This window comes from Vipera ursinii, assembly GCF_947247035.1.
Source record: "Vipera ursinii genome assembly, chromosome: 11".
In the NCBI taxonomy this organism is placed as follows: Eukaryota; Metazoa; Chordata; class Lepidosauria; order Squamata; family Viperidae; genus Vipera; species Vipera ursinii.
The window spans coordinates 19978492-20049940 of NC_139524.1; the positions used below are offsets into that span (position 1 = coordinate 19978492).

Genomic DNA, 71449 nt, shown 5'->3' on the forward strand with positions numbered 1-71449 from the left:
CTAGTAAGTGTCCTTAGTGCGATATTCATGGGGCATTCTTTACTGGGTTTAGAGAGAATAGCTCATAAAAAGGTGCAGGGCAGTTCTTCACTGTTTGGCTTAGAAGCTCTGGATTCCAGTAGCAGTTTGAGACCACGGTGGGCACGTTCTGACTAGGAGACCCTGCCCCACCAAGGATGGTAATATTCTCACTCACTGAGAAAACCCTGCCAGCCACTCAAAATGTGCTTGTGCTGGTAAGTTCTAGCTCAATGCACAAGAAGTCTTAGACATCTCGATTTTATTGGAGGACTAAGTCCCTGTTCTGGTTCAATGTGGAACCTTGGTATCGCTCAGGCCATAACTTCCCCATGCTGGCTGGGGAATTCTGGGGTTTAAAGTCCACAAGTCTTTAAGTTGCCAAGGATGGACACCCCCGCTTTAGATTTTAAGGATGTAATTGCAATTGGCCCACCAGATTCTGGAATCACAAGTTCACCTGGGTTTTTTCCGGACAATATTTTCAAAATAAAATACCTAAAGTTGCCCTATGGATCACCTACTGATTCCAGGACTCTCTAATTATATTATTAGAGCTTTCCAGATCTCCAGTAAAAAAAAAATCTGCTTCTTTTAGTCCTGTGGGTGTTTCAGAACAGGGCAAGTTTGAATTCCAGATCTTTTGGAACAGCTGTTTTCAAAAGATTGGCAAAAACAACAAAGAAAAAAAATCAGCCCAAATGATGGTGAATCCCTGGCATTGCAAGAACTTAATTAGGCAGGTAAAAAGAAGATAGGAAACACTATATTGGATATCAAATATCATACCGAGGAGTTAAGTTCCTCCTGATTAAATATACGAGAGACAACTTTATAGAATTATAATATATATTTGAAGAGAAAACCATGACCCCAACTAATACTCTGATGCAGGTAATTCATTGGGCATGTGGGTAGGTGTGCATAAGGTCTATACGCACCTACACACACACACACACACACACACACACACACATACGCACACACATAAATATTCCATGAAATATTCGTACAAGATCAAGTGTGGTATTGCCTAGGAATAAAACAGGGGAAGGGGTGTTTTTTTGTCAAATTAACTTCGTTAGCACCACACATCCGAAGAACACAAAAGAACAGACGCTAATTCTAAACATCTATTTCTAAAATAGAGTATATAGTAAAACAGATATTATACAGCATAATGTGGTATTTGATAAACAGATAAATATTTGCACTGCGTAGGCTTTTCTTTTTTAAATAGTATATCTTTTTATCTATAGAGAATGAACGCAAAGTAGTTATAACCATACAGGAGGTGAGCAGAACCACACGGAACAGTTAAGTATGACTCAGAAGCTGAGACACAAAGAATGACATAACAAACCAAGCTAGAGAAAATGTATACAGGCCATTACAAGTCCTTAAATTAGTAGTAAAATAAGGAGTTGGTTGATCAAGTTTAAGAAAGCAGTAAACAAGAGATTTTGCATTTACATGCAGATGTCTACAATTGGTATGTCTTTAAATCTATGCACAAAAATCATTGTTTTATTGCTTGACATTCAGTTATGGCTAGAGTACTTTTTTTAACCTTTATTGTGTACTTTGGAAATAAGAATATTGTTAAAGGTGCCATAAAATGGACCGCACGGAAAACAATTTGCAAATAAACCACCTACCACTGCAATTCTTCTTACATTTTTTTTAAAAAAAGCCTTGTCTGGGGTTTGTTAAATACGTTAAATATATTCCAAATGGGAAAAATACTTCATCGCTTGAAGCCTCCCGTGGGCTCAAACATCCATACAAAAAACGCATCTCCACGAAAAAGGAGCAGGCAGACAGTACGATTTACACAGAGAGAAGCAGCCAGCTAATGTCCTATATTCATCAAAAGAGGGACCACTGGAGGTTTTTTTGTCTTTTTTTACAAATTTTTTTTGTCGCGTCAAAATAGAAAATTTTGGAATTAGGAAAATATATATATACAGTACCTCTGTGGTTTGTGAAATAAAATTCACGATATTGCTTATGAATTTTCTGCATTTCGAGAGGATAACACATGATTGTAGGGTCCTGTGCATTTATGCATCTTCAGTAAATGAGGCGTAAAGCTGGGGGAGGGGTGAAAGAGGGACATATTCTGAATTTAAAAGACAACGGGATGAACTTCTAAGAGTAACTAAATATGTACCCTAACGATAGACTCTAGAATCTGAATGTAAATAGTGATTCTTCACTTGGAGATTCAAAATGCACAGGAGCTGAGGATTTCATTTTTGGATTCAGTTGGTTTATTGCTCTGAAGAAGTTAAGATTACGCCCTGCTACCCATAAAAATCCAATCGGTGGATTTATTTATTGACATAAAGTAATGATAGGTTACAGTTTATTTTATTTGTAGAGCTTCTCGTATCTAATTTTATTAAAGCAACTGTAGGACTAATGCTCGCCTATAAACGTGATATGCCCATATTCCTCTAAGAGTTTGCATTAGAGTGGGTGATCACAAGACAAATAAGAGTAAAATAAATGATGAAAACGAAGGATGTCCCAATACCTTTTGAGGATATAGCCACGCAGAGGTCGCGGGTGCTCCAACACTGCAGGTTTTTAAGAAGAGACTGGACAACCATTTGTCTGAAATGGTATAGCTTGACTGCCTGAGCGGGGGGGGGTTGGAGTAGAAGACCCCCAAGGTCCCTTCCATCTCTGTTATTCTGTTCTATACCCTCAAACGTTATTGGGACATCATTCATTAATAAACAACTGATTACAGGACTTAGAATGGTTTCCTAAATACTTATTTTTTTTAAAAAAACACGCAACCACCCATAGTTACATAATAAATTTTAAATTGGTCACACTGTTATTCACAAATTATGATGGTTTAAAATGGATTTGAATCAAAGGATACTCTAACCCAACCCGGGAAATTTCTGGCTTTGGCTGCCCAATAGCTGAACGTGCTTTTCTTGCCAAACATACAGGTGAGGTTGTATTTATGCTTGCTTTTCTGAAAATGATACAAAAAATTATCTGAAAAAAATAACAACCAACAACTTCTAACACAGATAGCTCTACTCCATGTTTTATGCTAACTCAGTAAGGTCATAGATGTATCTAAAGCAGTGTTTTTCAACCTTATGCCCTTTGAAGATGGGTGGACGTCAACTCCCAGCATTCCCCAGTCAAATTCTGGGAACTGAAGTCCATAAGGGTGAAAATTGCCAAGGATGAGGAACGCCGGTCTAAGGCAATCATCGGGGAACTTGAATCAAAGTGCATGAGATGCTGTGGGATCTGCAGCTGTGTCCTTATTGATCGAGTAGCCCATCACATTGCCAAGTTTCCAGGAGATTTTTCTGGCAGGACCTCTGACCACCATATTCATTGCCCCTTTGCCCTCTCTTTGATCTTCATGGATCACAGAAACCCCTTCTAATCCTTGGCCCCTTTGGATGAAACCTGTGTCCCTGGCACTCCCAAGATCTGTGCATAGATCATTTAAGAAGTCAATCCTTAGGAAAGTGTGCAGGCTAACACTGGTACATGGAATAATCCTCCCGGTGGTTCACATGACCATAGAGAACCCAAACTGTGAGAAGGTTCTACCAGTCCAACTTTAGATACATTGTCTAGCTTCCCTTCCTTGTTTAATTTTATTGCATTGAAATCTCTAGGAGAGCGTTGGGCAACCATGCTGGCTCAGGAATCCTGGGAGTCCACAGGTCATAAAGTTGCCCACCCTTGCTCTAAGATGTCCCAACCCCTTTGGACAAGATGCAACACGTCTGCTCGATGGGAAACTGTTGAGTTGCTCAGAATCAATTCTTGCTCCAAAATCTCGTGACTTGCTAAGGAATCAATCAGAAAAGAAAAGGGAGGGGGGGAGATGATTCTCCCCGTCATGGCTGATCTCTGAGCACCTGAATCCGAACACAACCATCCCAGTAAATTAATGCTTTTGAGCTGTGACCAATTCAGAGGAAAAAACACTGTAATTGCTAGGACGGGTGTGATCGGAGTCAGAGGAATCCAGTCACGTATTTGAGATGCGATTCACTTTTCTTTGGCCTGTTCAATAAACTCCTAAATCTTTCCTCCTGTTTAGAAACATGGAAAAAAGGCAAATAATCCATGTCTGAAGAGAACTTCTCATTTCTGTTTCAGCCTCCCTCCTTCAAAGGTTTTGGCACACAATTGACACTGGACGAGTGGCAACACAGTTAATGCTGATCCTGGAATTACTTAGAGGATCGTTACTATGGGCTGTTTTAAAATAATTTGGGCAGTCTTTTTAATTAAATGAAAACCACTCACCTCACTATTGAGCAGCATATTCCTCTAAATACGCTGCTTCTCGACCTCAGCAACTTTCAGAGATGTGGACTTCAACTCCCAGAATTCCCTAGCCAGCATGCTTGGGATATCTGGGAATTGAAGTCTACCCTTTTTAATGTTGCTGAGGATCATTCAGGGGTTTGAAATATTTTTTTAAGGTTGTAATAATCTAGTTAAATAAATAAGTCAGAGGTTTCTGCAGGGAAGAAATTAAAAATCAATCATGGCAGCTACAACCATCTAATCATTTTGGCCTCCTCCCAGCAGACAGTATAATTAATAACCTCAGTATAATAAATACTGCTTTTTTCCTTTATGTTTAATGCTGTTGAACTCCTCCAGACTCTGCAGGTTGCACCAAATGGCAAACCTGGAACAATAAATAAATAAATTAAAAATTTAAACCAAGTCGCACGAGAGGTTGATTTTGCATAAGGTTAAAGGATGAAATTATATTTGGCACCTAAGGAAATCTATCTGGACTGGTGATCTCTGCAATCCTCCACTCATCCCTTGTAGAATTTTTTTAAAAAATGTAGGGTAAAAGTAGCCTTGGAAAATCTTGCCACATTCCCTCAAAGTTTCTTTATTTGGGAAAAGCACAAAATAGTATCTAGAAATATTCAGGATTCAATGATTTTTTTTGTTGTTGTTAAAAAAGATAAAAGAGTGGTTGTTTGACATGCATTCTGGGATAGTGTTAACTTATTTCCCCAACACACACTGTAAGCCAGGGGTGTCCAACTTTGGTAGGACTTGTGGACTTCAACTCCCAGAATTCCCCAGCCAGCCATGAATGGGGAATTCTGGGAATTGAAGTCCGCAAGTCTTAAAGGCACCAAAGTTGGACACCGTTGCTGTAAAGCCTCTACTACTGTTGGTTTAGGATGGATCTTTAACAGGGTTAAGTAGCCGAAAGTTGAGAATATAAACAACTGACATTCCACGGGACAAACGTAGCTCTGTCCCAATTAATTGCTCGATATAAGAAGAGCCTGACGTTTCTCAAAAGCATTTTGACCCATAACTCTGGTCTCCCCGTGGAAGAGTTTGAAAGGTCCCTGAGCTTTAACCAAAACTTCTAAGTTCTTGGGCGTCTATTACCGATCACAAGATGGATTGTCATTCACAGTTAAAGTCAATCATAAGGTGCTTGTATAGCCTTTTTTTCTCTTTTTCCAATTCACACAAAGAGCGGTCAGGGGATGTGGCGGTCAGTGGCAGGGCCGGAAGGAGAGAGGATTCGGGGTTTTGGCACTGGCGTTAGGATTATTATCTGGCTGCCTCTTTGACAACAGGTGATTCAACCGACATTCCTTAGCAAAAGAAAAAACACCCCTCAACCCCCACCCCACCCCAAACAACCACAAAAAACGACAACGTAAAACCCTGTATAACAAATATGTAATTTTCCCTGAGTAAAACCCGCAAGTGCTCTACGCCCATATTGCACTAGAGAGAAATGAAACACGTGTGCAAAAAAAGCAACAAAGACCGAAGCTTGCGAATACATTTTAAAAAAGAACTATTTTGCGATGGCCTCACGCTTTACGGAATGTCCGAAACACAAAATCACTTCCTTTCACCTATGACGTAACGAAAAAAACCCACCACCCACGCGCCTCTGCTATGGCACATTCAATGAAATCAAATGCTTTTTTCCAAAGACAAGTAGACAAGTTCCATCCACAAAAATAATACAAAGTTGGTTTGTTTTTTGTTTTTCTTTTTTAGAAAAATTACATTGCTTTCTTTCATTTTTTTTTCACATTACAAAATCTTTTTTGTTTGTTTCTACCTTTACACAAATCACATTTTATTGCAGGAATAGTTCAAGTGCCACCAAATATTTATAGAAGGGTTAAAAAAATAGAAGTCTCTCTAAGTGGTCCAGACAAGGCTTTATATAGAATATTTTTTCCACCTTCTATTTTTGACTTACATATCTTCAACACATTTTTCTTTATTCCATGGACACTTAATGGCCTAACAACAACCACACACGCACATACCCCACACGTAAAGGGTACACACACTCAGACCTTGACAACCTTATGACAATGAAAAGCTCCCTAAAAAGACAACCAAATTTAAAAGAATGTCACATATCAAGTCAGTTCACAATTCTAAACAATAGAAGGACGACTGAGACAGAATCGTGCCATCAAGGCCCAGGACTAGATGCCTTCTTTTAAAATAGTGCAATAGGTCCACCAAAATAGGATGGGAGAATGGAAACCCAAATTAATTTTAACTTCCAGTTTTCTGGAGTTTACCTGCAGGTATATTGTGAAGTTTTGATATATCCCACCACGGAGAATGCTACACTTTATATAGCTGAATCCCACCTGGAGTTTGTTATCCAACAAGTGTATTAGGCTAGCCAACTTTGGATGTTAAAACTTATTTCTGGATTTTATGTTTTTGCCAATAGGTTTCCCCTCTGATCTGACATTCAAAGTAGACATTGCTGATTATTCGTGGCGTCTTTCATAAGAGGATTATCAGCATCATTTTATCGTTATCAAAATATAATTTGCTATTAACTAAAAGGAAGTGATCAGAACAGAGCAAGCCGGGGAATTCCCTGTGATTCTTTAGGGAAGTCAAAGTTGAACTTTGAAGAAACAGGGAAGGAGGAAGATTGATGCTTTTGAACTTAGGAGCTGGAGAAGGCTCCTGAGAAGAGCATCGATAGCTGAGAAATGTTTTTTAAAAAATGGATCATCCCACAAGTCAACCTAGAATTCTCACTCATGGCACAAAAGACTAACCTCAAGTTATCCTATTTTGGACACGTGATTTGAAGACTAAACTCTCTAAAAAAAAGTCCTCATGCTGGGAAAACTCAACTTTTTTCTTTCATAGACATGACAGGATATGAGCAAACTCTACTATGGTTTGTGGACATAAGCGATCCTACAGAAGGCTTGATAAAGCAAAGAATGGAAATATTCTTCTCATAAGTTTTAGCTGCCTAGTAAAGTCATCTCTAGGTCAAGGATAAAGATTAAAGAGCTTGAGACCAGGAGACACATCCCTACAAAGGCTTTATATTCAGATCATTGGGATGCTGAATCTTGCTACACTTTTAACCTATTTTTTTAAAGAAGAGTAGCTTGCAAGTCTGGCTGACATTACTAGTATCCATGAATAAAGGTCTCAATCACTTTCATTCTTGATGGCATTTTTACCACCAAAAAGATAACTGGAATCAGAATTCAAAACAGCCCTCAGAACGATTAGTAGTCAACAAATTAAAAATACCTAAGCTGTTCTGATAAACGTGAGTTAAGATTCACTGATAATACAGACTGTATTTCAAGAGGCAGGAAAGAGAAATAGGCGAGTATTAAAGATTATGCAGTTGGTTTCCTTAAATACGGGTGATTCAAGAACTCAACCCAAGAGCCTCGTGTAGATCTGTGTGGATAGAGACCCCGTTGAATTCAACGGGGCTTCCCAACAGATCAAAGGGCACAGGATTGCAGCCTTGATCACTGGCTCTAAACACAACCATGAAGACCAGGATTCCCACTGGAACTTCTGGTTAGTTTGAGGGGACCCTCTCCAAGATTTTGAAGTGGTCCAAGGAGGAAATGGAATGTCAAAAGGAGAACTGGAGTCCAACTTGTATCACCGCTTTTGGGATCAGATTGTGCATTTGAATAGGATTGCTCAGGTGGATTTCATTGGCCAGGATATATATATAATTCTTAATATAGAGCTTCTTGCTCCTGATTCTAGGTGTAGGTGGCTAAAGTGTAGCACGTGGTAAGCAGAGCATGAATTCAGATTGTTTTGGATTTCAAAATAGTGGACTGACCAAGGTACCAAGGTGGCGGTGGCAGCTGTGTGATCCAAGCTCCCCGCCCCCCTCCATGGGAACTTCTGTTTGGAACAAATTGGGAAGCACAGGTGCAAGTAGCAACTCTTGGTTTACAAAAAAATTAGCCACACATAAGAGCAGGTTTTTTAACAAGCCTCCAGCCGTTTCAGCAAAAAGTTGGGTTTCCATGCACTGAATACAAGATTTAAGCCCATGGACACTATCCATGAGAAAAAACAGTTGTATGTACCCTATCTGTCTTAATACGCTGAATCTGTTTCCCTCTCTCCACACACATACACATACACAAACACACACAAAATGTAAACAAAAGTATTAGGACCAATATTTCCAAAACACAAGTGTCTAAATTTGGTTGTCGGAATCCATATTTACTCACCCCAGGAAATGGGCTGATTTTAAAAAGATGTTACTGAAAACCAACACATTTTGTTAAGTGATTAAACATAGCTCTTTTTTTTTCCAATCCCCACTGTCAGCAATCTGGTTTAAAAATGGGGATCTTTTTTCTTTTTTCTTGCTTCTCCAATAAAATCATGGTTTTAAGAACCAGAGAAGAGTTTAGAAACTTGACTCCCCTCCCTGCCCCCTCGCACAAGACCACGGAAGGGCACCTCATGACCTGGGCCAGCCTCTCTGCCAAAGGAAACGTGGTAAATAGCAGCGCAACCCCCTTTGCAGTGCTCTCCTCCTCCCCCTCCCAACCCTCCGTTGAACTTGGATTTCTGGTGTACATGCAGCACAAACATTGAACACGCCAGCATATAATTTAAAAAGAAAAAAAGGTGCAAAATGAAAGTGCCTTATCAATTCAACAATAAAAGCTATACCAGTTAACTACATTTTTATATTAATTAAAACAATATATAAACAATATCATCTCTTTTGCTATATATTGACTTCATGCCCATTTACCCTGTAATAGATTATAATGCTATTGCTATGGACTCTTTTCATGCCATTCCGCCTGGCGGCAATCACGGTACGGTGAAAAGACATCGTCCTTCATGAAACCATGAGCAAGGTTGTGCAAAACTGATGATGCGGAGCCTCTGCGGTGCACACCAGTCGCCGGAGTCAAGCTGGAGATTCGGTTCAGACCTTGTTCGGTGAGCGTCTCTGTGGGCAGTGAATTACAAGGACAGAGGGAAACCCTTCTTCTGTGTAAACAGAGGCTGAAGACTGAGAAGTCCAGACAGGAAAAAAGGGTCCCTCTGGGTGAGCATCGCAGCAACTCGACCAAGGAGACGAGCAAGTTCGGCCCTTGCTTCGTTTTTCCCCTCCTTCGCCTGGCGCCTCTGCCCGGAAGATGTGCAGTGTGCTGGCTCCCTACGTCTTAAGCAGGGCCACGAAAGTGTCTTGGTTTTGTTTAATCTCTTTCTCTCTTGCTATCTTTCTGCTTGAACGTGTGTCCATTCTAGAAGGCTCGAGAAGACCCCGTTACCCTTCCATCTGCACCGTCGGCTCAAATTCTGAAGTGAACAACTCCTTGTACAAAGGAGGGAAATGAAGTCGCACAATGTCTGGGTATATTGCTCTGAACGCCATGAGCTTTTCTGTATGTCGTCCACACAGGGCTCTTAAGGTAGACACTTTGCATATTAGCTGTGAGAGGAGAGGTGAAATAGATGCAGTCAGTGAAGGGTTTGGCCATTATTTTCCGGGGTGGGTGGGTGGGGGGCTTCAAGGGAGCAGCCATAAAAGCTTTTAAGCCTCCTTGAGGAGGATGGGGTGAGGTCATGGTGGAAGGAGAACCTCATGGGTTGCATCAAGCAGCTGTGTTGGTGGCACCAGGCCTTTCTCTTTTTGGTTTTATAATTTGCTGCTGTTCTGGCTGAAAAGACTGTTTCCTTGTAAGCTGCCCAGAATTTCGTGTTAAGATGGGCTGCTTTGCCAATTTTTTAAATGACTATTTAAAAGTTGTAAGTGCTGTAAGATACAACCTCTTTAACTGGTTGCTCATCTTTCATTTATTCTACTTGTTCCCTATTTCCATTTTTAGGGCCTGCAAAGCAAGAGGGGTTAGAAAAGCTGAGGGACAAAGAGGGGTGGTCCTTCCCCTCTAATCAAATATTATCTTTCAGAAGCATTATGGGCTATAGGTGAGCAGGGGACCCATAATGCTCATCTAGAAATAGCAGCCTTATCCACGGGGATCTCTTCTTCTGGTAGCAATGTCAAAAAGGATATAAAGAAAGTTGGATTCCTCCCAAGAGGAAGAATCATTCTTCATACAATTTTAAGAGATATCTCCCTAAGATTAAAATTTCTGCATAAATGATGCCCAATTTCTAAAGAGTTGACACCCGATCCATTGCTAAACCTGAGATTCAAAGCCTCTTGACTCTAGTTCAGCATCTACAGCAACTCAAGAAGAAAGAAATACATTATCTATGTTCTATGGAGCAATTTCTCATAATTTGTTCACCTTCATTATTCAGTTTTATTAGATAATCACTGCAATTTCCTCCATCGCATTTTAAACAAGCATCACAAAATATTCCATAAAAGAGGATGTTAATTCAGTTGAAAGTTGTACAGCTGGTCTAGTTAGTTAAATAGACTTTTAAGTGCAAAAGATTGTGGTAGATTCATTACCTTTGTTAATATTCCATCTTCTCGATGGTTTTTCTGCAGTACATGTTGAAGCGCAAACTGAATTTTTTGCTGGAGCTTTTCTATTTTTACCTTTTCCTGAAGCCACGATCGATCTAAAAGGGGGGAAAAAGTGGAAAGGGGGGGGGAAATTCAGGTGGTTCTTTTCAATTTGCAGACATTTTATTCACTGGGTTGAAGTCTTAGGTTAACTCCACTACCATAAACAGAGCAATGCTACTCTACAGATAGTGCTCCAGTCTCATATGACCTGCCATCTTCCATTCCGTGGTAGAAAGCAAGAGAGGTTGAGGAACATTTGATGGTTCTCCATCCTGTTCCTGTTTCTTTCAAGAAACGCTTCACATCTTCCCTGAAGTTTGGGGGTCAGTCAGAAGACTTCAAAGAGAGCTGCTGGGTCTTCAGGCTTCAGGAGATAACCAAAACCACAGCTATGCCACGTTATTCCTCTCCCAAAACATCTACTTGACTTGCAGGATTACCAAGATAAGAGATAACGTCAGGTTTTCAGCAACAAAACCTGCAGACTATTGGAACTGAACTAAATATATTGCTCTGAAGGAAAAACACAATATTTTGGCTCAGGAGCAGAAAATATTCAAGGTGAATTTGAAAAAGCAGAATTACTTTCTCAGATTGATTCCTTACCTGCAGATAGTAAAACGAAAGCTGAGAATAATGCAATCTCGTCTTCAGTAAGGTGCATAGAACATAAACTCTTCCCAAATTCGAAAACAAAACTAATGAAATCTTCACAGCCTACAAAATAAAACAGTCAAACAGGGTCTCTTCCAAAGAATGCAACAAGAGGATAAAAAGTAGTTTCAGCTTCTGCTTTTGTACTTAGTATATTAAAACTCAGCTTGGTGTATTTTTCTAGCTTAAACCCTTAATTTTTCAATTTAAATATCAGGGTATCATTGCATAACACGTAAGTCTCATATAAGGTTAAAGAATACTGGAACTGAATTGTGCCCCTGGGTATTTATGATTAATCCTTTGAGTTATTTCTATAAAATATATTTATAAAAAATAGTTTGCAAAAAGCAGCACTTTTTAGAAACAACATTTAGAATATTCATTCATTCTAATGAAGCATTTATTGCCTTACCTAATGATTTGAATACATCTGGGCCAGCGTATTTGCCATCGAAGTATACTGTGTTGTTTTGAGAGTCAAAGGCACGACACATTCTGATAAATACAACCTCTAAAGACCCTAAATGAAATAGAGAAAGATTTTTCAATAGCAATATTAAGAAACAAGAGGTTTCAGGTTGCTTTTAAAAGTGTGCCTTGTTCACCAGGGATGCCTTGTTACGGTCTGTGACTTCATTTTTGATTGTATATGTTATTTATTAAATCAATTTCATCTATTTAGTATATATAAAACTAATGGGGGGGAAACGTATTTTCTCCACTTACTGTTAAAGGATCCTTCTAGACTAGTGTTTTCTCAACCTTTGCAACTTGAGGATGGGTGGATTTCAACTGCCAGAATTCCCCAGTCAGAATGGGGAAATCCACCCGTCTTCAAGCTGAATTCTGGGAGTTGAAGTCCACCTGTCTTCAAGTTGCCAAGGTTGAGGAACACTGCTTTAGACCAGAGGTCCCCAACCTTTGGGGCACCAGGGACCACCGGTTCCGTGGAGAAATGTTTTTCCGTGGACCGGAGGGGGCCTGGTTTTGTGTGCTGCCTGGATCCCATGGATGGGGCTTTGCTCCTTTGCATGGACCAGTTGCTGGCATGCTGCGGCCTGGTACCAATCCACAGACCGGGGGTTGGGGACCCCTGCTTTAGACTACCAGGTTTTTTTATTCCTCTTGAGAATCTTTCAGCAACATGTCACAAATAATCCTCATAATTTACAGTAGCGATTCTAGGATTAACTGAAATGAATGTGGATTTCAGCGTTTGCCTTACTCTGTCACATAACTTCCTTGTCTGGGTTCTTCTTTACCACCAGGAAGGAACACATGGCCTCCTCAAAGGCTAAGGTCACATCCTCCATGCAATAAATGATATGACGAACAAGGACTTCAGTAGATTGCAGGTGGCCTTGTTGAGTTTAGCAACAACCTGCTCTCCGATAGTGAATGGAGTTTCTACTTTTCATGTTTTATTCATCGTAAAGGGCTTGTTCCTGACATTTTTAAAAAATTTAACTGTGGTTTATTTATTTTTTTAGCAGCAATTACTAGTCCTCCCGGAGCAACCGGAGTAACCTGTGATTGACAATAATTGAGTGGAAAGTTTGTAGTTTTAGCTGTTGAGAAGATTGGATTCCCGTTGCAACCCACACTCCACAATCCTTCAGACAAGCAGACACGTTTCACAAAAGGCACAAACCTGCTTTTAAAAGCACAATTTGATCGTTTTGGCATAGTTCCATAAAGCCATCGATGCGTTTGGCAAACTCTACGACATACTGTATTGCTTCTGTTATCTTCACCGCGCATAACTGCCACATGATCTCTCTTTGCTGGGGAAGAGAAAGAAGACAAGTACTTCACAATGCCGACTGAACTCTTCCCAGGAAAGACTCCGAACGATTAAAATGCATTCGTGCACTCGTGGACTTCAACTCCCAGATTTTTAAGGGAAATCAGAGCATCGGTCTGGACTCGAACAGCCCTACTGCTTGTTTGAGATGTTCTGGTCACCTTTTTGTTTTTCAATTTGCAAGTTTAATTACAACAGCTTGGTATTTTTTAATTTTAAAACCTATATTGCGAAGTGCTTGGACCCCAGGGAAAGGGGGTGCTTTACCTCTCTACAATGGATCTTCAAAAGAAACAACCCCATTGGCCAGAAAAAAATACCTTGCTCTGATAGTTTTCAATTTCTTCCTGCAGAAACGTTTGCCAGGTGATCTGTTGCAGCTCTTCCCTCAAGTACTGGCAGGTTTCCATGTGTGACTTAGAAATGTTCTGCGCCAGGTGTTCTGGAAAAGCAAAAGTTCCCAGGCGTTAGCCAAGAGGCCGCACAGGTTCCCGACTCGCAACTCCTAAGTCGCCAGTTCTCATTAGCAGCAAATTTGCACAGGGCTGGAAGGAGGCTTCTCATTCTCAGCGCCTGCCTGCATCCTTTTCCCCCTGGCTTCGGGTCCTGAAAGAGGCTGTGAGCGATGGATGACTGGCCCCGGATCCAAGCAATTCTGGCTAAGCTGCACTTTTCCAGACGTTTAAGTTGTGAACTCGGCTTATTGCTGGCTAGCTGACTTGGGTCACCTGGCCTCTGTCTGAATGACACCGTTTCTGATCGCTTGGAGAGGAGAGAGGGGCTAAGTGACGGGTAGGGGAGGAAACTGTAGCATCTAAATGCTGTTGCACTGTATTTGAATGCCGTTCAAAGCATCCAGTCCTTTTTGAAGAAATGACCTAAGGAGCTAGTCCAGGGGTAGGCAACCTTGGCTCTTTTATGACTCGTGGACTTCAACTCCCAAAATTCCTGAGCCAACTGGCTACCCCTGAGCTAGTCAAACAAAGGCTGCAGACAACAGATTCACTTTTTTATACCGGGTCGATTTCCCCCAATTATTATCCCATATTACCTGCAAGAGAGAGGCTGTTATTGCTACATCTGTTCAAGGACAGACGGGTTCGGACCAGACTGGGAAGCCTTTGTTTAACAGGAGCCCTTGACTTACAATCCCAGCCAGGATCAGAATTTCCATTGTTAAACAATGGAAATGAATCCCATCGAGTGTTACAACCTTTTTGCCATAACTGTTCAGTGAATCACTGCAGTTCTTAAGTGAACCGTGCAGTCGTTAAAACGAATCCGGCTTCCCCCATTGACTTAGCTTGTTGGAAGCCAGGTGGGAAGGTTGCGGGTGGGGATCATTGTCATAAATACAACAATGCCCAAAGTTTGATCGCGTGACCACGGGGATACCGTGACGGTCGTAACTGTGAGGACTGATTGCAAGTCACTTTTTCAGGGCCACTCCAACTTAGAACAATTGCTAAGCAAATGGTTGTAATTCAAGAACTATCTTTCACTGTCGTACACAATTGCTTTTCAAACAGAGTTCACGTGGGGCAAAATCGTAAATAATTTTCACCACCAAGAATACTCCTCTTGGCCGTGATTTGGCAGACAGACCCACATCTACTTCTTTGTGTAAAGGGGCTTTCTGCACACCAGGCTGTGCAGGTTTCACAAGCACATTTTTTAATCACAGGTCCGGCTGCCCCCAAATAAAATCAGATGAAGCAGCTTAATTTCATAAGCCATTAAATAGGGAAGTCCCAGAAATAACTGCCGTAACCACTAACTAAAGAGTTTCTTTGTGGAGATGGACGTGAGACATGCAAGAACGCAATGCTGTAAGCTTAGATCCCATTTCAATGAGGAATATATTTGGATTTTCTGCATTGTACATCAGGTCTTGGTTGAACTGGTATCTACTAAGGTTGCACTAAATCCATTGGCCATCCTCACCCAAAACCTGCATGTTGGGTCATCATTACTGCATGGGGAGAGTTAGACAATCAGTTCCCTTCCAGAAAAAAACCCAACACTCACACAACCTCCCCTTTGAGACAGCCTGGAAGACCAACAAAGCTAAAATAGCCAAGCTGAGGGGTTCTTGGTGCTCTTTGAGCTTAGTGGCTTTCTTGCAGATGTTTCGTGACCCAAACTGGGGAACATCATCAGCGCCAATCGATAGCCAATCTATCAACCCACAAAGCCCAAGCAGGAATGGGGGACTACCAAGCCACTCTTCCTGAGCCAAGCTGTATCTAGAGGAAAGGACGGACTTCTAGGCCCAGAGACCCTCTTGGGAGGGTGGGGTGTCGCTTTCCATCCAAAGGCAACTAAGAGAGCAACTACGGTTTCCCCCCTCTGTATCATTACCTAATTCTGCCATGGACACAGTAGGAGAAGTCTCCCCATTGGTAAAGGAGCAATATGGAAAGAAGCCCGTCGTGGGTGTGTAGTCACAGATTGGTTCTGGTTTGATGCCATTAATATCAAGCCCCGACTGGTCTGGAGAAGGCTGTATGTCTAAGTAGAAGCTGCTAACCGCAGAGTCGGCTTTGCTACCTTCAGGAGGGTGACCATCTATGTAATTACTGAGGTCATCGTGCAGGTCCGTCAGGCCATTAGCCGTGATGCTGTAGCTCGGGGTCAGCGGCTCCGCTTCTCCGGGGGGCTGTTGGTGGTCTCGCTGCTGCTGCTGCTGCATCCGATGCTTCTGGACCTCTGCGTACAAGCTGTCCCTCTGTTTTTTGGACATGCGACCAAACTTGACGGCTGGAAGAGAGTAAAAAAAAAAACAGCTCTGGTCACCTGCCCTTACCGCCAGGCCAGCGCTTGGGAGACGGCTACGTTCAAAGGCCGCATGGAAGTCCACCCATCTTTAAGTAGCCCAGATTGAGAAGCCTGCCATGGAAGAGTCTGAAGGGATGGTTCATATGTGGGCAAAAATCAAAAGGGCCATCTCATGTGAAAAAGAACGCCACTGATCAGGCCTACATTTCAGCTAGATTTTTTTTAAAAAAGGACTAAGGTGTTTAACTTGCAGAAGTGCCTAAATGTGGGTTCTCTGATGCAAAAAAGTAGATTCTTTCCCCCTGAATCACAGGAATCTGCATCTCTGATGTCATTCAAAGACAAACGTTTTAAACCCTGTTGGGATTCAGACCTGTCTGAACACTCAGATTTCAGACTACGTCTGAAAAGAAAGAAGGGAAGGAAGGAAGGAAGGAAGGAAGGAAGGAAGGAAGGAAGGAAGGAAGGAAGGAAGGAAGGAAGGAAAGAAGGAAGGAAGGAAGGAAATTTGAAGTTACACTTTGTGATGTGAGGAAACGTCTTTTCGAGAAGCCACCCATTGGTGGCTTAAACACAAGTGTTGCAGTGTCGAATGACGTGGTAACATTTGGATAATTCTATGTAGCGGGGATGCAGGGAATCCAAAATCCCCGAGGCTATGAGGGGATTTCAAAATGAACTCTTTCAAGGTAGTGGACAAGCTGGCAAAAGCCAAGGAGGGTCTCTCTCCCCCCCTCTCTCCCTCTCCCTCCCTCCCTCCCTCTCTCTCAGACCCACGAGAGAGCCGAGCGGGGCTGGGGGGGCTCACCGTCTCGAGACATCCCCACGGCGAGGCATTTCTGCAGCCGGCAGTGCTGGCAGCGGTTCCTGCTGGCCCGATCGATTAAGCAGTTCTTCTGGCGAGGGCAGGAATACGTGGCGTTGCTCTGCTGACTTCTCCTGAAGAAGCCCTGCGAAGGAGCCCGAGGGGACCCAGGGGGGAAGAGAAGGGGGGCCGTATAAGTGCTCCTCCTCTTGCCACCCTCCATTTCGGGACCGCCTGAAGTTGCAACGGCCCTGCACAAAGCGACTTATGGCCGTTGGTCACGCTTACAACTGCTGCAGCATCCCCTGGTGGTCACATGATCAGCATTCAGACACTCGGCCACTGGCTTGTATTTATGACGGTTTCCGTAGCTTGGGGTCACGGGATCCCCTTTTGTGACCTTCTGACGAGCGAAGCCAACGGGGGGAAGCCGGTTTCACTTATAACCCCCCTGTGACTGAACAACTGCAGTGATTCGCTTAAGAACTGGGGCAAGAAAGGCCGCAAAATGCAGCAAAGCTCACTTAACAACTGTCTCCCTTAGCAACATGAAATTTTGGCTCAACTGCGGTCGTAAGTTGAGGACCACCTGTATTGTCGATTCTTAGGGCAGGTCCTAAGAGCGTTATGATCTTGCTGGCTGGGGAATTCTGGGAGTTGAAGTCCACAAGTCTTAAAGTTGCCATGATTGGTCTAAATCAGGGGTCTGCAACCTTGACAACTTTAAGACTTGTGGACTTCAGCTCCCAAAATTCCTCAGCCAGCTCTGGCTGAGGAATTCTGGGAGCTGAAGTCCACAAGTCTTAAAGTTGTCAAGGTTGCAGACCCCTGGTCTAAATCATTTGCTGGGGACCACTGAGGGGGCCAAGGAGTTGGTCTGCAAAAGAGGAAACGGCTGCCCTCCCTCTCCCAAGTCTGTGTGTGTGTGTGTGTGTGTGTGTGTGTGTGTGTGTGTGTGTGTGTGTTTCTGGGCTTCCCTTTTCTGTGAGTCACAAAGCTCGTGTTTGGTCTTTTGACAATTTACATTTAATGAATTGATTCCTACAGTTCATTAACATGCCCACTTCCACTTCTGTATACACATATGTCTTAATTAGCTGCTCATTGGCTGTTTAATTACAAGAAAACAGCTGACAGCTGCCTTGCTGCCTTCTAATGGCAGCCTTCTGAAAGGGATACACACCAGCCTGTGACAACAAAGACTTTTTCATAATCTCATGATTTATAGCTAACAGTTACAGATTTCCATGTATCATTACCTTTCACCATATTCCAATAATTGCCAATTAGGAACCAGAGAGTTGTTTTTCCCTTACTCTACCAATTTTCTACCCCTAATTCAGAATTTTAAAAACAAACATACTTAAAAAAACCTCTATTCCACTTACAGAACTTTGGGATCACTGGGCAAAGGATTCATCTGCCTTCTAGCCTGAAAATTAGGATATTATTTAATCACACCCTAGCCTAGGATACCGTCAGGGTGGCCAAGGCTCCTGACTCACGGAAGGCAATTCTGGATCCGAGAAATGACGATCTATTTAAAACATCCTGCTTTATTTACCAAATTTGTCTGCTTATTTTATTTATTAAATTTGCTTGCCACCCATTTCTCCACAAGGTATTTGAAGGTGAATGTAAAAATTCCTCCAAAGCAAAAGCAGAGTTTTATGCAAGAGAGCTTGAAGATTCTCAGACGACATAAAGCAAAACATTGTTCAATTTTGTTTCCTGTCCGCTCCATCTGATCAAAATAAAAACACAGGGAGTCCTCAGCTTATGACCACAATGGACTCCAAAGTTTCTGTTGCTAAGTGTTTTTGCCCCATTTCATGACCTTTCTTGCCAAAAGTTATTAAGGGAATCACTACAGTTGTTAAGTGAACCGTATGGTCCTTAAATGAATCTGGCTTTCCCGTTGAGTTGGCTTGTCAGAAGGTTGCAAGAGAGGATCACGTGACCAAGGGCACTGCAACCGTTGTAAATATGAGGCAGTTGCCAAGCATTTGAATTTTAATCAGGTGACCCTGGGGATGCTGCAGTGGTCGTTAGTGCAAAAAATAGCCCTAGGCCACCTTTTTCAGTGCTGTCGTGACTTTGAACGGTCAGTTCAGGACCACTTGGCCTTCCTGGCAAACACACAGGTGCCCTCAGAGGCCAACTCTGGCTGCGGTGTGAGAAGGCGTGTGGCCAGCACAGCTCTTCAAGGGAGCTGATCAGGAGGATCTTCGCCTTGGATAGAAAAGAGGTGATACAGCGACAGGGAAGGCTCGCCTTCCTGCCTCAGTGGGACCTGCACACCGAGGGCCTGCTGGATCTCTCGGGAAAGCACCAGAGAGCATGAAAAGATTTTCCCAGCAGCATTTCCACCTGGCAAAGCCTCACCAGCCCAAAGTACAGAAAGCAACGGAGCCACAGTCTTTCTTTTTCTAGAGAAGTCCCTTTCAAAAAAGAAAAGTCATGTTTTCCCAGGCACTCAGGACAGACGCCGATCCTGCTCAGAACATTAGAAATGGAAGAAGAATCCAAGGGGACCCTCCAGCTGCAGGATAAGCCAGCGTCAAGGCAGCCTAAAGCATGTCCAGCCTTGGCCACTTTAAGACTTGTGGACTTCAACGCTCAGAATTTCCCAGCCGGCCAGGCTTGGGAGTCGAAATCCACATGCGTTAAAGTTGCCAAATGTGGACAACTCTGCCCGAAAGCCGCTTCTGCTTCACTGCTGCAAACCGTTGCACCTCTGTGAAAGTAAAAAGCAGTAGGACGAAGAATAACGGGCAGCCCCTCAACGCTTCAATTGTTGAAATTAAGTGCCCAATTCGCTCCCTGAAATTTAGAAAACAGCCGTTCAAAAGTATAAGGGATGCCCTTTTTCATTTCAAGGGCAAGATGAAAAGTAAATGCCTCCCACCAGGAATGCCGGAAAGCTTCAGGAGAGAAATTGCAACTGGAAGTTTTAAAATCCACCCAGGGCAGATTATTGATTGTATGTAATATTGCTAACCAGATTAGGTATTTCATCTTGCAGAAAGACAAATAAGTCAGTGGATAAACAGATACAGTAATTTCCCCTCTCTCACGCACACACGCACGCACAGAGACACACAACAACCACAAGTGTGTTTCTCTGTGTGTGTATATGTATGTCTCTCTTTCTCTCTCTCTCTCTCTCTCAATCTCTCTGTATAATATAAAGCTTACCTTGCAACCCTCACAGGTAATCACACCATAATGGATTCCTGAAGATTTGTCTCCGCAGATCTTGCATGGAATAATTTCAATTTGAGCTGCAACAGAAGCACGCCACCAGTTAATTATATTTTCTTTTAAATACCTTATAAAGAGCATTCCCTGATCAGCATTTGTACATTGAAAACTAATAACCTGCTCAACATTCTACCACATTAACTATTCATTGCTGAACGGTGCGGCTTCCCCCAGGGCCTTGTACTAATTTATGGCTGCTTGTTATATAATAGCTTTCAGGTTATTAAAATGGGCCATTTGAGAGGGGGCTTAAAAATGCACAATGTTGTCAGATTTAGTATTTCCAAACCTAGAAGGACTGGACTCAAGAGGTCTCACTTTGGCCAACACGGTGCTGGGAAGAGAAATCACAACAGATCTAAAGACGGCAACATACAATTGCATTGATCTCATAAAAGCTAAATCGCTACCAAAGACGATACCGTTCAGATAAAATTCCAATCAAGCTGGCTTACTCAGATCTTGGCCCACTGGGTAAGAAACCACAGAGATTAAAAGTACAATTTTCCAGCCTGATTTCCCTGTTGCTGGGATGGGCTCATTATATGCCAATCTACCCATGTCATACCCTCCCAAGGATCAAGGGTCTCCCCCAGGATCTGCTGTCCTTCAGATGTCTTGGATGACTAAGACCATCCTCCACCTGGCCAGTAGGACCATCACACCTGGTGGACTATAAATTGGGGATGATTTACTTAGATCAACCGATGTACTTCCAAATTATACAAAATGAATTCATTCCAGGTGAAGATAATTAGTTATGGGTTGGAAATCATGTGGCTTATATTTAAGTAAGACATAGGAGGATTCTAACTGGTCCTACTGAAGTCTACTCATATGGATCACCTTGCCGGTCTTCTGAATGACCTTGGCTCAGATCTTCAAGAAGAACCTGGCAAGAGACACAGCTGTTCCTTGCAAGGAGAAAACTTCCCCCCTTCTCTCAACCGTTCCCCACAACCCCTCCACACCTTTTCAGATTGACAGACGGCGAAAAGTTAAAGCACAGTTAATTCTCTTGTTGATGTCCATATTGTTGCCAAGAACCTCTTGGCACGTCAAGCTGTTGGCAATAGAGGTTGCAAGACAGCAGAGAATCGCCACGCTTTGAACTCTGCGGCAAAAGGTTTGGGTTACAAAAGGTTAAGCCTTCGCAGAATAATCCTTCCTGGAGTTATACGTCAGGATGGTGGCTTTTATCCACCAGAATGGAACAGGTGGCAAATTTATTTATGGTGAGGTGGGGCTGACGGGATGGTCCTTCTCAAGCATGCAGGCCTTGGCCTCTGGTCTCAACCGGGGCCTGGATTTTGTCTGCACAGCTGGATGGAGAACAGATCCGGTAGTCTTAGACTATGCCAAAGACGGAGTTAATGTGGAGGAGCAGTAGAGGCTGTTTTGGGGATCAAGGAATGGAGAGATGAGCGAGGTCCCATTGCTGATTACAGGTAGTCCTCGGCTTACAACCACACAGTTGGGATCAGAATGCCAGTTGTAAGTCATTGTGGTCGTAAGTCAAGGCACCACATCACCAGGCCCAACTTTTTCAACCATTTTTAATGGCAGTTGTTAAGTGAATCTTGCGGCCGTAAGTCCAAATCCACTCTTTCAAATGGGCATTTTTTGCCATTAAAGAACAGGTCATTAAGTCGAGGACTACCTTACATAGCGGAATGCAGGATCCAGAAATATCCTAGGCGGACTAGCATAAAATCCAGACCCTGCTTCTGGGCAGCTTTATGCTCCGTTGCTTGGCCACCATAATTACTCTACTTCGCTCTTGCTTCAAGTTAAACGAGGAGCTGAGCAGAGCAACTGAGCCAACGGGCAGATGTTCCAGATGTTATGATGCAGCCAACCTCAAAAATGCAGAGAATTGTCTTGGAACGAGAAACAGCCCAACTATCTGTGTCTGTTTCCTGAAATGCCTTCACTTAGTCGCAAAATAAAAGAGAAGTCGAGAAAGTAGGAACAGAAGAAATATTTTTTTAAGAAAAATTGCAAAGGATTATATTCGCAAACCTTCCATTCAGAATAATGCATAAACTACCGTAGGAAAAGTTTCTCTTGTAAGCTTCTTCTCTCTGTAAAGCAGAAAGCTACACTTATCAAAAACGACAGCAATTTTTCTTAGAAAAGCCCATTTTTGCTTCTTCTCAGTCGACTGATTAAATATGCCGCTATACAGTCCCCGACACTCATACATATTTAGGAGCACAAATAAGAATTCCCCTTCTAACGCAGAGGAAGGAAGCAACTGAATTAAACATGGCCTGTTTGACTACCTAACATCCTAATAGCAGAGCATTTTCAGCTCCATTACCTAAATAATTTTTGAGGCGCCCTAAAGAAATTCGTGATTATTAGATATGATTCACCTAAATCATCCAAAGCTAGTAACAATGTTCGGGCTTTGACAAGTTGTTAAACTGAATGTATGGATAGGGTAGGATGAAATATTCCTTTAAAAGGCCAGGCACTATCTGGGCTAAATATATTCTCTAAAGCAATGCATCTCAACCTTGGCAGCTTGAAGATGTGTGCACTTCAACTCCCAGAATTCCCCAGCCAGCACAGCCCCGAAATTCTGGGAGCTGAAGTCCAGACATCTTCAAGCTGATGGTTCTCTAGAACTGAGTTTTTATTTTCTATATTAGCTTGACTAGACTTTGCCAACGTAGCAATTGGATGATGACAGGAAAAGGACTCAGCTGTTTTAATGAGACCGAAACAAGGGCTGTATTCGCACTCTTGCGCATTCAGTAACAGGCCTTCTTAGCTGAATCAGAAGCCCTGGTAGCTTGAAAACCAGTATGTGACCAAAAAATCCCCAGGATAATAATTAAAATCAGCAGCCAGTGTACTAAAGTTACTGCAAAAAAGAGAAAAATGCTAAGGAAATCTGTTTAATTTTGCACATACGTACGAAAAGTGGGCAATCCTTAAGTGTTGCCACATGGGGACATAATATGCAGATCTGCCCATCCAGAAGCATTCAGATCAAGGTCAAATAGCACCACAGCCTTAAAAGAGGCATGACCCTTCCTGTACACAAAATACTTCAACAGCAGCAATCTCGTATTGTCAAAACTATTACATGAAAAAGGCAATGTACCGGTAAGTTCTGTTAAACTAAGGATGGGGGGAAAGGGATAAATGCTCTCTATGGCCACTAGGTGTCACTAGAGCCAATGAAGTTGGTTAAAGAAAAAACCATTTAAACCTGTCTTTAAAGTAGTGGGTCCTCGGGAATCATTCCTGCAATAAATAAAAATCAGTTCTGGATTTCTACCCTTCGTGCTCCCTCTTTTTACAAGAACCTTATGATGAGCACACGTTCACATGTTCAAAAGAAGCAATTCAGAGGAGAGATCTTTTACAACTGACTAATCATGTTGTGGTACCTCAATAACCTCCGTGACCTTGCAAGGGATTCTGGAGCACCCTTTCCAGCTCAAATGCCACCCACCCAAAAAAATGTTTTTTTCTTTTGGTCCTCCTTCTTTTGGGATGTTGGAAACTTGACCCCTGAAGCACAGAAGATGCAAATACCCATAGAACCAAGACTGCCACAAGACGTAAAGTGATTTACTGGACAATCCTGGATTACAAAGAGCTGGAAGGGAATGCCCAAAGTCGGTGCAGTGATGGATCAGGACTGAAACCCAGAAATTAGATCAAAACAGGATGGAAGAAAGCAAGAAGCCAACAGGAAGGTGGGCAGTTCAGGAGGTGACCAGACTGGCCTTGTGGACCACAGACAGGCAGATACCTATAAAAATGAGAGACGATCCAGAGAGAATTCAAGGCTGGGAGTTTCCTAAGTAGAAATCCAATTCAGACAGGAACCTTACTCGGGCTGAGAAAGGAAAGAACAACAGAGAAAGTTCCATCATCCAGTCCATGCTGTCCGTGGCTTCCTGCTTAAGAAGGGGGTTGGACTAGAAGACCTTCAAGGTCCCTTCCAACCCTGTGATTCTATGTTCTGCGTTCCTCCTTTCCTTCCTCAAGAAAGGCACTATTAGGGTGTCCTTCTGAAGCCCAGAAAAGCAAATCCACCTTATTAGCCGCGATGAACAAATGGTCAAAGCGTTTCCTACAGTGCCCTGCTCAGAGCATTGGGTCCCAGACAGACAGACCACCAGACCACGCAGGCTCCTTATTCTCGAGCAAGCTCCCCCACGCAGTCTCCTTCAACACACAAGAGGCTCCAGACCGTTCTGGGGTTTGTGCAAGGTCCTTGGAAGGCACAATCCCTCGTCCTTCAAGGCATCTGCTTCCACACTTCTTTTCTCAACCTGTGGCCAAAGTCACCTGAAGAGAGCCGGGCTGCGGGCCCAACTCTGATTACAGAATGAGGACCCTGAGAATTCAGTTTTCCCAATGGGACTTTCTTGTTGTTGTTTTTGCTTTGAAAACACTTCGCTTCTCATCCAAGAAGCTTCTTACATTCTGAAGAACGGAAGAAGCTTCTTGGATGAGAAGCAAAATGTTTTCAGAGGAAAAATAACAAGGAAGAACAGCTGCCTTTTGGAAAAAGCATCTTTGGGACAACCGTGACCTGGATGATTGAGAATATCCACACAGGAGAATTCGGTTTGTTCCCCGTTTGCCAAGACTTTGTCTCATCCTCACTTCCTCCAAAGCTGGTTCAGTCCTCTGGCGCCAGGACTCCGTGTCCAGTAAGTCACTCCTGCCCAGGCTGTCCTAAAACCTACCAGTGAATCACCCCTTTCCTGCTGAAAAGTCCTGACTCTGAAACTCTTCAAGCAAACATTTCATCCTCCAGTTTAAAAAGAAGGAAAAGATGTCTCGAGGCATTGAAGAATCCCTGAAAATAGGAATGCGGTTGAAGCAGAAATAGAAATAATTATTCTTGGTTGATCCGCCAGATGTTTCGAGGCCTGAGGCGAGCCGTGTCAGGAAGGTTTGACTAGGGGCGAGCACCCATCAATGCTCTGCCACCTCGGCTGCGTTCGGACGGAAAAACCGAAGCCTCTCCACCTTCGTCCCAGGCCGGGCTTGGCAGGAGCCCAGCCTTCTAAAGAGCTTTTTCCCCCAGACAGAGGGGCTGTGGCTTGTGTGGTTCGGCTTTAGCCTTTATCACTGCTGAAAGGCCCAACTGGAGTTGGGTAAAAAGACATCTTTAACTGGAGCCATCCGACAGGGAAATGTGAAAGGTTTTTAAAAGCTGGGAAAAATATGAAACCATCCCTTCAACCAGATTCAAAAGGTCCAGGATTTGTTCCCACCAAAGTTTTAGACCCTTATTGGTAGTAAAAAGTAGGTACAATAGTCCTCTATTTAGGACTGCAACGGAGCTGAGGATTTCCATCCTAAGTCATTGTGACCAACCCAATTTTATGACCCCTTTATTTGCAGTGGACATAAAAAGAGTTTGCAGTAGTAAAACGAACACCAAAGTTGGAATGGTAGAGGGTCTCCCGCCTGAGCAGGGGGTTGGACTAGAAGACCTTCAAGGTCCCTTGCAGCCCTGTTATTCTATGTTCTGTGTCGTAAAGCGAGTCCGTTCACTGTCATGTGACCATAGACTGCAATGAGCCTTATAATGTGACCAGCTTCCCAACACTCGAAATACGGTCTTGTGTCTGTGTGTCACTGTTGACATTTCGGATCTGGGTTTTAAGTACCTTGGGGGGGGGTTGGTCTTAAATGTGAATGGTCACTAAGTGATTGGTTAGTAAGCGAGGGCCACTTGTATTCTCATGCAGGATATTTCAACAGCACGCAGGATGACTTTCTCCAGAAATCTGGGCTAAATCCTGCTGGGATGAAAAAGTGCGATGGACTGTAGGTTTCAACTACTATGTGGAGACCTATTTAATTAATTAAACTGATGCTAATTACTTACTGGGTATAACTAAAGACCAAACATTCTTCAGGAAAACCTGCTGGCCCTCGCTTATTTCTTCTGGCAACGAACATTTTAGCTCTTAGGTAAACCTGGGTGGCATCCCTTTCCAAGCAAGATCAAGTTAACTTTAATATATTTAACACCCCCTCAATCTATTTAAAGCCAGTCTCCCAAATGACAGCGGCCCCGCAATCTGCTTTCGATAAAGGAAATGCCGAGGTTTCTGATTGCATAAGTCCATCAAACAAGCGCAGGAACAATAGTCAGATCAAGTTTATTTGTGCACAAAGACTGTTAGAATCAGCTGACTCTTTAAAATCCAGTTTAACGTTGGCAAAGGAACCTTTTACGCATAGCCCCTCTGAGACTGGGGAGAATTGCTTATTTTTCCCCCTTTATTGTTTTACCATAAATCCCAAAATTACTAAAAAGGTAGAAGAGGAATAATACGACATAAAATAAATGCATCCTTGCTCAAGGAATAAGCGATCTAATCGTGCACATTCAAGGCTGCCACGAAAGAAAATAATGTAGCAAGCAAGTTTGCCTTTAAAAATAATTATTTATTGAGAGAAGAATCCGAAAGACCGCCAACTAGTTTTTACATTAGCTCCCAAGGAAGAAAGACATCATTGTAACCAGCCTGGGAAGAGGCAAGGCTGGTTGTCTTCTGTTCAAAATTATTTTTGATTCTGCAATGTATCAATGCTTTTGTATCAATGCTTTGATACAAAATTGTTGCATTGTGACTTGCAAAGTTACAGCATCGATACAATGAGGGACTTCAGGGTTGTAGCTCCAGAGTAATTAGCTGCAGTGTACCAACACTGTCATTGGGGGACCATGAAGTTTCTGATTCTAATCACCCAGACGTCTACCAACCGGTCCAGATTCCTCTCCTAACCCTGCTGCTGTTTTGCTACCCCAATCTGGTGCTGCTGCTGCTTCATCATCTCCCATCCAGTTGACCATTAGTGTGGTCAAGATGAGTCGAGCCCACCTTCCTTCAGATGTTGTCTAGATTGCCCCACATCTGACACTACAGCAGCATTTTGCAAACTAACCGATTATGGTAGACAAACTTAGTCACAACAATTTAACGGAGGATTCTTTCCTTTTCCTCTGAAACGTATGTTTTTGGGGCTCAGGTATATACAATGCCACAATGTGGTGTTTCCATGTCGTCAGAGCTCTTTTCCTGCACCAGGCCACTCAGTCTGTACTTTCACCATCGCCGAATCCCAACTCAACTCTAATGCAGTTTTATTTTGCTTCTTCCATTCAGCTCAGAGTTTCTTTTGGGAGATGGCTAGCCGTATATACTGTATTTGTTTAATAAATGAATACATTCTTCCACCCCGTAGTGGATTCCAAGTCACATTAGCCAAAAGAATGCTAATTTTTTGGACATCATGACACAGACTAACTCTTCTCCCACTTCTATAATCGTCTGTGGACCTTGCCTAGTGTAGACGTCAAGTTGACAGGTCTGTAGTTTCCTAGGTCCATCTCCTTCCCTGCTTGAAGACGGAGACCACATTTGATCTCCTCCACTCTTCTGGGATCCTGCCAGTTCTCCAGGAGTTCTGATAAGATCACCTAAAAGGAGTTCCTTCAGTATCCTTGGTATGCAATCCCTTGGTTCCTGCAGAACTGAATGTGTTTAAATTAGCTACATATTCTGATCTCTTCCCCTCAACTCTTTTAAATCACAGAGAGTTGAAATTTCCTTTCCCTTTGATGAAAACCACGACTACCAGCAGCTGAGGCACTAATTTCCTTTGGAGAGAATTCAGATACAAAACAGAAGCTATAAAGTTCTGTCTTCTTATCATCCAGTCATACGCTCTTACCATGTCCTTGACTTAGAACAAAGCACTAGTGATTTAATCAGACCTCTCAATCCTTGCACACAAAAAAATAAAATACTGCTTTGAGGAACCTGCACTCAGCACACAACCAACTCCGAATTCAATGCTGCTTGGATTTATAATGACCTTAAACAGGCAGGAGACGTGCGGTGATGTTTAGTCAACCGAAAGTAGTTCAGTGGGTCTTGTACACGAAAACTTCCTGTGAGATCAGAGCTTATATCTCTACCGGTGCTTACGAGAACCATTTCCAAGCCTCAACAAATCCTGTCAAAGGATTTGTGCTTTTACAGCTTCAAAAGAGCAAGATAAAAAAAAAATGGTATATGTTGCAGCTCACAATAACACTTTTAAACCTGTAATTATTTACCCTCTGCAGATTTAGGAAGCCTGTAATTACTGCTTAAGCTTTTGCCAATGTCTAGCATATTTCATATTTGCCAACACTGGCTCAGTTGAAAAGAATTAGCCACGCTGTTAAAAAATCTGTTCTGTATTAGCTCCTGTGCAAACAAAAAGGGACCATCTCCATCCCATCTTTAAGAAAATCATCTTCTCAGAAATTTTCAGTTCTGCTCAACGATTTGAAGGTTGATTTGAGCGCAGTTCAGATTGGACCAGGTTGCTATATGGTACCCTGATTACACTGGATAGTAAAACCATAAACCAATGTTTCTCAACCTCGGCCACTTGAAAGGGATGGACTTCAACTGCCAGAATCCCACAGGCAGCAGGAAATCAAAGCACTGGATAGATTAGGTTATGTTAATTCCTCTTCTCCGATTCTAGGTCCCCCCAATTTCCAGCCAAGGTAAGAGTAAAGAAATGAGAGACCACAAACCCAGAATTAATATCTGCTGAAGATACATGAGCTTTGTCTGGAAAGCTGAAATGACGCGGGGATGAGTGGTGGTTACAACAATAAGCTTATTTACTTCCCAACTAAGTGTGAGATGACCTCTCGGTGGCTGTACAACATCAGTGCAACTGGAGAGGCCTTCGACTCCAAAGTCTGCCTGCATGCTATCCAAAAAGAGAGCTCAGCTACCTATTTGGGGGGGTGTCTACAGGTTGTTCTTGACTTACAACAGATCATTGAGTGACTGTTCAATGTTACAACGGCAATGAAAAAAGTGGCTGATGACTGTTTTTCACACTTACGACCGTTGCAGCATCCCCGTGGTCACGTGATCAAAATTCGAACACTTGGCAACTGACTCATATTTATGACGGTCACAGTGTCCCAGGGGGTCACATGTTCCCCTTCTGCGACCTTCTGACGAGCAAAGTCAATGGGGATGCCTGATTCGCTTAACAACCAGTTTCCTAACTTACCGACTGTAGTGATTCACTTAATGACTGAGGCAAGAATGGTCATGAAATAGGGTAAAACTCACTTAACAGATTTCTCAATTAACAACGGAAAAAATTGGGGTTAATTTTGGTTGTAACCTGAGGACTAGTTGCCTGTGTTTTAAACAAAGGGGTGGAAAAGTTACGCAATGGGAGTCGTAAGGTAGGAGGATGTACACTGCTTTGCTTTGCCCTGTTATGTAAGAGGGTGACACAAATTACCTGCTCCCAGGCAATTACAGGTTGCCACTGTTTTAATGTGAGGGTGGAAGAGCAACGCTGATCCGCCTCTTGCCCAACTGCAATCCAACCACCGAGGCAGGGCATGCTTCTCCTTCCCATTATGCAAGGATAATTACAACACAGCAGATACACCAACCACAATTGTTCTCAGGAGGCTGGCAGATGGGCCAGGAGAGGGCTTGGAAGAATGCAACCTGCCCATATTTTGTACAACAGAGACAAGGCTGGCATTCCAACCGAGATTTCGAACCTAGGCAATTAAACTGGGATGGCCACAGGCTCCATCCGTCTCAACCCTGATGGAACAATGACAAACGCTGATCTACCAGGAATCCCCAACTGACAATCATTCGTTCAGCGACCCTTTGAAGTTTCAAAGACACTGGAAAAAGAAATGAGTTACTGCCGGTCCTCACGCTCACAACCATTACGATAACCCTGCGGACACAGGATCAAAATCCAGCATGAGGGTTGCCACATCCCGCGGGTCATGGGATCAGCCTCTGTGATCCTTTCAGCTGGCTTCTGACAAGCAAAGTTGAAAGGGGAAGACAGATCTGCTTAACGACTGGGTGATTCATTTAATAACAGCAGTGATTTGCTAAACAACTGTGGCAAAAAGGTTGTAAATTCGGGTACGACTCACTCAGTAACCGCCTTGCTTAGAAACGGGGTGCCAATTGTGACTGTAAATTTACCTGCAGTTGATGTTTCCCTAACAAAATGCATAACAGAAATTCTGACCCAGCGGAGGATGTAAGTGGGGGACTAAGCAGCACGTGATTCCTGATTCTAAGGATGCAAGGAAGACTTTACCCCAAGCAGGAGGACAAAATCTCCAGGTTCACCCCAACCTCTGTTTGGATTGCTGATGCATTTTCTTATAAGGCTTCACCGAGGTTCATTGATAGAACAGCTTTTTACCATTTCAGCGGTAGCACAAAATGCACCAGGGTGGGGCTGGGTGGGGGGTAAATGCAGATTTTCTTCTCTGTCTCCAGATAAAATAGACTTGCTGGCCTGCTGAACCACACAGGGGGGGGGGCACTTTGGTCTCGAGTAGAGCATCCACCCTGGAGTCAAATTCCTCTTCTAAACTGACAAGCAAAACTGATCAATAGGTGAGTTTTCCAGCCAACTGCTTTAATTTTGGCTCTTTCTGGAGTGTGCAAACGGGAAAGCTTCGCCTGCAGACTTTGGCCCATTAAGCTGCTATTAAAAGCTGGGAGTTGTTTTTCTTGGTGCCTTGTCAAAGCCAGGTAGACGCTCTCCTGCCCCTCCCTCAGGCAAATCAAGGGAGGCTTCAGCAAATGGGGAAGGATCTTGTTCTCTGACACCTCGAAGAGACTGGTGGCTTGTTGTCCAATGTGCTCTTGAGTCGTGGCCCTGTGGCTTCCCAGATGTTTGCCAGTTACCCCGCACTACTGGAGGACTGGGGATTGTGTATTACAGCGGTGTTTCTCAACCTGGGCAGATGGGGAGGATTTCCACTCCCAGAAAGAAAGAAAAGAGAGGAAGAAAAAGTGAAAAAAGAAAGACAGAGAAAAAAGAGAGGGAGAGAGAAAGAGAAAGAAAAGAGTTGAAAGAGAAAGAAAAATAAAACAGGGAACGAGAAAGAAAGAGAAGGAGAAAAAGAGAGAGAGAAGGAGAGAGAAAGGAAAGAAATATAGAAAAAAAGAGAGAGAGAGAGAGAGAGAGAGAGAGAGAGAGAGAGAGAGAGAGAATGAAAGAGTGAAAAAGAGAGAGCTGGCTAGATTGCTAATCCTCCAGTATAAACTTGGTATTCCAAACTCGGGCAGGATAGGAAAAAAAAGCCATAGAAAAATGGACAGATCTTGACAAGTCATTTAGAAGCCGTTGCTGGGCTGCCGCTGTGCCCCCCCCTCCATTTCATTCAGCTGACAGGGCTCAGTCTGAAGGGCCGGCTTCTCTCTCCGGCCAATGGGAGCAGCCAATAGAGCTGGACAATGCAGCCCTGGCAAAGCCCCACCGAGGGGGAATGAACTGGCCTGCCCTGTATCGAGTATCCGAGCGGGAACATAATCCTTTCTCTGTTCTGCAAATATCTGCACTCCGAGGGCAGCCGAGGACACGTCTTACAAGAGGCCGGCAGCGATGGATGGCGGGGCGGGAAAAGGAGGGGGAGGGGGAGGGGGGAGACGGCGCTCTTGCAGCCTGGGAACCAGAAAAGGGTGGGGGGGGAACCAAAGTCGCTGGGTGGTGCAAGAGCCCATTTGGGCAGAGGGGGCACCCTGCATGGCACGAAAGGAGGCTCGCGTAAATAAGCCACCTTTTTGAAATCCAGAGTTTAGCACTGGGGAAGGAGTTTCTGGCCAAGGGGGTCTCCCTGTCAGAGTTAGGAAGCTGGGGCAGGTTGTCAAATTCTGAGATAAATTCCAGGGGGGAAAGAGCCACCCCAGGCCGCAATTCTGTGTAGGAAGCCCCCCCCCCCCCGCGGTAGCGATTCTCATCACTTAGAATCAGGTGGGGTTTGTCGTGGGTTTCCCTCGCTTACGCTGCTTCCTCCTCCTCCTCCTCCTCCTTGTGGTCTTAACCTCTGCCAGAACTGGCTCCTGTGCAGGCAGTCCTTGATTTATGGCTGTTCAAAATGACGACAGCCTCGGAAAGAGTCACTATTCACCCCTCCTCTGTTTACGACCTTCATGTACCCTGTAAGCGCAATCTGGCAACCGGCCATTGCAGCATCTTGTGGTCACCTAACTGTAGTTGGTAACCTTCCCGGCCAATTTCCAACAAAAAAAAAGTCGATAAGGGAAGTGGGGTCCGCTTAAGGACCATGGTGATTCAGTTAATGACAGGGAAAGGAAGGGAAAGGGAAAAGAGAAGAGGAATGATACAAAACCTGCCTTTTCTACAGCCGGTCTCACGTTTGCACACATCCCCCCTTTAACCAAAGGCAGGTCTCCAATGTCCGGGAAGGAGGAGAGGGGTCAGCAGATGCTTTTAAGAATATTTTTTCCACAGAGTAAAGCTACAGGAAAACTCCAAAACAACCCAATGTTGACTTTTTGGCCTGGTTTGCACAACACACACCAAGTCACAGTATGATTTATTTGCTTTCGGCTTAGCCTGTTGTATCAACACAGCCATTGTCGTTTATTCAATAAACCCCAACTAGGCACCGAGAGTGGCCTTATCACCCCTGCAATTCTGCTGCCTCCATGGGCCTGGCGTCTCCCAAATATGACAAACCTAAGCAATTTTGTTCACAGGGAGATCCCACTTCTAAAATATTTACACTCTTTGGCACTTAATTCGCTGCATATAAAATGAGAACAGCTACGGAGCTACTTCACGTCTTCTGAGCAAGAGCAGGGATGTAGTACAAACCTTTTACAACTGGAAATACTGTGATCTTGAGTGTTTTCTGTGCGTTTACAAGCAGACAAACGGAAGGGCAGATGCTTTGCACCCTGGAAAACTCCAAGTGTAGAGGGGAGAGGCATCACCTCTTTAATCCCTGCAGGTTGAGTGCAGAGGAAGGCCACTAGACACAAAACAAGTCTGTTTTAGCAAGCTCTGGGCTTAATGCCCGTCAGCTGCAATAATGATCAAATTATGTAGTGATCTGTGAACAAAGCAGAATTTGATTGACCTTCTGCCAGAAATTATTTCTCTTCTTTTTCCTAAAAAACACAACAAATTCAATACTTGCACCAGAAAATCGTGTAGACATTTTAAGGAGCTTATTGGTTATGGAAGGAATTTTTTTTTCTTAAGAAGAGGCCACACCTCTGTCGATATGCTCCTGCATGCCTTTTTTCTTACCCTCAAATAATTTGTAAAACCACATTAATAGTGGCAAATTACGAAAAAGATGTTTCAAAGTGAAGGAAAGGTTGTGATTTGTCCCAGAATGTTGGTTAAGCGACAATCAGATGTGCTGCTTATAGCGGTTGGGCCAAACGTGGCTACCGTCTCAAAATCAAGCCACGCAGTTCTTAGGAAGAAAATGTTGGGCTCTAAACGGGTCCAAAGTCTCATGGAAACTCCACTTGGTTCCCACTAAGAACGCAAACCAGGATGTGGGCAGATTATCCACTGTGAAATCTCCCAGTGAAAACAGAGATCATCTCTGCATCAAAGAAAAAAAAATAGAAGCACTTTTTGATGTTTTAATAAACATAGTTCACATCCATACATCCACAAGGACACGTACACATATGCCTTCCTTCGTGAATTTAATCTTGTGGCATGAAAGGAGCTCCATAGATGACCTTAACCTTAAAGGTCATCAAGCCCAACCTCATGTACACAGAAATCTCCACCCCTTGCCCAATAAACAACTATCCCCTCTACAAGCATCTTAACAGAAAAAGGCTTCTGTACAAACAGCCTCTTCTTTTTAGAGGCTCAAGTGGGTAGCCATCTGCAGGGATTGGGTAAGCCCCTCGTTATGCACCATTTGGTTAGCAAGCTCTCCTTTGCTCCTTTCTTAGCTCTCGTGTCTTTTCTCTTTTACTTTTTTTATTAGTTAGTTGTTGTGCTTTGCATGGATTCCTTCTGCAAGCGTAACGGGCTCACCGTACAGTAGAAATCCTGCCCATTTAAAAATTATTTTGGCTAACTGGGTGAGAATATTTTGTGCAGAGGACAATGGCCTGATTTTGTAATTTCTTAAATGAGTTTGTTACTAAAAAGGAATTGGGACTTGGGACTCCTTGTCTTAGAAGCTATAGGATCATTTGATGATTGCAACTTCTGTCAAGGGAGAAATTTGATTAGCAATTGCCCTAAAGTAAAACAGAGAAGGAAAACTTTACATTAGAATCAAAGTTAGCACAGAAGCAAAGCAGTGCAGCTTCCATTCATTTCAACCAAGCCTGTCAACACTTGGCAAGGTCTGGGGGGAAAAAAGGATTGGTTATGTCAGTCTTTGAATTAAAAGAAAATTTTCTGTTTGGCAACGAAGGAAGTCTCCAGGAAGAACAGGTAACCTAGAAAATGCCTGCCGTCTTAGCCTGGATGGAATTTGATCGAGAAAGGATGCTTTCCAAATGCAGAAGGCCAAACCAGCTCCTTCCATTGCTGCGTGCAACACAGAAGAATGTTGTGGTATTCTCTCCAAGAGTTTGTCTTTCCAAGATTTAAACAGAGTTGCCTCAGCCTTGCCAGAGACAGAGTAAACAAATTTGCTGAAACTTTTATTTCCTCCAAGGATCTTAAAAAGGGAAGATTTGACCCATGTTTGCAAGTGTCCTAGCTACCTATATCGAATGTTATCTTCAAAAAGGTCTTGGTTTTGACATCCGTATATCTGATGTAATTAATTATTTGGGGAAATGCCACCATGCCTTGTTCTCCTCCGCTTTCTGGGTCTTTGTTGCGCTGGGATCTGGCTGCTGATGAGGTAAAGTTTTGTTTAGGGGCGCCCAAGACGTCATCCCTTTACTCCAGGGGCACATCTGCACTTGGCAACTTTAAGACTTGTGGACTTCAACTCCCAGCATGGCTTGCTGAGGAATTCTGGGAGTTGAAGTCCACAAGTCTTAAAGTTGTCAAGTGACTCCTGCTCTAGTCAATGTGCCTTCTCTCATTCAAATGCAGCACATAAACAGAGGCACCGTGTGAGAGAAAGCGGGTGAAGGCCACCTCTCCTTAATAGTTCCCAGAGCATATGGTAGAGATAGATGGTAGAGTCCTCAGCCTGGCAATATTTTGTTTTTAGGTGTGAAACAATAAAGAACTCAGCTTGGAAGAATCGCCAGGTGCCATCCTTGGTTTTGGGCCTAACCACCTATTGACTAAATCAGACTTTTCAAATGAACCAGAAACATGTCAGGCCCCCTTTCTTTATCAGCCAAATTCCTTCCCATGTTACTTTCTCATCATTGCCAGGGACTCACAGTGGAAATAAGCACACTGGAGTCCACGTGGCTCAGCGGCCCACCCAAAAACAGTCTTACGCAACCATCCCCACAGGCAGACACATATCAACACCCACACAACTCTAGAATGTCTCAACAATCTTGAGGTTTGCTTGTGATGTGGAGGCTTACCGGCCCCGCCCCTACCCAGCACCTTGTGGGTCTTCCCTTGGGGTCACACTCCCTGGCCACTGTGCTTAATCTAGAATACCCAAGATGCTCTGGTAACAGAGAACTCTTAAAAGGCTAAGCTGGAAACCAAAAAACTTTCATGAGCTGCCAAATGCCCCCTTTCTTCTTCAATCTGGAGTCCGATGTTCACTGTTATCGACAGAGGAGAATATCTGCAGCTCAGGGTTGAAATGAGGGGGCCTTGGTGCTCTCTGGGCTTGCTTGTTTTCTCGCAGGCGTCTCATTACCAAACTAGGTAACATCACCAGTGCTTTGAAGGGAGTTGGGTGTCTCAGCACTGATGGTAATGTTTCCTAGTATGGATAATAAAATGTCTGCAAAAAAACAACCCAGCTCAGAGAGCACCAAGGAGCCCTCAGTTCATTCTCTTCCCGTGCTTCCAAGGAAGGAAGGAAAAGCAGTGCAAGGAGGGGCGGGCGGGCATTATGTTAGGACCCCAGGGACGCGAAGGGAGAGCTCGGTCCTTTTGTCTCAATGAAACCGATTCCTTTGACATGACTGCATCGGGGAGGACAGGCACGGCTTTAACCCTAACCCTTGCCCAGGGATCCAGCTAAGCAAAAAAGGGTGTGAGAGGTAAATCAAAGAAGCCAAGGCAGGTTGGGATGAATCAAGCAGGATGAACCAATTCTCCCCAGCTACTTCCTGAGCGCTTCAGAAGCTGTGCAGGTTGGTTTTATACGGTACCAACCACTGACTTAATAATTTAATTATCAGGCCAGGAAAATCTGTATTTCTTGTTTTTGTTTAAAAAATAAACAAACATGTATTCAAAGACTGAATCAGCAAACAGGAGATGCCTCATTTTTTTTATACCGGAAAAAATCCCCCGTCTGCCTGTTTGGGCTTTTGTAGCATAAAATCCAGATATATTTGAGCAGAGTTTTGCTGAGTATTATAGATGACTGAAGGCCACAGGTTATGCATAAAACTCTCCTAGAAAAGAAAGGCTACCAATTTGCTGGTTTTCTTTTTAAAAGGGTCGCTTTTAAGATTTCTACAGCAATGTCCCTTAAGTTCCATTTTTGACCTTGAAATGGGTTTCTCTGCCCAAAAGGTGGTTTTGGTGTCAACCTTTTTCTGGATTCCTTGCATCTCACCTAACAAGCTAGGTTAGTCTTACCACATTTCTCTGATGGCAAATTTTTGGAGTCAGCGTTGCACCCCCCTCTCCTCCTTTTCAGAAAGGAACAACGAGAGAAAACCTTCCCAGAAATCGTGTTTAACCTTCTGCCTGTGGATCTGAACTCCTTGTAGAAGTTTAAGAATGGGGGCGGGAGAAATCTTGCCCCCGGGACCAATGCGGGCAAAGCAAAGTCTAGACCCCATCATCAGAAGCTCTGCGGGGGGGGGGGGAGCTGTATATTTGAATGCTTCTCAAGAAAGAAATCTTCCCTGCACTAAATGAGGCTGTTCTCCTAGCAGGCTGATGTGATCCACGGGGAGGATTCACCCACCCACCCCACGTCCTGTGGGAGCGATATGCATAATCTACATAATCTACAGGAACAGGCAGGGAAATCCTGATTGAAGCCCCCTCCAAGGCCTGTGAGAGAAAACGGATGCATTACTTTTGGGAGATGTGTGTGAAGCACCTGGAGCAGATTGAGCCCCACAGCCCAGCCACAGGTGGCACCGGGTGCTCTGCCAGGAAAAGGCGTAGCTGTCTGGAGGAGCTGCAGAGCCACACCACAAAAGACGCTCTTCCCTTCGAATTAAAAACACACAACTCTGATCTAGCCATCAAGGTATCTTCAAGGCACACAATATAACATCAGAGCAACACTCGTCGTGATCCACACAAAGTCCTAGCGGCCAACACGGGCAGCCAAATGGGCAGGCCCAGGCAGGAGAAAGGACACCGTCCCCTGAGAAAGAACTTCAGGGAGGAGACAGCCCGCCAAAGGACTCTGCTAGAAGATCAGCCGGAGAGTTTAAAAAGCCTCGGAGGGATGTCAAAGCAGGCTCTCCTCGACTCTTTGCTAAGTGGAAAGAAACTCCTTCCATCGGTGCTGAATGTCTAAATGGGCCAGGAAGAAAATCAGCAACACTCAAAACAGGAGAAAGAGGTGTAAGGGAGAAAACCTCACTCAGTACTTGCCCAATTTGTATTTTTGAAAGCTAATCGGGCTTTGGTGATGAGCTGGAGAGAAGTAAAATAGAAAGTAGTTGGTGCGGATGAAGACTGTGAAGTGGACGTGGCTGCGTTTCTCATCCCTAATTTTCTTGCTTGGCTACAGTGAAACCTCGAGCTGGCTTGCTCGGTTCTTAAAATATTCAGACAAGAAACGTTTGCTTTTCTTCAGAATAGAGTGTGCTTCTTTCCATTCTGAAATATGTTGCATTGTATGAGAGAAACTACCAGAAAAAATGCGAGCAACCAGGGGTTTTGTTGTTGTTGTTGTTTCTGGAAAGCAAAAAAAATAAATACAAGCTTTGGGGAAAAAAACAATGGATTAAATAAACAAAACAAGAATTTATAGCAAAAGAAAACATATACAAATATATATGTGGGAGAGAGAAAAGGATAAGAGGAGGAAAAACCTGTGATTTAAAGAAGGGATACAAACATTTTAAACATGTATCCAATTACTTCTGTCCAATGACACTAGCACATATGAAAGTAATGTTTTAAATAAATATTGTTACTGTACTGTAGCCAATAACTGTGATTAGATTTACCTTCACTGTTTAGCTTTCCGAAGCGCTTTTTTGTTACGTCAATATTTCAGACAAAGCAAATCTTCCACTCTCTTTTAAAGTACTTCTGATCCAGTGAAAGATTATTTGTTTATCCAATTTCTAAACTGCGCTACTTCAAATACAACGTCGAGGGTCAGTAAGTGGACGGAACTTTCCGAACTAAACCGGAACACCGAATCACGCAGAACCGTCCTTCCTACAGAACCGATCTGCAAAGCAACCAAAATAAGCTGCAACCTAAAACTACTCTATTTTGGACCATATGTACCCATGGAAACCTAGTGGAGAAAAAAATAACGTTATTTCTTAGATCCCGCATACAGTAACATTTCATGGAAGTTGTTGATCAACAAGAAATATTGATCTATGAAGACAGGACAATATTCATTTCATCGCTTTACTTAAAAATACTAAAAGGCATTTACAATTCAAACAGTCTCTCTAGAGTCAACAGGACAGAATATAACTTGGAAACTAGAAATTTTCGGCCCAGAGGTTTCCAAGACTTCTGCAATGCATCTAGCCTTTGCCAGAAGATCTTCAGGGAGAAAACTCTACAGAGCCTCCGCTGTCTGAGCCACCACTTATGGGGGCTGGCGGTTGTTAGGAGATGAAACCCCTGAAGCTGCTTTGAAAAATTACATTCTTGGGATGAAATGAAGGAGAGGCAAAGAAGAGAGAAACAGCCAGATTGGCAGATTCGATCGTAATTCCACTGCCCAGGCTTCAGGAGGGTTTGGGAGATCGGCACTCGCAAATGCTGTGAGCTCCTGACTATTTGAAGAAGACTCCAGAGATGTCTCAGGCCAATGACAAGAGTTGCTGTGAGCAATCATCCATCGACACAACCAAGGCATCAATTCTGCACAAGTGTAGATTTATCATATCCTAAGAGGAGCCTAGAAGGGAGTCTTTGGACCGTGGACAGCAAACTTGTGTCCTAAATGAGCAACAGGCCTGCATGTCGCAAATCTGAGTTTGAGGGCACTCCAGATCCCAGAACCCCCATCACCAGCACGTCTAATTTCTGCATTCTGAATTTTGTGGACTATTTCTCCATGGATTTCTGACTAGGCTCCCATTTCCAGTCCCAGGAGGAAGTGAGAGCGAGAACACTTTTAATACAGTGGCTGTGACAAGATTAGCTTTCCCACAACAATTGTGCTGTTCTGAACGACAGCCAAGTACACCGGCCTGGAAATTACAGAACAGAGTGTGCAGAAGGTGTCAACGCTGCTACTGAGGAGAATTATAATTGAATTGAAGCGGAGGCATCAGACATCTTTTCCCTTTGTATGCCACCCAATTCCCAATTCTCAAACTTAAGAACCAGCTAAGTCAGCATTTCTCAACCTTGGCTACTTTAAGATAGGTGGGCTTCAACTTCCAGAACTCCCCAGCCAGCAGCACAGCTTGGAATTCTGGGAGTTGAAGTCCACAAGGCTTAAAGTAGCCAAAGTTGAGAAATGCTGACTGAGGCTCTGCGATTACCTCTGAACAGGTATTTCCAGGCCAGTGTGTGCATTAACACACAACTGAAAACCAACAACTCAACACACCTCTCAGCCAAAGGCTTGATCCTGCTTCTCCGCATACATGGCAGACTCCCACTGACGTCAGCCAAGCATCTCTGGGTGGAGTGCCTACACCAACGGATTGGGGAAATATTTTTTCTGGCTTCTCTCTGAGTTGCACCAGCACAAGTCAAAACAGGTCAAGAATCAACTCATCAACTGCTGAGGACAATGTCAGTTCGCACCAAACACTCTAAGAATTAATGTTCTTTGTGGAAAACATGCATCACCAAGAAAGAAGGAGGCCTGGGGAGCAGGAAAGGTAGCATCAAGGTCGCCGGCAGACTGGTGGATCTCAACCTTTAATGCACAATTTCCCTGTGAGGAGGATCTCTAGAAGATCCCACATTTTCATGGAGGAAAAAAAGAACTAAGTTTGGAAGAAATCATGTATCTCCTTGGGACATGACCCTCACTTCCCAAAAACCTAAATTGTTCTTAAGGGCCTCTGGTAACCTTTGTTGTCTTGCTGGTAATTTTGCATATGTATGTATATTTATGTTGTATTGTGATTGTTTCAATGGTTGGTTGTAACCTGCTATGAGGAAGGAAGGAAGGAAGGAAGGAAGGAAGGAAGGAAGGAAGGAAGGAAGGAAGGAAGGACCTCAAGATGCCCAATGGGGCATCCATATATTGTGCTTTGGGGCTGCCCTACAACTTAGCTTGGACTTGGTGTCAAAGGACCGGTCTTCTGGGTCACTTCCAAATTAAATGGGGCTGCTTTCTTTGCAGTGCCCGAAGCGTCTGCAAGGCATGGAACCCGTTCTCACACTTAACCTTCCCCAGTCCCCCAGTTCAGGGGCTGGGAAGGCCATGCAGGTGGAGTGAACGCCACCCCAGGGGGTGCCTGGCTGCATTCCTGGGCTGAAGGTGCCAGCTAGCTGAGCTTTGCAAGGCCTGGTCAGTTGGTCACCCAAAGTTCACCAAAACAGAAACAAGAAAGAGGGCGTTTGGATGAAGCTGCCAGTAAAAGAAACCTAATCTTTTCAAATGCTTCATCTACAGGGCCAACTCAGATAAGCCAGAGTGAGAGAAACCAAGTTTTTCCCCCTTATTATTTACTGATGAAATGAATACCCTTCTAAAAAGGAGTAGCCCAAACTAGATGACACGATATCAGGAGCAGGAAAACAGGAACAGCCTTTAATGAAAACATACGAGGTAAAATATACGATCTGTCAAATCTGCATAAAACAACAGATTGCAATTAAACATGAAAGGAAAAATCTTCCGCAGGCCTTCTCAGAGTGAATTCATCTATGGTGACCAGGTTCATAGTTCATGCTAAACTAGGGTTTTAACCATAGTTTGATCAAGCCACAGTGGTTGCATTCACACAGAATGCAAACCTAATCATAGCTCTCTCTCTCTCTCTCTCTCTCCCTCCCTCTCTCTCTCTCTCTCTCTCTCTCTCTCTCTCTCCCTCTCTCTCCCTCTCCCTCTCTCTCTCTCTCTCTCTCTCTCCCTCCCTCCCTCCCTCTCTCTCTCTCCCTCTCTCTCTCTCTCTCTCCCTCTCTCCCCCCCTCCCTCCCTCCCTCCCTCTCTCTCTCTCTCTCTCTCTCTGAACCTAATGATGGTTTACAGTATTGTGATGTACTGTGGCCTCCTGCCCCTCTTTTTATTTCCGCCTTAATAGCTCTCATTTCTGACAAGGAGATCACAAATGCCAGTCACAACTTTGAAGGCTCAAACAGCAATCCAGAGAAATATTTTAAAATAACAGCAAGTAGTGCAAGACATGGTCTAATAAATGACAAATTTCTGCACATTTACTGAACCTCACAGCAGTCTGCTGAATGGGCAAGGCCTATAAAGCCCCTTCTCAATCACAGCTCTATTATTTATTACTAAAAGAAATTCACTGTATGAGAGAGTTGCTTAATTACTTGCATCTTACCTTTTTAACAATAAAGGGACTGTTTTAACCACAATATTTTTTGTTTTCTTGAGCTCATTATAGCAGCCTATCTCGATTTAGAAGGCAAAATGCTTTAAGAGTCTATTTCCCAGAAACGAAGTTTTAGGCATGTGTAGATTTAGTGTAGCAAAACTACAAAACCATCATGATGTAACTGCTGGGTATCAAATGCAAGCACCATTTATAATAATCAGTGCTCAAATAAATACCTCTTTCTCCACACTCTGTGCAAAGAACTAGGTGTGACTTTCTTTGGGGAGGAAGATACAGTTTCTGCCTGTTCCTTGTTTTTGTAACTCTCCTCTAGTATCAGTCGTTTATTTTTTACTGACTGAGATCCGAGTTTCACAGATAGTGACTCTGAAAGACTTTACACCAGCTAAAATGCCCCTTTTGCTATTCTACAGCATTACTGCAGGGTTTACTCATGATAATCAACGCACAGGTTACTCCTATGGCTTTTTAACCATAAAAGTGAAGAGAGCTTCATTCGTGTCAGAAAATTCCCAGGTTGCTGTGACCTAAACTTCACATGTGATGATGGCTAAAGGTCCGGAGTTGTTAAACAGTACCGCAACCCTCCAGATACCCAAAGTGATGTAAGACAGAAGAAAAAGAAACCAAGTAAAACTAATAGAACTACAAAGATAAAGCCCAATACTCTGATAATTATCACAAACAGCCTAATTGAAATATTTTTTTCACTCCCTTCTACAACTGAACTTTTTATCCTTTTGTCTATGGAGCTAATTTTCAAAGGAATGCAGCAGTCCTGGCAATTTGCAGCCCCTAAAATCTGGGAGAGAGGAAGAGAAGAAGAATATGGAACACTTTCCACTTTACAATCCAGACCCATTTCTCCATCTCCCCTGCACGCTTTGGCTTAAAAAGGGATTTTCCCACGATGCTTCCCATCTTGTTTTCTCACCACACGCGGACAAATCTATCGCTTCTCAGCAGCCAGAGGTCAGCCCAAGACAAGAGAGAGGTACCAGCATCATTTAAAGAGAGAGAGAGAGTGCAATGGAATATGACTTTCACAAATCTATTTGTCAGCAATGGACCAACGTGTCAGTCCGTAACATTCAAGAGAAATTAATCAGTGCTACTAACGTAGATTTCTCCTGCAGCTTTTGAATGCCAAATCAAAAAAAAAAAGGGCCACGAGTCAAAACAAAGACAAAACGTAACACCAACATTCACAGTCATTACAGGAGATCCGTTTCCTCCGCCCGCAAGACCAGAGATGGGAAGATTAAGACCTAAATGTGATGTGACAAACCCAGCCTAAAGCAACGTGTCAGAGTCCATATCGCACAAAATCATTTTCTGGGACTTGACAATCACCCAACCCTCACCAGCCAGCTTCCATTTAAACCCAATCTCCTCTCTTCGGTTTGATGCTCTCCGGGATGTTGAACCATCTAACCAACTTAAACGGCCCCGTGCTCATTTGTTTCACGCAGGAACAATGCTCTGGAAAGGCCAGCTGCTGCGCATGATAGATGACACAGCCACACGCTTCTACGTGGGCCCTTTGGAAAAGATTTCTCTGCCTCTCAACGGGGCGTCTCCACGAAGCCGGACCTCAGCCTTCATCCTGGTTGTCTGCCTCACCTTCGGGCAGAGCAGGGTGAGTTTTTGCATTGCACACTGCAAGATCCCCACCGGTGCACCAACATATTAGCAGCCCCCTAAAGCAAACTTTCAGGACCCCATTCTCAGAGGAAGCCACTGGGTTCCCTACAGAAGAGGATCTGCATCTAGCCACGGCTTAAAGAAGGAAACTTAGTCCCAAATCCTTTAGCACCAGGGAAGCCACTTAACAAAAATACTAGCCAAATTAAAAGGCTGTTCTCAAGAGAGCGGCGCTTAGGGAAGGTACAAAGCGGGACCGGAGAAGAATTTGGCTAGCGACTCCAAGGCAGCCAAATCTCAGAGCCACTCAAGCTCCTCCGGTATCGCCTGAAACAGACACGCAAGTTCGCTCTCAGGCTGGACTCTTAGGATAATGTTTTGCCGCACCGTAAACAGCGACACCACCAACGCTCCACGCCCAGGTGCCGTTGCCAAACGTCGGAGGGCTCTATCAGAAGATGACCCCCGAGCGTGTTCGGAACTCGGCGGTGCTGGGGGGGAGAAGGGGGGGACTGGAAGAATTAAGTCGCGAGGCGTTAGGCAAGACTTTTCCGACGTTCCTATTCCTCCCCCCCCCCCAACGGCGCACACGGGACGGTGAAATCGCGGCTTTTCAGGAGCAGAAAGCCCACCCGAAGCCCCCCGCCCGCCCCGGGACTCCGACCCAACTCCCATTTCCCAGAAAGACAACGGGGGCCCCGGACTCGCTCCGCTCCGCTCGGCGAGCTGGCGCGGGGGAGAAGCCCGGACGCCCCTCCGAGCGGTGCCCGAACACGCAGAGGGGAAGAGTCCCGCGGGGAACTCGCTGCCTTCCAGGCCGCCCCCCCCGGGACCCCCCAGGCCGGCCCGGGACCCGCGCCCGCGACGCCCTCTGGCCGGGCACTCGCGGAACCCGGCCGGCGCCGAGCCCAGCGGGCGTCGGGGCCGGGCCGGCGGGGCTCCCGGGGGCGCTTCGGCTGCCCGAGCCCGGCACGAGAAGACTCGGCCCCTCCGGTCCGGCCGGCGCGCTCACCTTTCATGGCGGCGCTGACCAAGCACATCATTCGGCGGGGCGGCGGCGGCTCCTCCGCGCCAGGCGCCCGCCAGGCAACGCCACCGGCCCTGGCAGCGGCGACGGCGACGGCAGCCCCCGCCTCCTGCGCGCCGCGGCCCAGCGGAGGCGCCATGTGACCGCCGGAGCCCCGCCGCGCCCCGCCCCGCTTGCCCGCCCACCGCAGCCCAGCCGAGCCGAGGCGGGCGGGCGGGGCGCGGGGGCTGCTGCGCTGCGGGGCTCGGGCGGGCCGGGCGAGGGGGCGGCCCCGGGACCCCCGCTCTCTCCCCGGCCGCTGCTGGGCGGGTCGGGGGTCTTCTGGAGGAAGGGGCCGCCTTCCGCTCCCCAATCTGGCCGGGGGGGGCGCAGAATACAGACCCCCCCGCCCCAGGTGGAGCCCGAGCTCAGGTCTTGCCAGAGTCCCCGGACTGGAGATCGCCGGTTTTAAGAGCAACCCCCGCCCCGTTGCAATGCGCCCGGACATTTCTGTGCCTAATGCTGAAGCCCCTGCCCGACTCAGGCTCCGCTGCTTCACCTTTGCCGCCTGGGTGAATCTTGGCCCAAATCCTCCATCCGGGCGGGGGAGGGGGGAGGCGTCAGGGTGCAGGTGGGGGGATTCCCAGGGAATTTGCAAAAAAAGGCAAGTGCGGGAGTCCCGACGGCCCTGGAGAAAGCCGCTCTGGACCAGGCTTCACAAGAGCATCCGGGCTTCCCCGCAGCCCCCGGATCAAATTCAGGCAACCTCCGGTAATATCGGTTGCAGCATCCCGGGGCCACCTGGCTGCCCTCTGCGACCTTCCCAGCCGGCCTCTGGCAAGGAAAGCCAAGGGGGGAAACCAGATTTGTTGGCAAAAAACACCCCAGTCATAGAATCGGACATGACTCATTTAATGACCACATCACTTAGCAACTGAAGAAAGGCAAAAAAAAATGAAAATAAGCCTTGTATTCTCCATGTTCCTTATTACGTCTTGGGGGTGGGGTAACTTCCAGATGTATTGATTGTCAGTCCAGGCAGAAAGACCCCCGTGGAAACCCCACCCTGCCGCTGATCTGAAGCAACCCTCCGGCTTTTGGACGTGGGGAAGGGAAGGCCGCCTGTGAAGCCCAGCCTGCCCAGCCCACCATTCTTGTTTATTGTGTTTTGATACATTTTGACAGACAAAAGCAATAATTATTACTTTGGGACTGAATGAACTGCAGATCTTGTAGCTCGACAGAAGAGGCATTTTCGGCTGCGCCAGGGTTTACCGAATGGAGCAGAAATGAAAAGCGGCGGCAGGAGGGAGTGGGTGGGCAGGAAACCCACCAAATCGAATTGCCTGGCAATTTGTCTGTCTCAGCAAAAACAGATTCTTCTCCATTCTTTCTAGACAGAAAAAAGCCGGAGATCAAAGCTTTCAGCCATATTGCTGGAAGCCAGAAATGTGCACAAATAGTGTGTTAAAATATGCCTGGAAGTGTGCTGGCTTATTGAAGGGGGTGGGGGGGATGGGGAGAGGCTAAAGAACTACAAGAAGGCTCCTTCTGGACTACAAACTCCATCGGGCTATTCTGCCCAGTTGCACCAACCTAGGTGGCCCCAGGCAGCAGCCCGCTTACCCCAGCTGGGCCAAGAGAAATAACCACGATCAGCCTGAGGGTCTCCCACACTCAATCTGGCCCCTTGGGAAAGAGAGAGAGACAGCCAAGAGCATGTCAAAAGTGCTTCCAAGATCTTTGGTTACAGCCTGGAGCCGAGCCACTGGGATCAGAACAAGCCACAATGAGGTCGCAATGTCCACAATGCCGCTTCTTCCTCTCATTAATGGCCAATGTTCTTTGGTGTGAATCTTCAGATGCAAAAGCGCTAGAGACGCTCTGCCTTCTCAGTGTGGAATATCCACAGAAGAGGACCTGAATGTTCCTGAAGGCAGACACTCATTCTGTGGACCCTCTGTGGCCAGAGCCATTTATATTCCACGTTTCTAGGCTGATTTGGTCTTAAGGCACCTTGCAAATGTGTAGGTAGGTTAAAAAGGACTGGGGCATTCAAAAGCCATTAAAAGCAGAGGCCCCTAGTAAAAGGGGTTAGGGGCTTCCTGCTCTAAAAGGGCTCTCTCTTTCTCTCTCTCTCTCTCTGCGTGTATCGGATCTTGCTTCATTCATCGAATTATTTTCCCTTCTCGAAAAAGGAACGGAAGCATCGAGACAGGAAGCAAACGCCAAGTGCGAAACTAATTGTGAGAAACTCGTAACACCTTTTTGTCTACTTGCCCAATGCCTCTCCACTTTTCTTCCTTTTGTGTTTTTGTTGTGTATCGAGCATGCACAGGTGCATAGATGGGGGGGGCGTGTCAGCTTGTAGAATGTCTCCTAATAAAAGAGAAAGCCATCCGTTGTGGCTCACGTGGCCTCTGCAAACCCTGATGCTACATACGAGATCCTGCGGACAAGAAGTTCTTGTCTTACGACAACAAGTGGGACCAGAACTTCTGTCACTAAGCGATGTGATTGTTAAATGGGTCATCACCTGACCATGTCTGATTTTACAACTTTTTGCCACAGTCATTAAGTTGTTGAGTGAGTCTGCCACTCCCCCCCCCCGCCTTTCTTGTGGCAATTGGGTGGCCATTGCCTGTTGCAACCATCGTAAATCCATCCTGGTTACCAAGCGCCCAAATCACGATCAGGTCACTGCAGGGACTCCACGACCATTGCAAGAGCGAGGACTGCTCTTAAGTTACTGATCAGCACTGTTGTAATTTGGGACGGCCAGACATAATGGTCCTAAGGTGAGGATCACCTGAACTGTGTTATGCAGAATATTCCGAACAGAGGCCCAAACACACCTTGCAGAACTTCTGCTAGGAAGGGGACATCAACCCTGTGAGGTAGGCCAGGTCATGAGGCAGATTCCAGGAATGCTGCTTGATTGTTGTAGGATATAATAACCCAACTGTGAAAGGCTGCCAGAATTCCCCTCTGCCCCCTTTTTATGGGGGTGGGAGCTTCTTTCTCACACTTCCTGCTTTTCCAGGTTATCTCCAGATTCCCCTAGAAAAGCTCCAGAGACGCTTCCTTCCGCTGGTGTGTCTTTGCTTCCTCTGCTCCTCACCAGATCAGCTCCATCATTCCTTGCCAAGGTGGGAGGGAGCTGATCTGCAGAAAGCGGCCTTCACCCTGACTCTGAATCAAAGCTCATCAGTATCTGTCAGGAAAAGGCAGACACAACAGGGAGGGTTTTGTCTTCTGCCCAATCTTGGCCAGGGGATGGGGAAAGAGAAAGAGAAAGGGAAAGGAAACCCAAGGCCAGATGGCAGAGCATCGTGGCCCTTTATGTAACTCCGTGGCACTCGGAGCTCAACCCGTAATTAAAACCACATTTCAAGGCTAACCCAGAAGCCAGGAAAGAACGAGACTCTGCAAACAATCACACAGATCCAGAGAGAGATTCTGCATTGCTAAGGAATTGTTTTGGCTTCTTTTACTCAGCACCGTGCCCAGATAAAATGTGACTTTGCCCCTATTCTTTAAATGTTCTCTTGTTCCCCCCTCCCCTTTTTTTCCCTTTTTCTTAATGTCTTCTTCAAAATTTATTCTCACCAGAAAGAGTGTAACTTAGCTCTCCCGGGCAGACTGTGGCATTTTGTGGCTAATGGAAGTACCGTCTAGGTTGGCTTTACACCTGATACCAAACAATTCCTCTCCGCTCAGGGGGAGAAACTGGTTCTCGGATTTAAGAACCTCAGTTCAGTTTCTTGGATATTCAGAATCCTGGAAAGCTGAACTTAAGGGTTGATCTTAATGCATTTTGGGCTGCTCTTCTGAATCATCCCAGCAGCATCGTTCAGAGGTATTGATTTATTTCCATTTATGTGAAGTTCTGCAGCTCTCAAAACAACAACGCAAAAGGTGGCTTTGTCAGCACAGTGATACGGACGCCTTTCCATCCAGTCAGGCAAAATAATCTATTTCTTATATGTTCCTGTGTTATGAAATACTCTTTTGATTGCTATTGACATTTCTGTCAACCACACTACATGTCAATAATGGATTTACTGCTTACACTCAGAGCCCGCCTTTACTGAATGGCATTCATCAAAGTTGCCATGGTTTGACCAGCTGCAGATGCTTTACTCCTGGGGAAGAAGCTCTTACAGGGTTCACAGAAGAATATTCAAGGGGGTTGGGGGGGATGGGTGAAAAGAAGACAAAACCTCTACACCAGGGTTTCTTAACCTTCACCACTTGAAGATGAGTAGAGTTTGACTTCCAAATTCATCTGCTCTGCCACCATTAAGTCCTCTACTGCTTTAGTTTCCTAATTAGAACGATGATGGGTAGAATCATGAAATTTATTGGAGCTACGATTGGAGTTATCTACAAGGATCTCAGTTAGGGGAATGTTCTTTAAGGCCTGTGGACACCCAGATATTCTTAATTGCACCTTTGTATTGTAATGTAGCTGGAAACATGTTAGCTTCCACCTTCCACTACTAGCCAGAGGTTTTCAACAATGTGTGTCATGCCAAGACTTCATTCTCGATGGTTTCAGCTCAGTTTCAAATCACTGTTGAGGAGGCTACTCAAAGCTTGTCAGTTGTCAAACTTGAGTGAAAGATTGTGACATGTTTCCTGCCATGAAATATGAGGGTCAGGTTTAAAAGCAGGATACAGCAAAGAGGTTTTCCACAGGGATCCAGCCAAAGAATTAGAACATTCTGTACCCAGAGCGGAATGACACCATTTAGCAAGGAACACGCAGGACTTGGGCAATCTGTGGGCTTGGTGGCTTCTGGCTTTCAGAGGAATTGTGAGAAGCAAAATCTCCGTTCACAAAAGTGAAGGCCCAGTCAGCTGCTTGATCGTGGAATTGGTCAATAGACCAAGAGCCAACAATCATGAAGATTAGACCAGAAAATAGATCAGATAGATAGATAGATAGATAGATAGATAGATAGATAGATAGATAGATAGATAGATGATAGATAGATAGATAGATAGATAGATAGATAGATAGATAGATAGATAGACAGATGGTAGATAGATGGATGGATGGATGGATGGGATGGATGGATGGATGGATGGGATGGGATGGGATGGGATGGGATGGGATGGGATGGATGAATTTCCATTTACTTAGCACTCCAGCCCTGACTGAGCCCAGCCCTGCTCCAGGTGGGCAATGACCACCACAGGCCACAAGGCAGCAAAGGCTCTGTGATATAGATCTCTTGGTTTTTAAATGTTCCTTTTAACCATAAACATTTGGAAAAGACTAGATTGTTGTGAAGTTCTTCACTGATTTCATAGGAAGCTGGGATCTGATCTGCTCCCCTGCCCCCCGCTTCTCTTTTATCCTATTCCTACCACCTTTTTACACATTCTCTTTCGAAAGCCCAATCGTTACTTCAAAGCACTCATTTATTCATGCAAATTAACGTGTGGAATTTCATGTCCATCTAGACCCCGGTTTGGTTTCTAGGGGAGGAAGAGTGGCCGATCAGTAAAACTTAGAATAAAAGAGGCAGCTCGACCTTTCCCCCGCTGCTGAGCCGGGCCTGGGAACCTGTTATGTAAGTGAAGCTGCCTGGAAGGATGTGTGCCTCCAGAGTGACTTCAAATTAAGTGGGTGGGGCTGTGCAATTAAGACTGATGTGCATAAGAGCCATAAATATGCCTGCTGCACATCAGGACAGATGCTCGGGGCAGCCAAAGGCTAAACATGACATTGAAACTGAGTGACACATTTGCAAGTGGTAGACAAACAAAGGCCTAGGAATATCACGGGATGGTTACTCCTAGGAGCCCCAGTTCCAGTCCCCTCAGCCAACCAAACAGTTCCTCTGCCCTCCAAAAGGAAAAACAGTCTTTACAAGTCTTTGGCAAATCTTCCTTGATAGGAGCAGAGATTTAATTCTTAGTTCAAAGCGACTAAGCCCGAAGACGAGCTCATACTGAATGCAGTCATCTTGAGCTCTGTGGTGTTTTGAAGAGCAACCAAGGGCCAGGATTATTCTTCCTATCATCCTAACCAGAGTGAGCAAAAAACTATGCCATGTTAGCTCAAACGAAGTAAAACCCCGTCTCATTTCGGCAGACACCTTGCCAAAGAAGGGAGAGGAGGACTTATCTTTCACTTGGCTCAAATGCCTCTCTTGCTAAAGCCAGCAGCCCTTAGATCGGGGATCTCCAACCTCGGCAAGACTTGTGGACTTCAACTCCCAGAATTCCCCAGCCAGCCATCTCCCCAAAGATGGGAGAATTCTGGGAGTTGAAGTCCACAAGTCTTAAAGTTGCCAAGGTTGGGGACCCCTGCCTTAGATGCAGCTGGTGTGGCCCGCCAAGGGTCCTTCTAAATGAGCAAAAGCATGTCCTGTAAATAGCCAGCCTGGACAGAGAAAAGAGGAAGAAAAACGGCAACTGGGGACAAGCAAAATCCCCAGGAAATCGCCTGCCGTCGTCTGTGTCATGGGGGCCCTCTTCTTCAGAGACAAAAAACCATGCAAAAAAAACTTGTTGACGGTTAACCTGTCTGGTGCGCTTGTGAGCAACTCCTTCTCAGCAGATCAGAAACCCACATCCTTCAGGCCTTTTTGCAGAGGCTGAGATAGGAAATGCCAGGCGATCATTGCCAATTGGAGGCCCCAAAATGCCCGGCCCAAATGTAAAAAGAGAAGGGCTGGTCCTTGCCAGCACAAGGTTAGACGTCCAGGTGATGTTTCTGACCCATTCTCCCCAGCAGAATCCCCAGCAAAGAGCAGAACATAGTGGCTGTCTTCAGGGAAGAGGAACTAAAGGCAGAAACAACATCTTGTGTTTTACACACACACACACAGAGAGAGAGAGAGAGAGAGAGAGAGAGAGAGAGAGAGAGAGAGAGAGAGGGACTTCTTGATGTGCAGTTTCCTTTGGCAATCAAAGAGAGACCTTTCCTGCCAAACAACAAATGTAAACAATTATATATGCTTTTTTTTAAAAAAATCACTATTTCTTTGCCAATTCCAGACAAATTCAACTTTAGTCAATTTTATACTTAATTGAAAAGCCAGCTCCAGCAGCTCTCCTGCCAGGTGCAAGATGGTGGGTGGTTAGACCAGTGAAGAAGAAAAGAATTTTCTCCAGGGGGCACCCAAATCCCAGCAGACGTGTCCATCAAGAGGCAGATGTCTCCTTCTCCTTATCTTTCAGGTGGCTTCTAAAAGCAGGTCATTTCCCCCAAAACAGGCTGCTTTTTGCCAAGAGATAAAATCAGGATTGATTTTGGTGTCCATTCATACTAAACTCCATGATAGAATAACTAAGGCAAATTGTTTCTTTTTATAAATTACTTGATAGTTTTTACTTGTTGGGTTGAGACGCTTGTAGAGCTGCTTCTTGGCATCTTAGAAAGCCCTCTGAGAAAATGTTTGCATTGGTGTCAGGGTCTTCTAGACCAAATTCATGAAGACGTGTGACGTCCATCTCCAAGTTTAGCCCATCAGTTCTTAGCTGATGCCAGAACTTCTCCACGGGCGAAGAAAAGACACTTCGATCCTTGTTCCAGGTGCCTGGCTGAGTCCCGACAGCCTCCCTCCTGCACCAGGTTCTCATTCTGTGGCCTTAGATGGTGAGACAGAGAAATAGGCTATGGCTATTTAAGTTTCCTCTTTAAAGAAAAGGGAAAAAAACCAAACTCAAAATTCCAGTCTTATGTGTGGCTACGTTTCATGCAGCCAGCATGAGTAAGTTTGTGCATGTTTACCAAATGCATGTTGCCAAGTTTACATAAGCTAATGCAGCTATTTTGGGGAAGGCCTCGCGAGACGAGGGTGTGTCCAGCCCCAGAATCCAATCCTGACATCCATCGTGGGTTTCCTTCTGGAGCTGATTTTCCACAGTGTCTTATTTCACTCGTAGGACTGTCTGTCTGGGGCTTCCTGGTGCAGCAACTGTTGGGAGGTTTATGTCTCCCTCTTAATGCCAGTTCCTGAAAGGTCCCCCCCCCGCTTTTTCCCTCCTAGTAGCTGGCTTTTGAAAGCCAGCAAATGTCCCTGAATCCTGGCCCAGACTAGAGCTCTTCCAGACAATTCCCGGGGTTTGCAGAAATGAAAATTTAGAGGGACAGTTTAGAAGCATCTCAGAGAAAACCTGAACAACTTTTTAAGGTGAGAATTCAAAGAGGTTCTGTAAGGAAAAAGCCATCCAGAGTCGCATTACAGGAAAGAGGGGTGACATATAAATTTAATAAATAAAAAAATAAGTAAAATGGGGGTAGGTTTCATAAGAGAGCAGCCCAATGCAGCCTCCCCTCTATCTGATGCTCCCCGGGGTGTGGATTACAATTTCCATCACTCCCTGCTTATGAATTATGGAAGAGGCTGTTCCCCAGGGAGGTGTGGATTGGGTCCTTCGGTTAACTTAGGCCCGGGGTAGACAACCTTGGCTCTTTTAGGACTCGTGGACTTCAACTCCCAGAATTCCTGAGCCAGCCGTGCTGGCTCAGGAATTCTGGGAGTTGAAGTCCACGAGTCCTAAAAGAGCTAAGGTTGCCTACCCCTGGCTTAGGCCTCAGCAAATGGTGCCAAGTCAGATTCACCTGAAGTGTGTGGTGGGAAACAGGTTTTGCTTCTTTTCCATTTATAAAAGTATTTGGGGATTTTGGTCAATCTGGAAGTCTTGGCAAGCTCCTTCCCGTTCCACTCTGGATTCTCCTGTTTTGCACAGTGATGTTCCTTATTGAATTGGAATCTAATCTGAGTTTGGACCACTGAGTTGAGAACCAGTAACGTCTTACAGAGTTCAGCTTGGGGATCTGTCTATGGGAGATCAATCTGATCGCCTCTCGCTCTCCTTGCGTTTGGGGTTAGGAGAGAAGCAAACACGATTCAGCACCTCTGGGTCCAAATCCCTTTCCGTGGGTGACAATTGCCTGAACTCAAATGTTGTAGATAAATAATAATTGTGCGCGTGTGTATTCTAAGGCCCTGGAACAAGTCATCCTTGCTGTTGCTTTGCTTTCTCTGTTCTGGTTTTGCTAGTTTACATAAGGGGTGTGTGTGAGGCACAAAGGAAGGCCCATCCTAAACCGCTGGAAAGCATGTTCAGCAACTCTCCAGGTGCCCACACACTTTTGTGCATTCCTAAGGTCTAGCGCCTGATGGAAGGTCTATTAAAGTGACCTTTGGTCTTACAGCCACTCAGCCTCGTCTTTTCATCCTTTCCCCTAAACGCATCCCAGCTGAAGTTTCAAAAGACAAGAACAGAAAGTGTCTAAATCTTCCACCCCTTCCTGCCCGTGTTCACCTTGAAGGATGCCACTCAAGAGTTTGGCGAAAACCTTGCAAAAATAATGCAAAACACTCCCTGAAACAAGGGCAGTTTTCAAGGAAAGATGTAATAGCTGGTGGCTTTGCCATTTAGAAGATGGGAGGAAGGTCCAAGAAAGGGTGGCCAAGAACCAGTTCCCAAGAGGAGCATGCCTTGTCTCAGGGGGACTGAAGACAGCAAGAATTGGGGGGCCCTCCCCCATAGGATCTTGAAGCTCCGCGCTGCCTCTTCTGAGATGGATCTGGACCTTCCTGAGAACCGCTCCCGTCCTTTCAGAAGCCGCATCCAGAAGCCGCTGGTGCTGCTCTTCTCCTCGGCTTGAACAGGCCCATTCAGGGCACCTCAGTCTGAAAGTGACAAATCTACTCCTGGGCTTTGTGTAACAATAAACCTCCAGTGACACCCCAAGGGCTGGGATTTTTATGGACCATTAAACTTGTCACTTGTTAGACGGCTGTCATTAACTACGGTTTCTGCAGCTGGGAGAGGAAGGTAGACGTTCACACAGTGCAACTTCCTCCGGAGTTGGGGGTGAAAGCTTCAAAGCACAATCAGGGTCTCCCTTGACACCTTTGATTTGTTTTTAAATGTATGTTGACAATATGATGTGTGAAATAGATACATATGTGTTTGCGTGTACCATGCACATTATCTTAAGCCACCCTGCTAGGCTTGCAAGGATTCCTGAGTCGCAAACAATACGCTGCTCTGGCCTAAAGGGAGGGGTTGACAGAGCCAACTCTTAAAAGGGTCGGAAAGGCCCCCAAGCAGAAGAAATCTCATTCAGGGACCCATTTCGGTCCACACAGTTCACTCTTGCCTCCTGGAATTCTCCCTGTAAAACAAGGATGGCTTGAGATCGGTTGATCAAATGGAGATTTCCAGCACTGGCTCTAATCTCAGCTCCTGGATAAGCTGTTCAGAATGGCTAATCCATTCATTAATTAACTCTGTTCCACAGCGAGTAGAAGATCTCCTGATGAGTCCCTGAGAAAAGACTGCTATTGGCAGTATATCCATCACCACTCTAAATTACCATTTCCAATTTCAAGAGTCTTTTGCAAAGAGTCCAAACTAGGTTTCGAATGCAGCAAGACTGGAAGTTGTTAAGATTTGGGACAGGAAATCTATCTCCTTGTTCTGGGGAAAGTTTCTTCTGACAGATCTAGTTTAATAAGGGAAGCATTAAGAGATAAAGAAATAACTTTTCTCAAGAGCTGCCAAAAGGAAAGAGACAGTGGTCACCAGAATCACGGAACTCCATCTTGAAGGCAACTCAACGCTTACTCATCCGTTGACGGGTGGCCTCTTTTGTCAGTGAGAAGATGCCCTTACAGATTAAGGACAAAGTCCTAGTTGCATGTTGCAGTTTCCCACAGCCAGCTCTCTCCATTCAGAGATAGAACCAATTTCATTCCTTCAAGCTCCCCAAAAGAGAACTGTGGTCCTCAACAAGCCATGCATAGCCCAAGAAAGTCTTCCTGTCTGCTCCGCTCAGGACAGAATGAACCCTGCCCATCACGTGCTGTCCCAGACCAAAGGTGGTCCATTTTCAGGGATGGAGCATCCACGACACCAGGAAGTAAGCTGTCAAACCCAATATTTCTCAACCTCAGCAACTTGAAGTTGCAACTTCAACTCCCAGAATTCCCCAACCAGCCGTGGGGAAGAATTCTGGACTTGAACTCCCAGTCTGGGAGTTGAAGTCCACCCATCTTCAAGTTGGCAAGGTTGAGAAACACCGGTCCAACCTCTCTTCCGCGCCTTGATCAGCAAGGCCTGGTTGCCATCAAAGCCGGAAAGAAGAGCCTTCCTTGTCAGTCGGAGAAAATATCAACCTGACTGGTGGCCAGCTACCGTGCGGAAAACAAATGGCCACCTTTCTCCGCTAATGGCTGCTTGAGGAATTTGAAGGGTTCCAAGCAGCTGGTGGGGAACAGATGTTCCTGCCCTCCCACCAAGGGGAAGAAATATCAATCGTAATCTAGCAGTTTGTTAAAAAAAGAAAGTAAGTTTAAACCGAGCAAAAAGGGTGGTGTGGAGAAATAGAGCTGAGGAGGAGTTGTCTGCAAGAGTGTTTTAGCAGGGCAAAGAGTGCTTCAAGGACAAAGCAGAAACTTGCTGCTATTTGAGGCAACTTCATTATAAAATCATTTTTAATAAGCCATCGGAGCCAAGAGAGGGAGAGCTCTTGCAGGGAAGGCCCCCGAGGGACCCCCGGGCTGCCCGGTTAGGCTATTAGGCAGAAACACACCAGGGACCACACAGCGCTTCCTCTGGCCTCGGGGGACAGGATTCAGCCTCCGCCTTCTCTCTGGGGGCTTCAGTGCCAACAGCACCCACCCTTAACTATTATTCGGGAAAGTTCACCGTTTGGCAGGAAAGTCTCTCTCTCTCTCTCTCTCTCTCTCTCTCTCTCTCTCTGTGTGTGTGTGTGTGTGTGTGTGTTTGCAAAAAAACCCCACAAAACCCTGCCTTGACTGCACACTTGGACAGCAAAATAGGAGCTCGGAGTTGCCATCTGCCTAGGAAGGGAACGTTGGTTTTCCTTGGGAAATTTCTGTCTCCTGAACATCCATGAAGCTCAACAAAGAGCTTGCACACACACACAAACACACACAGAGAGAGACACGGGAAAATGCCCTCCATGACCAGCCTGATTTGTTCATTGGCCATAAAGAGAAGAATCCACTTAAAAGGCCAGTCTTTGATGGATGCCCAAAGGACAATGAAGAACAGATGGGTCCATCTTTCAGAGATGGTTCCGGGCATCTCACAAAGGCAAGACTCTTCACAATAGACTTGGGCCGGACATCACAATTGCACCCCAAATACCTGCATGGCTCCTGCAGGTGTGTGGTTCCCTCAGTTGGTATGTCCTTCACAGGGCCCCTTCTCAAGAGGACCCCTCAAGAGAATCGAGGTCCTCTTGAGAAGAGGTCCTTTGAGGGACACAGCAACTGAAGGAAACCACACACCTGCAAGAGCCGTGCAGGTCTTTTATGCAGAGGCTGAGGGGGCATCCGTAGGAAGCAAGCCCCATTTTGGTAACCCTGTGAAGACAGGATGCCAGGGATTCAAAAGAAAATCTGTTTTGGATTCAGTTTAACTTTATTCGCAATCTTAGAAACTCAAACTCGCTATCACATTTCCAAGCTCCTCTATGGAATCATGAGGACTAGAACCTTATTTAATGATGTTCACGCTTCCTCCAGCGAACAGTAAACATCACCTGGTTTCTAAGCAAACTCACCTTAGAAGAATAAAGCAAGCCACTGAAAAAGCTTTCAGGCAGGTAAAAGATGAAGATACGGCAGATGTGAACAATGGAATATGATTCCAGAAACCAAGTTTTTTTTTTAAAGAAAACCAGAAAACCATTTACGCAACCTGGTTCACTTTCTAACCAGCTCTTTAGACACCTTAAATCTCCTGCCTTTGCATTCCACACACATCAGCCCCCATCAGTCAAGACAAAATTCTGTTTAAGAGAGAATATTTCAACAAGAAGCCTACTTCACCGAGGCCTGCATCCACCTGGAGATCGTCGTTTTCTGTTTTTACCAAGCTTGTGGTTCCCTCTGAAGCACCATCGATCCCTGTTCAGCCCCCCATCCATTTCTTGATTTCAGGGGGACTCAAGCCAAGGCAGCCAACCTCCTTAGCACAGGTGGTGCCACCCCCCCCAGCAAAGTCAATATGACCAGAAGGAGAGGCTTACTTACATGTATGCGTCTTCTTCGTTACGGAAATGCCTAGGAGGAAGAGAAAAGGAGCTTCATTAGCAAAAGGACGAGAGACTCTCCTTGGCCTGAAAGGCAGTCGCAGCCAAGGACAAACAGAACCACCACAGACCCCAACCCTAATAGACCCCGGAAATAGGTTCTCAGCAGACCAGCGGGGAAGACCTTGCCAGATTCCAGAGGTTTGGGGCAGCTGGCTTCTTATGGGATGTCCTTTGACTTCTATCTGCAGCTCTGGCCTCTCCCAACCACACACCAGCCTGGCTGAATCCTGCTCAGCTTTTCCGAACCAGCCCAGGCTGACTCTGCAGGACTTTCTGAATACCAACTGGAGGTGCCCAGGAATAAACTGGACCATTTTTACCCCCTGACGTCTGGCCCCTCCGTGCCCTGGGAAGGACTCCGGTTAAAAGTGGGGGGTGGGGATTTGTCAGAAGATGCATCTGATGCGATACAAGCACCAAGTTCCCCCTTTCTGATTTTTTTTAACACGTCAACAAACAACTGCGAAGATTTGATTGCTTCAGTAGAGAGAATCCTAATTCCGCTATGAATTACAAATCTTTCTCTTTTCCCTTTTGAAAATCAGCCTCCCTACACACACCCATTTGGCCTCCCTAACGTAAAGAGGTCTCGTTCATAAGGAAGGAATGGATTCAGAGCGAAAGGGAAATTACAATTCATTCACTGCAAGTCGCAGCCCAGGCTCTTTAAAAGCAAATCACAGGAGTGAAACAGGCCCAGTCTCGACGACTTGGTGGGCAGAGAATAGAGGGAGTACCACGTATTGAAAACAACGTAAGTTCAGGGGTTTTCATATTTGTCTTGTCATATGGATGCGTTTAAGTCAAAGAGAAAGGGGGTGTGTACAAGTGTAGAAGTATAGAGCAACACAAATAATACAAATTTATTTTATAATAATACAGCTGTATTAACATAAATAATAATACAGCTGTAATATGTGTGTATATAAGAAAAAGGCTTCATTTAATGTTAGAAAGCGACTCTTTTAATTTTGAAAAACCAATTATAATGTCCACTTTTAAAAAGCAAGTTTGGAAACTCAGTGCATGAGCTTTTGAAAGAGAATCGTAGCCAATACGAATTAATTTTCCATTCAGGAGAACGGACAATGGGCCAAATTCCCAGATTTTTTACATTAAGTCCTTTAAATCCACCCATAAATCATCTTTAGATTTCTCCTTGTGGTTTCCTTCTTGGGCACAGAACTAGCAAACCACCAGCGCTGATGCAGGAAACACTACCGGGTGGATAGTCCTCCAGAGCCCACTCCCAGGACCCCCATCTGAGAGGCATTGTATCATGCTACCTGGTCTTCCCAAAAAGTTTTGTTTGGCATTCATGGGTGACTCCACGAGTCAGACAGGGAGAGGCAGGCATTTCAGCTGATGGAGGAATGCTGCGAGGTCTCCCAACCACCAGCCTTACGTTTTATCAGCTTTTAAACCCCGATTTGTTTTCTATGTATATTTCCTCTGAAGTTAGCCCTATGTTGCTCAGGTGGTCCCTGTCTAAATGGTCAAGGACCTTCATCCTTGCTTAATATTATCAGCATATGGAGAAACCCAAGGAAAACTATAAAGCCACGTTTCTCAACCTTGGCAACTTTAGGATGGATGGAATTCACCTCGCAGAATTCCCCACCCTTCCTTCCTTCCTTCCTTCCTTCCTTCCTTCCTTCCTTCCTTCCTTCCTTCCTTCCTTCCTTCCTTCCTTCCTCCACCTTCTCCTTCTTCTTCCCATGACTTGACCTTCTCCCTCTTTCCTCCTTCTCCTTCTCCTCTGCCCTCTTCTGCAAAAATCAAAAGCTCCAACATGAAAAGAGCCGAGCGCTTCCATTCTCCCTCCTCAGCCTGCAAGGAAAAGGGCTGGGGGAAGGCTGGCTGGATTGCGCCCGGGGTCCTCCAGAGCTCCTGTAAATGGATAATTAGCCACTCTGAAGCAAAGTAGAAATAAAGGAAAAATGGATAAATTTAAATTATACTCCGCCTTTACAACTTGGCAGTTTAAGCTCACAATGATGTGTAATTACAAATTAAAGCTGTATGATCATGCTATAATTATATGCCATTATTCAAATACTCTCACCGTATTTGGGAAAGTCCTTTAATAAAAGAAAAGGGGAGAAGGCATGGAGGGGATTCACAGGGAAGAGCCAGGGATCTTCAGACACCTTATCCTTTGCACAAAGGCTCATACCCTGTCATAACATTGGTTAGACTTGAAAAAGTGCCACCCGGCTCCTTCTGAGGCTGTAAATTTGCAATCCTTCCCAGCTTTTTTCCTTAAAAAAAGGAGCTGTTTCTTTGCACAATTCCTATTTTTGTCTGCCATGTGGCAGTTAACTTTGGCTCTGATTCTGCAGAGGGTTTCAGAAAGCCCTCTCAACTGCAGCACTTAAGGCATTAGAGATTACCTCCCTTTTAAATTTTTCAGAAGCCCATGAAGTTTTAACTTCTCGTTCATTCTCCCAGGGAAGAGCTTACGGCTTGGGTCAGATGTGAATCGACCGAAAGGAAGGTGAAGGGAAAAAGGGATGCACGCTTGAACACATACACATACAAACACACACACACACACTCGCACAGACCCTTCATATATGCAAAAAATGGATTTGAATTTCTGCAAACTGCTCTTTCTCTGAAAAATCTTCTGGAGGAGAATTCCCTGAAGAGCATTGCTTTAAAAAAAAATAGAGCGCTTATTCGAGAGAAAAAAATATGTTAAAAAAGGAGGGGGGGGGAAAAACCCAAGGGGAAAACTAATTCAAACTCAACAGAATGAATGACTGTTTGTTACGGAACTTAAGCGAGATTGAACTGACAAGTGTTTGACAGGCCTGGAATATGTTTCCATACTATTTTTTAGAAAAATAAATAAATAACGGGGAGATCACAAAATCATTGCTTCCTATATTTATAGCCGAGTTAAAAAAAGCTAATGAAAGATCATTCCCAGGTTTTAATACCAACAATTATTGTTAGATTCCTTCTCAAGTAGCCCAGCTCCTCTGAACAGAGCAGTTTCTGGATGGCAAGACCCATAATTCCCACCTATCCTTTGGGGGGGGAGTTTTGGAGATTAAAGTCCCATAAATGTTAATGGGAAGTAGGTTGGCCAAGCTGTTTCACTCTAGTGCAGGGATGTCCAACCTTGGCCACTTTAAGACTTGTGGATTTCAAATTCCAGAATTCTCCAGTCAGCATGGCTGGCTGGGGAATTCTGGGAGTTGAAGATCACAAGTCTTAAAGTCACCGAGGTTGGACACCCCTGGTCTAGTGGGTCTCACCCAGCAGAGAAAGTCTCTGCATATTATGATCAAAATAATCAAGAGGTTGACTGCAGCGATGCAGCTGGAGCTCCAGGACAGCCACCATCTTGATTCTGTTGACCTGGGGAGAGCCCTGAAAAGAGCGTCTTGCAGCCACCCGTGACTTGCCATTGGAGACACCAGAAATGGGGGGGGGCAGAGTGCCAGTCCTTTTTCCTAAAGTTGCTCTTGATGTGGGAGAGCGCGGCTGAGTTCCCAGGCTAGCAAAGACTTCTCTCTTCGATGCGCCATCCATTCTGGCAAAGCCCAGAGGATTTAAATCAATATTTCTTGGGCCAATGGACCATGAGACGCAGCGCTGGCCAACTCTCTCTTAAGGATCCACAAGGCGGCTGCTCTAATTAACTGAGCCGAAGCTACAGGGGGGTTCTTGCACCCTTAAGACAAACACCCCCCCCCGCCAAGCCAAAGTTCAAAGCTGAGGTCTCTTTTGCTCCTTTCCTTTCTGTGGCTGACTCCTTGCCATCCAATCCACAGGAAGGATTAAGAGGAAGGGGGGCTTCCCCGGGCTCTGGCCGCATCAAAGGGGCCGGGGACATCCAAAGGGGATCAGCAGCAACAGCTGTTTGCAAGCCACATCGCCCCTTTCATGAATCCCTGACCCAAGAAGCCCATTTCTTCTCCTAACACCACTGGGGAAGACCGCAGTCTAATGAAAAGAAGGATTAGAGGGGACATGACAGAGACAGTCTCCCAGGATTTGAGAGGCTGCCACAGAGAAGAGGGGGCCGACCTATTCTCCAAAGCTCTTGAAAGCAAGACAAGAAGCCATGGGTGGAAACTAATCAAAGAGAAAAACAGCACTCTAATTTCCGGACAGTTAGAACAATTAACCAGTGGAACTACTTGCTTCCAGAAGTTGTGAGTGCTCCAACAAAGGAAGTTTTTAAGAAGAGACTGGACAACCATTTGTCTGGAATGGTAGTGGGTTTCCTGCCTGAGCAGGGGGTTGGACTAGATGACCTCCGGGGTCTCTCCCAACTCTGTTATCCTGTCAGCCTCCTAGAAGCATTGTCTGTGCAAGAGGGAGAGGGCTTTGGAGCACACACACCCTCCAACTCGCATGGTCCTGATCTGCTCAGAGATCGTGAGCCAAGAAGCCAAGTGACCTTTCTGTTAAAACCCAGCAATGCTAGTTAACCCAAGGGGAAACTCCTTGTTACTCCACTCTTTGTAAGAGAAAGCAAAAGGGGAAACGCTGAGCTGGCCGAGGAGAGGGAAACTAGAGAGACACACACACAAACACACCCTGAGGTAGGTTACCATCCCAACAGAGTGATTTAGCTGGAACTGGGGCCATCTGAAACCACCCACACGCCAATCGTGCGACCACCGACTCCGATCTTCTATGTTGATACCGAAGCCTGGACGGAAGAAGGAAGCTCTCCACTTGGAAGCCCTCCTGTCACGCCGAGTGTCGAAACGGAAGGTGCACCCCCAGAGTTAGGGTCTCCCACCGGCAGGACTGGCTAGGGCTAAATGAAGGGTTCCTTGAGACCGGAAGCGGCTTTCAGCTGTGCTCAGGAGCCCCATCAGATCTTTTTCTAATGCAGCCCAAGTAGCAGATTGCAGAATATAAGCTTTCTTAAATGTTGAAAAAGCAGTCCTCCCCCCTAAAACTTAAAGGTTGGTGTGTGTATGTGTGTGCACTTTTTAAATCTTCTGCAAATTTGGTATTTGATGGCAAAGACTGGGCACTGGGCTTCTTTGCTTTCAATAAGAGATACTGATAATAATGGGCCATTATTACAGAGAGAGAGAGAGAGAGAGAGAGAGAGAGAGAGAGAGAGAGAGAGAGAGAGAGAGAGAGAGAGAGAGAGAGAGAGAGAGAGAGAGAGAAGGAGGAGGAGGAGGAGGAGGAGGAGGAGGAGGAGGACAGACGAATCCCGGAGATTGCATTGAAACATCCCGGGCCGAGCACCGCAGCCTTTGAAGCCTGAGGTCATAAGAGGAAATTCACGAAGGTAAGGAAGCGATAGGGGGGGGGGGAGAGAATGCAACAACCCATTCTAGGAAGAGAAATGACACTTTTGCATGATGTTAGCGAATCGTCTCCCTTCCCACTTTTGAGCAGCCTCCTCTTCCCTACTCAACCTCTCCCCTTCCTCAAAACCCACCAGCTTTTTTCCACTTGTGGGCCTCCCTGCTGCCGATTCCAGAGAGCTCTTCCTGGCTTATGAAACATGTCAAAATATTTAGTCTGTGCTAATTGCCAAGTCAGAGAAGGTTAAGAGGAGCGAACCGAAGCTGATTTAGCCAGGAGCGTCCTCGCTTTCCTATTCTTCCCGCAAATCAGGTCATTTAGAAACAAGGGATCTCTAGGAGGCCACAGCAACATCGTGGGCACGGTTAAAATAAAGTCCCTGCCCCCCCCAGTTCTCTTTCAGATTAAGAGGTGCGGCATGTGATCCTGGCAAACGCCCGCCATTCCAAATAGATCTACTTTCTAGAATACCCGGCTTGTTCTGCAAACTTGGTTCCTTACGGGGGGGGTGGGAATGGCACCACCCACACATAAAAAGAAGAAACTAGTAAGTTTGGGGGGTGGGGGAGGGACTCTTAAGGGGAAATTATTCCCTAAAATGGCCCAAGCAGCACTGAAGAATCTCTGTCCCACGAAACGGAGGGTTAGTGAAGACAGCATGGCTGGCTGGTTGCGGAACCGTCCAGCCGTCACACAGGGAGTCCTCAGCATATGACCACAGTTGAGCCAGGCGACCCCGCCTGATTTTATGACCTTTTCACAGCAGTCATTAAGCAAACACATTGCCTGCAACGGGTGGCTTTTGTTTTTTTACAGAACCCAGAAGTAAATGCCAGTTTCTAGCAAAAACAGCACAAATCGGGGACATGTGGCTGCAGGATACTGTGAATGGCAGTAAATGCAGGCTGGTTGCTGAGCACCAAAAATGTGATAGTGCAACCTCAGAGGAACCGGCGGTCGGAACTCTGAAACTGGGACATAAGTAGCCCTGGGGACGTCCGTCATAACTGCGAATGGTTGCTAAGTGACTGCTTATAAGTGGAGGACTTCTTTTATAATACCTTCCTATCGATCTGCTAAATTCAGCTGCTCTGCATCTTTTGGTCGGTTATTTTATCTATCTCTATCTCTATGTCCATCATCTATCTGTCTGTCTTTGTCTATTATCTATCTATCTATCTATCTATCTATCTATCTATCTATCTATCTATCTATCTATCCATCCATCCATCCATCCATCCACAGAGTGAGCGCCTGTTACTCATCCCAACTTCTGCCAACCTAGCAGTTCAAAAGCGCGTAAAAATGCAAGTAGAAAAATAGGGACCACTAAGGTGGGAAGTTAACAGTGTTCTGTGCGCCTTTGGCGTCTAGTCATGCCGGCCACATGACCACAGGGACGTCCTCGGACAAGCGCTGGCTCTTCGGCTTTGAAACAGAGATGAGCACCGGGCCATAGAGTCGGAAACGACTAGCACGCATGTGCGGGGGAACCTTTACCTTTACCTTATCTATCCACCTATCTTCTTTGAATCACGTCAGCTGCCCTGTGGCTTGGAAAAAGACCTTGTGAATGGAGGGATGGCCTTGCGCCTCCTGGACCTGCACCTGCAGAGAGGGGATTCTGCCATCATCACCCATCAAAGCCACTGAGCCTTTGAAGGAGTTCCACACCTTGTTTTCAAGCACTCCGGTGATTCCCTGATTCGCTTCTAATCCTCCTGTAATTGTTTCATTACCGGAAGGATTGAGGCGAGTGGGCCTGACTTTCAGCCCCAACGCATTCTGGTTACCTCAAACCAGCCTGGGTGGGGAGAAAGGCATGGTGAAGGAGAGGGAGAGGGAGGAGGGGAAGGAGAGGGAGAGGGGGAAGAAGGAAGAGGAGGAGGAAGGGAAGGGAGGTACTGGTAGGGAGAAGGCAGGGAGGAAGGAAGGAGAGGGGGAGGAAAGAGGGAGGAGTGGGGAGGAGGGAAAGAAAGGAGGAGGAGGAGGAGGAGAGAGGGGAAGATACCTGGAGCAAAGCAGACTAACCAAGGGCTCCAGAGAGCTGGGGAAAACAAAGGTTTACACTGGATTTCTCCAGCTGCCCACTTGAAAAGCGGAAGGGGTTGGCTGGACAGAGTGTGGAAGGACGCTTCATTCCTCTCCCTCCTTCTCCCCCCCCCGCCCCCAGTTTCCTGGTCTTCAGGCAGTCTGTGCCTTGAAACATCTGTGCAGCGGAGTCAGGGGAAACGCCGGCCGCCCAGCTCCTCCTGGCCCGCTTGTCTTGGGAGGAGGAAGGAGGCAGCCTTCCCTCCTGCCAAACTGCTGCTCCAGGCCCAGGAATGCCTGCTGGGACAGGACTTGTCAGCGTTTCGCCCGAGAACAAGGATGGGAACAGAAGGTGATCCGGGCTTTGACAAAAGAGGCTTTCCTCTCCTACCAGCCCCAGCCTGACCGGAGCTCCTGCAGGGAAGCGCAGGAACAAGGAGGCCCTTCCGTTGAGAGGAGCAGCCCAACCTCAACCTGTCGTTGGGTCTCTCGGGCCCAGAAGAGCCTCGTCCTGATTACCAGCCTCTCGTTCTGAGAGAGAGAGAGAGAGACTTTCCCAATGAAGGGAAAGAGGCAAAGAACAGAAGAGTTGTCGGTTTGGAGGAGATGTTGGTTTTCTGAAGACAAGAAGCAAGCTAGAAGCTGGTTTCCTTCAAGCCCACCCTCCTAAGTCTTCCCTCTCTGCATCCCTTCCAGTCCTTCTTGTCCGTCATCTCTGGATCCCCACCGGAGCTGGTCTTCCCCGCGTCTGCCTTCCTCCAAGACTTTCTTGGGGAGATTTTCCCCTTCAGCTGAACAGTGGAGTAAAGCCCAGAAGGTTGCCGTGTTGCTCATAAAAACCCACAACATCTTCCCCATAGTGCGCAGCCCCCCTCCCCATCCAAGCCACGTTCATGAGGAAAACACCCATTGTCCACTGCACGACACAATGCGCCACGGTTTCATTGCTGGGCTCAGGCTGCAGCTAAAAATAGCAAGTGTCTCTGAATTTTGGTGCCGAGGCTGCTGGTGCAGGCCAAGCTCAGCCAACGTCAAGCCGAGAAGAAAGGAGAGCTTATATAAGAAGCTCCGCATGTTTTCTCTGGAGACGGGAACATTGGGTGTAACCCCAAGAATGACTGAGGCTTCAGGACAGGCCCCGTCAGACCTTCAATTAACTCTTCCCGGGTAATCGCTTTCGGCTGACTCTGGTAGATGTTTTTTTTCAGAGCTGCCATCCATTGCGGAGAGCTTTGAGTTTCAAAACAGAACAAATGAGAACGAGAACAAACTCTGCTTCGTGTTACTCTGCTTCGTGTTATCCTCCGGGAAGGGCAAGGCCTTCTGAGATGACAGCTGAAGAACCAGAGCTTCTGAAGTCCCACCACCATTCTGCAGCCATAACCCACCCCAAACCTCTGGCCTCAGGAGCAGGGACCCCTCCTTGGCTAGAGGGCAAGCCCTTGGGGGTCCCAAGCCACACAGAGACCAACCTGAGCTCAAGAGAAGCAGCAAACCTGGAGATAAAAAAAAAGCACCGGGAATGAAAAAACGTACCGGCCTTTATCTGCATCTTCCCGTTCCTTCCTCTTAGTAAACACACCTTTTCCTGATGTCTACCTTCCTCAAAGCAGTATCAGTCTGCTTTTCCTGAAATGCACGGGATTGCAGCCATTTCTTTCTCCTAGTTGAAAAGGGTGGTGGTCCCACTTCAGAGCTCTGGGCAGAAGCCCCCTGCCCTCCTCTCCCGCTCAGGGCTGGCTCAGCAAGTGGAGAGCAAGTGGAGGCTGGGAAGGCAGAAGCCAAGGAACCTGCTAATGACAGCTTGGGAACGTCGGGACTTCTCCTGGGATTGAGCGAGGAAAGAGCGGCGAGGGCCAGGACGTCCTTGTTCATCACTCAAGGTTTGTTTGCCGGCTCCCCGTGGGGATGATGCTGGCGAGACGCTGCCTAATGAGAACCTTGGATGCCAAACCAGCACTGGCTGTTGGTGCCTGTGGGGAGATGGAGGCAGCTCTGTGGAGGGGCCTGCTCCCTTCCGAGGGGGTCACTTGGGGCATCTGTCACCTCAGTGCCCCGGAAACCAGCGTCGTCCTGCAGCCGGCTCCAATCCTTCCTCTGGTGCCACCTCTGGCCAGGGCTGGAAAGACAGAACAGCTGGAGCACATGTGAGCAGACACTTTTCTGAAGGGGGGTTTCCACCCCCCACTTTCCATCCTGGCTTTATAAATGGGCGATGGGAGGGAGGAGGAGGAAGAGGAGGAGGAGGGTTGGGGAATTCTGGGAGTTGAAGTCCACACATCTTGAGAAATAGCGCTCAAGACTATGGAACATGCACAGAATGTATTACAGCTGCTTTCATTGGTGGGTAAAAAAAATCAAGTATTTGTCCATGCCTTTCCCAAGTGTGCAACTGTACCGTACAATCAGAGTTGGAAGGCGCTTCCAAGAGACCCCGACTCCCCTTCGTGGGTGGTCCTATCGGCTGCTTTAAAAAAAGGTTAGGAAACAGAAGGAAGTTTTCTTGAGTACTTTTTGATTCTCGGGGGGGGGTTGCACTTGCACATTCTGGATTATGTTGGGATACTCTGAAAACTGCTAATATTTATTCTTTTTTTTAAAAAAAAATCTAGTTCATAAATTTCACATTATACGTTTAAGTGCTGCCTGACCTACATCACTCCAATGTTTTCATCCTTCCTAGGAGATTTGCCTCTGTTTTATATTTTCGAAATAGCAGCATTTTGCTCACTGAAGTTCAAGCCGCCGCCCTTCCCCACTTCCTTACTCCAAACTGTTCTGAGGTCAGCAATGGGGGAGGGGGGAAGGAAAGACCCCACCCCCAGGCATTTGAGCTGGGCATCCCCATAAATCTACTAAATCAAAATCAGCCAACCAAACCATAGCAGTTGCTTTCATCCAAAGTGTGTCGTGAGCCCCCTCTGGCTTTTAATAGCCCTAAATTGGCAATTCCAAGTGGACCGTGGAGGTTTAGAGCGGGTCTGGAAAAGACTAGAAAAAGGATAGAAAAATCTGGAATCAAATAAAGGTAGTCCTCAATTTGCAACACTTCATTTAGTGACCACTCTAAAGTTACAACAGCGCTGAAAAAAGGGACATGACCATTTTTCACACTTACACTAGGCTGCTGGCCTGCAGTTGTTGCACGACTCAACTAGGGAACATCTGTGGACTGAAGGGGCAATGAAACGTCTACAAGCCAAGCTCAGAGACCACCGGGAATTCTTCAATGACAGACCAATCTGCTAATATCTGTCCCAGCTCAGGAACTCTGGGAGTTGAAGTCCACCCATCTTAAGAGTTGCTAAGCTTGAGGAGCTCCACTTGAGAGGATCTACTTCCTGCCTTTGGCTTGAGAAGTGACAGGATATCGCACATCCCCCACTTGGTGCCCTCTGAAGGTGGGAGGCTATGCCCATAGCTAACGCCCATGAGCTACCAGGGCTGGCGGGTGCTGTGCCCCCAGGGCAGAGGGGAGCAAGTGGGGCTGACCGGCCTGAATGGGTGTTCCTGTCTTTCTGCCTCCCCTCCCCCCCCCAGGGGACTTGGTGGTAGAGGAAGAAGCCCTCTAGGACTCCTGCATGGATCCCGTCCCGGAGCTGGTATCTTAATCCTTTCTTGTGCTTCTTTTACAACCCCCTTTTCTCCCCCCTCCCCCGCCTCTGGTCTCTCTCCTCGGGTTTGCTGATCCCCTCGTTCCTCTTCTACTAAATTATCCCCTATTATTTCCACCGCCTGAAGATCTCACAGCTGAAGCATTATTTCTAACCATATTTCGTATTCCTGGTGCATGCTGTAATCTGGTTTGAGTTTTTATTTTCAGCCGAGATGCTGATGCAGCAGCAGTTGCTCTGCTCGGGTTTTCACTGGGTTGGAGTCCTTCCTCTCTTTTTTCCCTGGCTTGTTTTTTTCCCCTCTTTACACTAGGAATTATCTTCATTCTTGAGCTGAACAGGGGGCTTCTATTTCTGAAGTTGAAGTCCCCGGTTCTTACAAGGCTGAGAGTCTTGTTCTGAAGTCAAAGGAGCAAAATAAATTCGCACAAAGGAGGAAGGTCTGTTGATCTGCACTTGGCATTTAAACTTTGGAACCCTGGCCAAGTCAGTTTCCTATCTTTATACTGGAGGGGGATCCCTCCCTCCCCCCCACCCACCCAGTGTGGCAGACCTGCCTCTTCCCCTCCCCCCTGCACGGGAGCTGAACTTGAAATCACAACTCCTTCTAAGCTTCACAGCTGAAGGCGTCCCATGTTTTTCCCCCCTTTCCAGGCATTTTGGGCACCCGACAGCATGTGGGACACAGCATTAATTACCCCCCCCCCCGAAAAAATCGAGGAGGCCGTGCTGCTGGACCCCTGCAGCTGAAAAGTATCCGAGTGATACGGCTGGTTTAACTCTGCCTAACTCATGCATCTCCTGGGCATGCTGACTCTCGCACTGGCCGTCCTGGAGTCCTGAGCCGAGCAGAGCTATTTAAAAAAAATTAAAATCCATCTTCACTGTGGCTTTAATCCAGCTGTGGATGTAAGGCTCTGTGGCTGGATTAGATGGTGGCTTTGCTCACGGAGGCTGCCCCCTCCGTTCCGAAGGTGTGCCAGCCCTCCTGTTTTGTCTGTCACACCTGGCTGCCCAACCAGCCCCTGGTCCTGGGAAGTCTAGGCGGAAGGCTGCCTTTGCTGATGGCACCTGGGCCTTGAGGGGGCGGAGGGGGGCTCCATGGGCGGGTGGTCTCCAAGGACACCTCCCATCTTCCACTTCCATGGTCTGGGGGTCCAACAATCCTTCCACTAACCAGACCAGCCTATGTTTTAATAACATTTTGCTCTGCCACTCTAATTAACTCCGTCACTGTATCCGCAGTCAGATAAAATGCTCATTTCACAGCACATTAATTTTTATCAGCTGAACATTAAGCAGCACAAAGCTATCTATGCTTGGTTTAATTTACATACCGACAGAGCTACAAAGCATTACAGCAGGAGACTGCAAAGCAAATCAGTAGAAATGGCACCCAAGATGAAAAAGGGAGGGAGAGATAAAATAAGGGGAAAATAAGGGGACCAGGAAGTGTCAGATCATACATTACAGCCCGGCCTATGTGTTGGCGAAGGCCTCATTTGCCCAAGAGGACAAATTAAGGAGGAACACCCCGCTTTGGCTCAAGTCAGACTCCCTCCAATTTCGGGGTCTCCAACCCGGAGGACTCATCTCCCCAAGTAGGGTCTCGCTATGAAGTGCCCAGCAAATGTAGGTTGACCAAGTCCAGCTCACTCTTGAGGAGAGGCTTCTGGACAGTCCTTCCCAGCCCCGCCTTCCTTTCTCATCCCAGCTGAGCACGATGGGAGCTGCAGTCCAGCATATTTGTAGGCCATGCAGTTAAGAGAGCTGACCCAAACTCGCTGAGGGCCATTTCTTCCTGCTAGGCTGAATTTTGCCACTCTTTTCTCCTCCTTCGGGGGCTCCTCCACCTCCTTGTTCTCGAGGATCCACTTTGGGTTTGCTTAGATCAAGGTTTCCTTCCTAGAAAGTAATGAAGACTTCTACCTGGAGGGGAGGAGGGGCTTTGGAGTACAGCGTGGCATTCAGCCGGAGCAGGAGTTCATTACCGAGACCGAACAGCCGCCAAGCGGAACTTGGTTTGGAAACAAATCCATTTAAAATGTCATTTTAATTATTTATGAATACTGACATCAGCGGCGGCTCGACTTTGAACGCAGCCACTCGCTGCCCGTCGGAGGCTCCCCAAGATATGCGCCCAGCAACAGCCATCAGCTTCGTTCCTGCTCTCGGCCCGGCTGCTAATGCACTCCCGTGCCCGCCGAGCCTCTCCGTGAAAGCACCCACATGCATCTCACAACTGCTGGGAGGCTGGAGGGGCAAGGCTTGCAGTGGGGGGGGGGGAAGGAGTCCAGCGCTGGAGACAAGAGGTCCTTCTGGGGAAGGAGCCAGACTTGGGGAAGACAACATGCGAAGGCTCGGCCTTCAGCCCTGTCACGGCTAGATGAACCGGTCTGCTGGGGCTGTGACGGGCCTCTCTCTGGCCCCTAAGAAAACTCTGGGTCAGGTGCTGAAGGAGAAGCTGAAGCCCGTGCCCAGGTCTGTTAGGAGCCTAGGTTCAGCCGGACCACACCGGGGTCACTCAAGTCCAACTGCAAGGAAAGGACCAAGGATGGCTGCATCGGATGCTAGAAGGTGTACGTTGGGTTAAAGAAAAATTGTGGCCATAGACGTGAATGCCTGTCTCCTTTTTTATTGGGGACACGTCTGCATCTCTACCTTGTTTACTCCCTGTATTATTTTCTTTTTCTTTCTTTCTTTCTTTTTCTTTCTTTCTTTCTTTCTTTCTTTCTCTTCCTTCTTTCCTTTTTCTTTCTTATCTTTCTATCTCCATCCATCCCTCCATCTAATCTTCTAAGCTGCCAAACTCCAAAGTGATTCTAGGCAGCTTCCAAATGTTCAAAACAAAACAAAAACGAACGCCAGCATTATATAAAGCACAACAGTCCTCTAGCAACGAGCATCCTTCCTTGGTCTCCCCAAGGTAAAAGGGCTGCCCGACCACCCCAGTTCAATGTCTGGAGAAAAAGCCAGGTTTTTAAACATCATT

General features: G+C 45.8%; 1 protein-coding gene across 2 annotated transcripts; it reads right to left on the reverse strand.

Annotated features, from left to right (window-relative positions):
• Positions 1 to 5659: 5659 nt before the first annotated feature.
• Positions 5660 to 57465, reverse strand: RORA (RAR related orphan receptor A). Of its 2 annotated transcripts, none has more exons than XM_083371255.1 (10): positions 57459 to 57465; positions 20092 to 20177; positions 16897 to 17038; positions 15672 to 16070; positions 13631 to 13752; positions 13158 to 13290; positions 11919 to 12026; positions 11456 to 11566; positions 10790 to 10902; positions 5660 to 9796 (listed from the first exon to the last, which is right to left on the reverse strand). In XM_083371255.1, exons 3-10 carry the CDS (start codon positions 16907 to 16909, stop codon positions 9632 to 9634), a joined length of 1164 nt encoding a protein of 387 aa, XP_083227381.1. In that variant the 5' UTR covers positions 16910 to 17038; positions 20092 to 20177; positions 57459 to 57465; the 3' UTR covers positions 5660 to 9631. The 2 variants fall into 2 exon arrangements, with proteins under 2 accessions (XP_083227381.1, XP_083227380.1); XM_083371254.1 differs by lacking the exon at positions 57459 to 57465 and adding an exon at positions 44425 to 44502.
• Between the last annotated feature and the right edge of the window lie 13984 nt (positions 57466 to 71449).

What these genes read in the sequence shown, in the direction of transcription:
- RORA (XM_083371254.1), bottom strand. Translation starts at nt 44,455, where the DNA reads ATGATGTGCTTGGTCAGCGCCGCCATGAAAG. An exon ending in TTACCTGTGAGGGTTGCAAG is followed by an intron (nt 17,039 to 20,091) that starts GTAAGCTTTATA and finishes GCTCCTTCGCAG; the next exon opens with GGCTTCTTCAGGAGAAGTCA. An exon ending in CGTGGGGATGTCTCGAGACG is followed by an intron (nt 16,071 to 16,896) that starts GTGAGCCCCCCC and finishes ACTCTCTTCCAG; the next exon opens with CCGTCAAGTTTGGTCGCATG.